At 36.5% G+C, this 52,645-nt stretch overlaps 1 protein-coding gene across 4 annotated transcripts; it reads right to left on the reverse strand.

Annotated features, from left to right (window-relative positions):
• Positions 1-2,754: 2,754 nt before the first annotated feature.
• On the reverse strand, positions 2,755-47,495 carry VAD1 (GRAM domain family protein). 4 transcript variants are annotated; one of them, XM_010277142.3, is made up of 18 exons: positions 47,052-47,495; positions 46,814-46,873; positions 27,974-28,024; positions 27,372-27,437; positions 14,822-14,917; positions 14,504-14,605; positions 14,088-14,188; positions 13,804-13,994; positions 13,132-13,172; positions 12,871-12,958; positions 12,604-12,690; positions 11,046-11,100; positions 9,827-9,893; positions 5,719-5,818; positions 4,114-4,175; positions 3,991-4,033; positions 3,549-3,832; positions 2,755-3,363 (listed from the first exon to the last, which is right to left on the reverse strand). In XM_010277142.3, exons 1-18 carry the CDS (start codon positions 47,244-47,246, stop codon positions 3,121-3,123), a joined length of 1,932 nt encoding a protein of 643 aa, XP_010275444.1. In that variant the 5' UTR covers positions 47,247-47,495; the 3' UTR covers positions 2,755-3,120. The 4 variants fall into 4 exon arrangements, with proteins under 4 accessions (XP_010275444.1, XP_088751987.1, XP_019055494.1 ...); XM_088895861.1 differs by having other exon boundaries at positions 27,974-27,991; positions 47,052-47,385; XM_019199949.2 differs by having other exon boundaries at positions 27,974-27,991; positions 46,814-46,888; positions 47,052-47,385.
• Between the last annotated feature and the right edge of the window lie 5,150 nt (positions 47,496-52,645).

Here is a 52,645-nt window from a genome sequence, read left to right on the forward strand (position 1 = left end):
GCAATGATTAGTTCAATATTTTACTCAGCCCAGCTTTCACACATCTCCATTTTCTGTTCTTTTTCTTGGTGATCTTGTGGGTTTCCTGTTCTTTGCTTTATAAAAAGGACTGATCACAGTGTAAGCTTTTGAGGTGTGAGTATTGGGGTTATAAAAAGAGGCATTCAAAGGGTCCCTCTTTCATGATTCCTTCCTCACTTTTGTTTGTTCTTTTGGAGGGTCTTCACTATTCATGTGGTGGCCACCGTCATTACTACCATCTAGTCTTCAGTATCCACAGTATGAAGTAGGAGGTCTACATTTTTTCCCCCTCATAGTGATAAACTCTCCTAGGGCCTAGGGAGTATCCAAATAAGGAACTAAGGCAATTCTGTTTTAATAATTAAGCGAACTCCCATGTTTAGTGGCATTCCAGAAAAGCAAAAACAAAACAGAAACAGAAATCGAAGGAAGGGAAAAAAAGGAAAAAGAAAAAAGATAACATATGAAGTGACAATCCTTCAAAGTACAAACAAGAGTGCTTGGTGATATAACTAGAAAATCTACAGATTCTAGTGTTGCTTTTACTGTTTTGCATAGAGAAATTTCTTTCATGGGTGGGCTCTTTCTCTGTTGATATGTGATCCTCTCCCTCTCATGAAAGACATGGAAAGGATGGCATGGCCCGACCAAATAGGAAATGCTTTAAATAAGTTTTGTTCAATGTCCCATCCCTAACTCATTTACTTGCTTAATAGGGCTGTCACAAATAAATCCAAACCGACCAAACCGACCAACCTGGTCCAATTCAATCCGAGTCAGCCAATTTTTTTTCATTATCATTTGGTTTTGGGTTGCAAAAATAAATAAACCGATAATTCAGTTTGGTTTTGGTTTTCATGTGTGAAAACTGAAATCGAACTAAACCGAACTGAGTTATCTGAAAAAATATATGTTCTGAAAAAAAATATCTGTTAAATATAGATATTTTAGTTTTAAATAATAAATATATATCTGAAAAAATATATATTCTGAATATCAGATATGTATTTCTGAAATATATATTTTCAGAAATTAAAAAATATATATTCAGATATATTTGTATATATATTTTGGTTTTAAATATACATCAACTCAAAATATATTTTGAGTTCATGTGCATTATACAAGCTTGGAGTTGGTTGAAACCCAAACCGATCCAAACCGATTCAAATCGACCAGATTGATTTTACTTAATAGAGGGTCAGTTTCGGTTTAATCTATAGGTAACCCGACCAAACCGAATCGGTTGAAAAAATACTAATAAACCGACCCAACCCGACCTTGCTCAATGATAATTCAAGTTTCAAAATTAAGCCATAAAAGTTCGATAAAGGAAGACATATTTTACACAATGTAATTGCTAAAATGGCAGGAGGGTAACTTGTTTCAGAAAAGTGTAACTTCGGTTCCGGAAGGATGTTGTAACATCAATACCATGTCAAATCTTGGGCATGAACATTAGCCTCCTGTGGTCCTGCCCGGTCCTGCTCCATGGCTCCCATCCCCAATCCCATAAATAGAAAAGGGAAAGAGAAGATGTCATAGCCTACTATCAGTATCAGACACCAAATCAGTAGTGAAAACTTCTCATATGAGGGGCCATTTGTTAAATTGTGACTTAAGTGAAAATGCTTGGTTGAGTGAGATCATCACATCATTCTGATCTTTTTGGTTTGGTGATCTCGTAAGCTGGACCCCATTTATTGGGGAACAATACAAACATGGTTGCTGCAAGAAATCAAAATGGGCGATTAAAAGGCACCGTTTCTACAAATTTCTCCTTCATAAATTCATATATTCAGTTGAGAAAAAAAGGTAAAAAATAGACTAAAGATTCAAATTCACTTTTTGACTTCTTTTTTTAGTGTTTGTTTGGTGGAGACTGGAGAGGGTGTTTGTTGTAACTTGTAAGAAACGTCAATACATAATGGAGAGCTTCTCAGTTCTAATTTCCTCAAGATTTCAGAGTACCTTGGGCACAGGTTTCCATTTTCTGTTTTATGAAATCGATAAAACAGTTTTCCCATGTACTAAATCTAAAGATGTAAAACGGTAAAACCTCCAAAAGTTTTGCTTGATTTGCTAACTCTTTCCCCAAGTTGGGCTGTCCATGTTCGACGTACTCTCCCAATTTTCAGAGAAGCTTCGGCTGTCCATGTTCGACAGCCTGGGCTTGCCACCAGGGCTCTCCCTGCATGACACGTTAGTTCACCCAGCAGCAATGCTATTCAGCACTGATGCCCTTTAGACGGTTAGAAATTTTCTGGTGAATCAGGAATAGGTGGTGTCTTCAATTATCATGAGGGGGAAATCTTAGTGACATTCTCAAGCCCAATAAAGTTTGAAAACTCCATTGGCAGAACTACGGGCTATTATTCTTCAGAGGTTGACAGGAGTTGGCACTGGCAATGACATGGGATTTTCAAAAACTAATCATAGAGGGGGATTCAGAAACCATTTATCTCATAGAAAAGTCTTCAGAGGGTTATGGAGAAGTGGTGGAAGAAAGATCTGATCTTTTCCACCAGTAACTTTGCAACCTAAAAAGATCATGGGGAAAACAAATCAAATAAAGGATGTACCTTCACCAGTAATTTTGAACTTTTCCACCAGTAACTAGCACTGATGTAGCACAAGCCCTCACCTAATACGCCCAAGAAAATTGGTCAAGAGATACAATAGCATCCAGCCAACAGAACTTTCAACATAGTCCTTCAGCCAAAGAAAACAAAATCATTCCAAGGATGGTTGGGATACAATCATATTCACAGGATAAATTGGTCAAGAGATACAATAGCATCCAGCCAATAGAACTTTCAACATAGTCCTTCAGCCAAAGAAAATAAAATCATTCCAAGGATGGTTGGGATACAATCATATTCACAGGATAAATGATAGTTCGGATATGAACTCCAGTGAATGGGTAACCCACGAATACCTAGCTGCGTTCAGATTTCTAACAATTTATGAATAAAATCTTTTAGGAACGATCAATCATTTCTTTTGATTTACATAAAAAAGAAGAAACAAGAAATTAATGCCTTTGGATTTTATATGCAAAGGGTTATATATACAGTTTCAATTCATGAGTGCCGGTGTTTATCTTAGCTTCTTGAGCTGTTCAAGGTCTTTTAGGTGCGCTTTCAACTCAGAATACTCATGCTGCATCTTCCTTATTCGAGCCTCAACCACGATTATCTCATCCCTGAGGAGGTTAACCCGCTTCTCCAACCAAGCTATTTCCTCTACTTTATCTCCATGGTTTCCAATACCAGTAATATAATCCGCTTGAGGAATAACATGGACTTGTGGGGTTCTAGTTAACAGGACGACTATGCTAAGCTGCAAAGTGGAAGGAGAAAAATATGAGTAAATATCAGATAATAAGACAGTGGTTCCTAATATGGCTATTCCTTTAAGATGCAACCAGACTCCTATCAAGTCAATAGTGAGCATTAATTCAATAATCAGCTTAATTACAGTTTACTGACATGCACGATAACAGATAGAACATATAAATTGCATACCTGCATCATCAGAAGTATCAAAACAGAGGTGACAACTAAAATTAGTGGAAGATGGCTTTGACTTTTCAAATAGGAACAAAATGTTGCCAATGGTTTTCTAAATGAAGACACAGTTGATGTTGTGTCACTCAAGATTCCTTGAAATGGATTTCCAGATTGCTTATTTGCATCCATGGAATCAGATGCAATTTGTTGGACCCCTGCATGATTCCTCACATCTTGTAACCCTTCTGAAGGTTCCTGAATGTTAGCATGCCTCTCCAATTGAGCAGCATCAGTTAGAACTGTATTAGTAGCATGGTTTGCATTAAGAAAATAGAAAGAACATGCAAAACATGAGAAGATCAATCTATTTGAAGTAGACATCATTTTCACTAATATATACATCTGCACCACTACACAAAATATATCACTACTACTACACGCCTTTCAACAAACCTACCTTCTTGCTTTGCAAGCTGGTTTTGCTTCAATAATTCATGTGCCTGAAATAAATTCGAAAGTTAGCTGTCAGTAGGATTCTTCAAAACTTGCAGGGTTCAAAAGAAAAGATCAAAAGAGATACATTTTTTATCCAAATTGAATAAGCATCTTGGCACTCATCTATAGTGGACTGCTCAATTTTCCCTGTATCAATGTTTTAGCACTTGTCAGTAAATATCATATCCAAGTTTTACAAACATGCATGTATAATAGATAAGTTTTAATAATGATTCAGATGCACATTTTAAAAGAGGAAATTTGGACAAAGAAAATCAGAATATGATTACAGATGACATACTAAGGACAAAGTAGGGCAAAAAAAATCCTACCAAGAAATTAAAGAAGTCCTTGGAGACTTCAAGAAATGCCATTGGTTAAGCTAAAAGTGCTTGCAATGGTCATTGGAGACTAGCTCACCTTCTCAATGAAATTAGAGATGTCATTTCTCTTATGAATTGCTACATTAGGAAGATTCCAAGGGAATTAAATTCTGTGGTCAATGGATAAATAAATCAGGTGAGAGAAGGGCCTTTTTGTAGTGGTAATACTTTGTCCATGTAAAGTTTGGATGGGATCTTTGTATTTTGGCCTTTTTGCCTTAATTGTACATTATCTCATTTACACTCCTTCCTTTTCCCTTGGTTATTAATGAAAAGTTACTTCCTTAAAAGTGTTCTACCAAGAAAAGATTACAATATATTCTTCTCGAAGTAAATAATGAATTAATTTTCCTTATTTAGCTTACAGAAACAGAAGAAATATATTTTAAGGTTTTTAACATACAAGGAAATACAGTTATTGTTTTGTTCAGACATGCTTGGCAACCCAACTTTCTTCTCCCATACACATCCCTCAATGATTCTGAAGATAAGATCTAGTTTTACCACACCCAACTTTGTAGGAAGGAGATTTAAGATCTTTTATACTTCACTGGAAATGGAAGACCAAATAATTAGCAAGAAAAATTATAAATGCATAACATTCAACAGTCCAAGCTAATATATAATCTGGTTGCAAGGATTAAAAAGCTGATACTATAGGATTTGAAGATATTCTTTTTTTCCTGTCTTTATACTGAAATGAAACTCCAGCATTTTTTTATAAATGATCATAAGCTTTATTAATTATAAAACATTAATGATGTACAAAATTTACACAGCTTTTAGAGAGAATAGAACTCCAGCATCAGTGTAGAGGGTAACAAGGCAGAAAAAACATTCTGTCAATCAAATCAATGTCTCCCTTGGCCCCGGTGCCTAAGTTCTCTCTTCAATAGAACATCTTCGAATCATTCTTGTTACTAAGAAAATATGGGAAAAGAAATAAACAAAACTACAATCATAAGTTTGATACACCTTAACCTTAAGCACGGAGCTTTAAAGAGTAAATGTGAACAGTAGACACAAACTGGATATATGGGCTAATTAAAATAACATTTGTATCTTAAGAGTACTTATTCCAATGACAAAATCTTAACATGACACATGCATATATTTTTATAGTTTCAATCTTAAGAAGGGGCATCACTTAAGTTCATTGTTATTAATTCTAGAGCTAAAACTCATAAACATTTTGTTTCTGAAATATAACAACATGGTTTAGATATGTACATATCAAGAAATATGCCCCAAAAAACAATGCTTCAAAAAATAAATAGAAAGAGAAAAATAAAAAGCAAAAAACATACCTCTCCACATGGTTTTCTTAGAAAAATCTACGTTTATATAGATATGCAAAATGCAATAATCATTCCCTTCATTACCACTGCTCTTAACATCCCAGAGCCCCTGGAATTCAGAGAAGTATATAGTGATATATAGCACTATCATATAAAAAGAAGGTTGCATTCTCTAACAGTAGGCACAGCTTCTACTGATATCATGAAACACTATAAACCTTTCAAACAATATGGCAAAAGAAAACAAACATGCTCTTCAGCTATCCTGCAATTTATGAGGATAAATGTACCACAACCGTGAATAGTTGATTTTCAAATGGAAATAAATTCACTTAAATAATCTCCTTGAAGAGAACTTAATGATAATGAATTTGATCTGTTGTCATACTCCTGTATTACAATGAGGTGTTGATAAAAATTCTATGCTTGAAAGAGAAAACAGTCCTGGAATATTTTCTATATAAAACCCTATGTTGCTCCAAGGACCATTTTGTAATACCTCTATAGTATTACATGATATAATCTGATTTAGATTTAATGCAAGAAGAAAAGGCCAAATACTGTCTACAGAAGACCAGTGGATGTCCTATGTTGGTTCAAGGACCATTTTGTAATACTTCTATAGCATTACACGAGATAATTTGACTTATATTTAATGCAAGAAGAAACGACCAAATATTTAAATAGAAATCATTTCATAGACAAGTTAAGATGCCAAGCAGGTTTTAATATTTAGATGTTTAACATCTCTGTCTTGGTCTAAATTCTTGCTGGAAAGTCTACCTTAGAAATTCTTTCTGGAAAAATTGCAGTTAGATCTGATTTTAGGCTGTGTTTGGAAATTTCTTATCCATAGCCTATCTCCATATGGATAAGGAGGTTTTACATCTTAGGCTGTGTTTGTCTTATGAAAAATTTGTTCATGAACTGGAATTGACAATAGCTGTATATCCCCATTGTGCAGAGCTTTGGTGCACATGGATTCTGACTTTTTGATAATCTATCCATGAAGTTCATACTTTACTTTTATCAAAAAAATGTGTCCTTAAGATGTGGCAAATATCAATTCATCCAGTATTGTATATTATGCTGGAAGTAACTCCTAAAATTCACGTTTCCATACAGTATTCACTATTGACACTGCAGTTGTATATTCCCATGTTACACCTCAGAATCCACCAATTTTCTGGGAGTTGTACGGTCTTCTCTTAACCTACTAGAAAGTTGGGGCTTCAGTCATCCAAATGGCATGAAGATGTGCAATGAGTCAGCAACAGAAGAATGATTTGTTGACCAAGAAAGACATGTGGACATATTGACAGTTGTCACCAAGAAAAGTGCAGGATGCCTTCAATAAAAGACTAACAGACAACCTAATAGAAGGTTATCATCTGATACAAAATTAGAAAAGCATCTTTTATCGTGAACAGATCCAAAAAACTTCTATTGAAACAGTAAAAAAGAAATAGAAAGATTATAACAGAAGTTTACTCTTTATGAATGCAACAGAAGTTTACTCAATATAGCTCCACCTGATTTACCCACTCACCAAAAAATTAGAAGAGAATCGTTCTTGAGATTTGAAATATATGTTAAGATTGGAAGGAGGAAAAGAAAAGCCATGGAAGGCATAATGATGTTGCACCAAAGTACATCAGTATGCAGGCACAGTCACAGACAAGAGTCAAGAGTACAAGGTAAATGGCATTCAAGACACACATGGAGTAAAATACCAAACAAAGCGATGTGGAGGGCACATAGAGAAAGTGTATGCAGGTAAGAAAGGGTTAGACATGTAATTGAATATTACTTTGTTAGCCAATCTTCTATGATTCCAATGACACAAGGATTTTATCAACTTGAACCGAAATGAGTGTCAAATCTTAATCTATTGAATCCTTGTCAAAATAAATGGTAAATAGTAAATCTACCAAAGATGAACAAGATGACTTAATAAGCCTCGAACAAGTTTCATTACCTCAATAGAAAAGGAGAAGAATAATTCAGACTTTCTAGTTTCTTCCCTAACAATAAAAAATATCTTAAGGACCTTCTTACTACTTTAAAGGTGATTTTCCAGTAAGGCTGATAGATGCTAGGAACTTACACTGGTAATTAATTCCCTGTTTCCACATTACTCCTACAGAAAGTTGTACTCAAAAAGAGCTCATAAGTCATAGCTTTAGTTAAGGTGACAGATCCACTAATGAATCGGACAAATGTAAATGCTGCTACAGCTAAAAAGAATGAATCCATGGAACAATGTCTTACACATTATATAGCAAGTTTGTACTAAACTACTAATATGATTCTCAATAGAGATAAGAAGATACAACGCCAATGCAATCATACGATTATTACCACCCCCACAGAAAGAGACCGACTGACCAAGATGTTCAAATTGAATTGATAACTAGGATGGCTAAGAAGTCAGAACAGCCTCTTCTCTATTGAAATCCACAAAGACCAAAAACATGAGGAAGACCTTGAACGGACCAGCATCAGGCAATGGCTATGGAAAGCAAGTTTCTTCAATATTTATTTACAACAAGTCCAAGCCAGTTGAAAAATAACTGGCTCATATTTGAAACCCTAATAAAGGATTTCTAAACCTCGACTATGAGAAAATCACAGTATTCCATGAAAATTATCTATAGCAGCTTCTTTCTTGTTGAAGTGCAAATGATCAAATTTCGCATGACCATACCATACCAGAACCCAAAAAACAACCTCAAGTATTTATAACCAGTAGAATCCTCTAAATACCAAAATAGAGTAGTTGGAATATCTGATAGATTCAAAATATTCATCTGTTATCTACAACAGAGAAAAAAGCAATAGAACACATTTTATTTGGTTTTCTCCAAATACAATTGATATCAAAAAGGGAAAACAAAATAGTGCAGAACATTTCTCATAAAACAAAATTTAATTTGGCAATCACTAAAGATCATAATGAATCTGCATAGCCTATGTTATATTAAACTTTTCGAACATGCATTTTCAACTAAAAGGGCAATCACCCAATACTGGTCCCAACCATCCTGGATCTTGGGAGGGTTGGACTGGATATAGACCTAACCCTTGGAATTGTTTAAAATTTTTCATAAAGCAGCTGCTTTCCAACTCAAACTCACATTCTCACACTTATCAGCCTGAGATTTTACCATTGCAAATCCATGTAATTTTGATTCCTTTTCAGTGTAATTCTGTTAAGCAGATTGTTTGCCATCTAGACAACCAGTATTTTGAGATGTACTGCATTTTTTCAATTTAATGAATTTCCTTTTTATTCTTCAAAAAAAAAAATTGAAAATACGTATTTTATGGCATATGAGGTATAGAAGGAAGATAATGGCATCACAATACAACATCAGCCATCCTAAAATCCTTGGATCAGATCTTGGAAGTTCAAAAGGTGCTACATTGGCTATGAATTATAAGACAAAAGGTTAAAATGAATGGCACATCGTAGGTGAAGAAAAGAAGGTAGGTGATGGCATCATAATACAAATCAACCATCCTAAAATCCTTGGATCAGGTCTTTAAAGTGTGAAAGGTGTTGCACTAACTTTGAATTATAAGACAAAGGGAAATAAAAAAAAATAAAGATGTTTACCATTTTTGAGAAAAAGATGTGACTTTTGATAGACTGAACCAGGGAAAGAAGGGCAAAAATAAATGGAAGTGTATGTATGTGACATATATGTATATAAATACAAGCAGAAACATGCAAATGTATATAATAAGAGAGGCATTGTCAGAATTAATACTTCACGTCTCAAACAATAGAACATGTTGCCACAATTAGATAGATAGCTAGAACTACGTATGTTGCATGGCATATCTCTGCTAATTATACTCTCTATAAAGTGAAGTAAAACCTTCTCTCTATCCCCAAAACACACTGAACCAATCCGACATCATAGATCATAATTTGCAGAAAATATGGAATAGCAGGAAACTATGATTAACATGCTACTTGCACTACTTTTTCTGAGATTTATATCAAGCCATAGAATATATTTTACATTTAAAATGACAGAAGAGATAAATACTAAGGGTATCTGAAAATTTTGACATAGTATTTATTGCATCAATTGGTATTGTCCGATACCTGAACACGGAAATAATCCCCATAAGGTACATCATTGATTTCTTGTGATGTCTCAACAACCAAATGTCTGGCAGAAATAAAGGTTAGTGTATCAACAAAGTAACCATTATCGATGCAGCAATCTCATAGGAAATTTTGAAGTTCTATGTAAAAATCAACCAACCAAATGATGGTGCAATACTTTGATATATTAAAGTTCTACATAATTAAGAGATATTGAAGGATGACAAAAACAAGGGAAAAGAAGCTCCTAGCTGATCCAATAGAAAAATTTTGATCAAGCCGGTCATCAAATCCAAGCTTAATGCTAAGACCAGACACAGCATTAATTCATATACCATTCACACACAACTTATGGTTCTTTTGTTGCTAATGTTTCTGTTGATGGATATTAATAATGGAATGAATCTAAAACATTAAATACATCTTTCTTGTATTATTGAAAATTAAATATTTTTTCTTGAAAGGTGAAATTAGATTTTACACTATGAAGCAGCAATTTACAAAACCATCATTCCCAATCACCCAACCCCAATCATTATCAGAGCCCCACTAGTAATCTTTTGTGTGCTTCCAATTAATCATTTTTTCTGCTTAGATTCTCCTTTGAATATCCTGCTATTTCTTTCTTGCCAAATCCCCTAGTATACGAAAGGAACCAACACCCATTGGATTCCAAATTGTCCCACAAAATGCACCCAGATGCTATAAGATATTTTGCAACAAATTAACAGATCCACACCTGACACCCACACCAGAAGGTCCATGTCATTTGAGTTATAAATTAGCTCAAGTTTATAGCTTGTATTTTCTGATTACTAGATTCATGTCTTATTAGTTGGATTTTATAAAATTGGGTAGCTTACCTTCAGTTTTAGTCATAGCACTTTTTTTTCCTGATAAGTTTAGTGGTAGGGCTTATAAATGTGTAAAACAGAAAGTCTAAAGGAACAAGTTGACTTATAGTTTAATAACTTTTCCACAACGGAAAATCATCAAAGTGAAAAAAAAAGAGAAAGAAATCAAAAGCAATCGACTGTAAGGCATGATAAGTATAAGATGTATAAGATGATCTCTTTATATAACATGAATAAATATGAAAAAGAAAGAAAAAAAAATTCGATAACAAAAATAAAGGAAAAAAATAATAAAAAGGAGAAGGTGTCCACAAAATGTAATATCAAAGTCTTAAAATAAGGCATGGAGACAGATTACAAACCTGTCTTTATAAACTCGAAATTTTTGGTTCTCCTGGCAGTGACCATATCGTGCACCTTGAATCCAACTCAGAGAAATTAACAATATCAGTGAAACTTAAAATAGGGTAATGTCTACAGCATAGTTGTCAAAACGTTGCCTAGGTCAGATGAGGTGTTCTGGTGGGATTGCCAAGTATAAGAGCATAGACATGTGAACTGGCACAGATCCAGTTTAATCCATATTGAGTTGAAACTGAGTCAGCCCAGCCCAATGACCAACCCAGGTTATCAAGAAGTAATTCAGAACAAATTATAGGAGTACTGTAAGAATAAACTAATGGCTGACATACTGGCCACCTTGGTTGACATGGCATAAAAGATTCCAGAAACTTTTCCACTTAAGAAAAGAGGAAAATATAAATAACAGTAATTCTCAAATGTAAGGGTGGGATCCAAGATCTCTCTCCCACATTTGGACACAAGCCCTCATTCTCTCTCTTTCCTCTCAGATCACTGATCCTTCACTGGGGAAACTATGATGGCCTAATCCCTCTCCAGAGGGTACATGGCGCAGCCCCTCTGAGGGTCCAGCCACTTCTTTTCCTTCCCAACCAAATTTGATCATTTTGCCTTCAGACTGACCTTCAGAGAACATCGACTGTCACCACTCCATGTTGAAACACCAAGTGTGGCAAACTGGGTTGACAAGACACTTTACAATTACTGTAGATGAAGTGTTCATAAGAAATGGTACATATGGATTGACCAGACCCATAAAAGTCATATGGGTTAAGAAAATAGATCGAGCAGATTGCCTTACAACCACTGATGAAGTGTACATAACCAGAGATTCACAACTTCATTGATTGATCTAGCCACTTCTCATTCTTCTCCTTCCACTTCTCAAAACCTTCTATGAGCAAAAGCAGACCTTAGATATTTTTATTTTTTTGAGAAAGTACTGTATTGTATTAAAGAAACAAAAAACAAGGGCTCTTGCTGCTTGGTTTTTGCATTATTCCTCTCATAAATATGTATATGTTTTGTGCACACATGCACATGTATTTTTATTCCATAATTTTTTTGCCCTCTCCTAAACAGGGGTTCCACCTGCCCTATTGTTTTCCATCGTTCCCTCCCTCTAATTATGTGCATTTCACATTTTTAGTTTTAGATATTTTATTTGCTTAAAGATAATTTATAATTGTTCGCCCACCCGAAATTTAATGTTTAATTGTTCGAAATAATGAGTTGTTGCCCTGTATTATGCTTATACTTTTAATTTCTGTTTATTTTTCCAGTTACTTAACATGTTTATTATATAATTTTTTAAATTATATTTCTAATATCTGATAAACTTATGTTCTTTGTGACCTTTTCCATTACTTTAGATGGAAGACATGTACATATTTAATTGGACCTGGTTTGTCATAAGTTGATGTCTAAACACCTAGGCAACAAAGCATTTGGCAACTGCCTAGCCTCACCATGCTGCCTTGACACTGATGGTCTAGAAAAAAAAAAAGAAAATCCAGTCGTGAAACTGCACATCGTGGAAAATAAGAAAGGCTGCCATACCGAAATACAGTTTGATTGGATGCTGAAATGACACATCACGGGAACATCCAAATTGTTCATGTTCATACCACGAAGTACACTGAAAATCTGAAAGATGTAATAATTATACATGTAGGTAAACAAATGTACAGTGTTCTAGGAAAATAAAAAGAAAATATACAATTGTTTAGTCGTCATGGAAACAGTTTGTAACAAGAACCCACTAATTAAACAAAATGGACAATCAATATAAAGTATGAAAAGTTTATGGAGTTAGAAATGTTATACCTTTGTCTCCACATCTTGTATGAAATGATTCAATGAAATTAACAGCATCATCTGAGAAAAAGAGATTGAAAAACTCCTCCACCTGAATCTGTGGCCCATGCATTCAAATTTTCAATAAGAAAATAACTCAGTAAACAAAAGATAATAAATAGCTTTTTTCAGTATGACAATGTTAAGTAGAGGATATATCAACAATTCACTGAACCTTGCAGGACTTTTCAATGAAAACTACATCCAGATTAATAAAGAAGATTACATTACCGGAAATTTTGACTCTGCAACCAATGTATAACACTCAGGTACTGCAGAAGAACAATGGACATTTTAGAAAATGACATGAAAAAGTCATATGGCGCTAAAAAATTGAATACATTAAAAACAAAATTTTCAGTTCAGAAAGATCCCTCAAGGTTTCTGTCAATTATAAAAACTCCCATGAGAAAGGTGTGTTTTATGACAATATTTGTGTCTGCATGTTAATATGCATATTGCACTCAACTCCAAATATAGATTAAAGGTTAGAAAAAAGGGCACATAAGTAGTCTGGATTTTGTTGCACCTCTGAACACTAAATAGAATATCTTACCATAGACACAGAGTATTGTTTCAGTGCACCTTAAGCAAACACTTTATGTATCAAGTATGCACACAAGTATCAATGCACCTTAAATAAACACTTTATGGACAGGTTAAAATATGTGCAATCATCAGGGGTGTGTGGCATGTGCCCTCTTAATAAAAAACGGGATGTTTCAAAACCACAAACGCTATTTCATACAAATGCTACATTGTTGGTCAACCCAGGTCAACCTTCCAACTGAATTGATCTGATCCTACTCCTTGATGGTCCAACCCCCAGTCTGTCTTTCTGAATACTAGTTCACTCTTGATAAAACATATAGCGCTGGTTCTAGAAGAAGTAGGTCAACTAACTCTTAGGGGCATTAACATCCTCAAGCTTCCAAGTCAAAGACTTTCTAGAGGAGAAACTGTCAGCATTTGTAACTGGTTTGACATCTACTTCCACATTCTCCTGTGCCTCTGAATGTCTTGTTGATGTACTTGGATCATCTTCACCACTAGACAGATGGTTACATTCTTCTGGAACCTGAAAATCTTCATTCCTGACTCAAATACATGCAACCAAGACCACAGTGAATTCCAACTTAATAAAATAACATATAACTTGAGCTTGTGTAAGGTACTCGAGAATATACCTGTCCATAGGATTTAGGTAATTAGTTGGTTGCTCAAAGCTCTTGAAGTTTTCAAATATAACAAGAGCATTGTCTTGGTTTCTAGATTCAGATTTCGACTCCTGACGTAAAAATGACTCATTAGAAATGACAATGAGACAAGTAATGCATCTTATTTCAACTACCATTTTCTTTCTACATAAGAATATATTTCCTTGGCCTCTAAAGTCAAATTGAAAGTTTGGAATTCCACAAATAAGAAAAACCTATTGAAACTATAGTGATAGTTAAACAAGGAGCACAACTCATTCCAACAGATGAGTAACACTAAGACAACTTAGTTATTCAGTTACACATCTATTGGTGATACTCCTACTTGAGATGTAGTAGTAGTAATAGTAATAGTAATAGTAATAGTAATAATAATGATGATATACCTGACAATCTATTTGGGCTTTAAAACGATCATTGTATTGAGCCCACCCATCAACAATGAGACAGTAAGCTTCATCACGTGACAGAAAAGATGCAAAGAAGTGCTGTGAAATTAACAAGTAAAAATATGAGATGGCAGCCAGTGCCAATAGATTGAAAGCAGAACAGAAGATAACAAATTCACTAAATAAATATGAAACCATGTAGGTGAAGGAAAAGGATTGTAATTGGTAGGCCAAATTCACCCAGAAGCTTTCCTAGAAAACTATTAAAAGAAATTATGTACATGAACAAAAGAAGATATCCTCATACCAGCTTACCTTTTTCCCCCCAGCTAGAATTTCTATGGCATTAGGGAAAATTGCTGCTGTCTTTGCTTTTCTTACACACGTGACCTCATGGAAAGGGATTATTTTCTGCAGATCACATCACATTACAATGTTTCCATTTGAATAATCCATGTCCATCTTTATATTACTTTTTTATTTGTTCAAGAAACACAATAAATAACAGAAAATAATCAATATTTTTTATGCAATAACCACCACCAAGGTTAAAAGAATAGCTATACTAAAATAAGTAAAGTTAACAGAGACCAAAAAGGTATGTGGACCTATCAAGGATATATATGAGGGGGCAATAACCAATGTTAGAACACCTGTGGTAGAGACATCAGATTTTACAATTACAATGGGTCTTCACCAAGGCTTAGTGCTTAGTCCTTATTTATTTGCACTAATAATAGATGAATTAACTAAACATATTCAGGAGGAAATTTATGTGCTTGTTGTATGATGATGACATTGTATTAATTGATGAAACTAATGAAAACTTAAATGCAAAATTAAGTTTATGGACAAGTACCCTTGAATCAAGAAGTTTTCAAATAAATAGGACCTAAACAGAATATGTTCCATCATCCATGTAAATTTAATAACAATAATAATAACAACAGAAACAACAAAAACAAAAATAATAGGAGTGTAAATCAAGGTACAGTTGGGATTCAAGACCAAGAGATAACAGATTCGAGACTAAGAGCACTGCTAAGGATGTCAATTCTTACCTTCTGAATAATGGTATTCTACATCAAGGTTCATGCCCTAAAACACCACAACAAAATGGTGTTTCTGAGAGAAAAAACACATCTGTTGGAAGTGGCTCATGGTTTACTTCTCTAAATGAGTGTTTCAAAGCACTTTTGAGCTGATGCTAGTCTATTGCTGCATACTTGATCAATCGCATCCCATCATGTCTGTTACAGTCTCGGGACCCATGTCAGTTGCTTTTCCCTTCATCCCCATTGTTTTCCATTCCTCTTCGGGTGTTCAGCTGCCAATGATTTGTTCAGAATTTGTCTCCTGCATCTAGTAAGTTGGACTCCCATGCCATTCCTTGCATCTTTCTTGGTTACCCTACTACTCACAAGGGGTACAAGTGTTTCAATCCTATGCCTCATAAAGTCTTTATCTCTATGGATGTAACATTCTTTGAGTTCTGTCCTTTTTTCCCTGTCTCACCTCAGGGGAAGAGTAGTGGTGAGGTGAGGCATATCCTTTCCTTCTCCACAACTCCAACCATCTCAGCAACAGTCTTCGTTGCCTTTGTCGTTTCTGCCACCTTATCGTACTTTTTCTTGTTATATCTGGCAGTGTTACAAGGGTCCATTAGATCAGCCACTAAATATATGTGTGGAACCATCTGTTGTGCAGCCATTGCTGTCAAACTCTCATGAGGCAAATCCTTAACATCAATTCATCCTTCAGGTACCCTTGAACCTACTTCTTGTGATATTGATCTTCCTATTGCTCTTTGTAAGGATGTGAGGACTTACACCAAGCACCCTATTGTCCGCTTTACTTCCAGTACTTCTTTGTCTCCTAGTTATAGTGATTTTATCTCTGCTATTTGTAGTGTTTCTATTCCAAAATGTGTTGCAGAGCAAGGATTAAAGTATCCATATCAGGTATCATATCGGACAACTTGGATACGAATACGGATACACTTGGGAAATGCATGGATACGAAAAAAAAAAATGGAAACGCTTGGATACACTAAGAAAATGCACACAAATTCCATAAATATATTAATAGCATTAAGTTTAATGTCAAAACAACTATAAATAATATATAAATACATAGGAATTGTATAATTAAATGATATATATAATATGAAAAAATATTATAATTAATATAACAGGACATGTGGATATTATACAATTTCATTAATAGTGCATCAATCAAGAGTCCAATGCAAATATTATATAGATTTTTACTAATTAATACATGCAAAAATCCAATATTATTTTATTATCTATTAAAGTGTAAGGCATAAAGCATATGCAACTATTATATTTGAATTATTATATCAGTTTTTCTATTTTACAATTTTTATTTTTAACATTAGCAAAAAATTCAACTAAAAAATTAATTCTTAAATGTTTGATAAATAATATTTATATTTCTGTAAACAATAAATATGTTATTATAAAATGTAAATTAAAATATCAATTAATAATTTATAAAAATATATAATCTTAACTTAAAATATACCAAATCTATTAAAATTTTGAAAATGCATATCATATGAAAATTCATAAATTTGAATTACTAAAATAATTATTCCATTATTAATATTTTATTTTTATAAAATTTTGAAGTTAAGAATTATTTTTATATAATATGTAGATTAATGGATTTGATAGATTCAATTTATATTATATTTTTAAATACTTTGCAAACAATACTTTTGCTTTTGTAAATAATAAATACATTGTTATTTAATGAAAATTAAAATATTAATTAATAATTTATAAAAATTTAAGATATATACGATATGCAAATTTATAATATTTAAGTATAAAAAAATTATTTATTCCATTGATTTTCGAAATTTTATTTGTATAAATAAAATAATTATTCTATTATGAATATTTTATTTGTATAAATTTTTGAAATTAAAATCCATTATATATATGTGGATTTTATAAATTATTTATTCCATTAATTTATAAAATACTAATTTTGAATATTGTTCTTTTTAATTCATAGTTGAAGTTTTCGAAAATAAATGTATGTTGTTTTTTATTTGCATGTAAACATTAAGTTTAATAAAAGTTATTTTATTGCACACATTAACATGAAATAACAAATGGCTTTGTGGTTAATTTACATGCGCGCCTGGGCAATGGGCATTCACCAACTTGGGTTCGAGTCACGCTCATTTTTTTTATTGTGAGACATCAGTCAATACGCTTCTGTATCGGCGCGTATCGGCCGATACTATGCGATATGCACCAATATACACGACTGGCAGGATACACCTGTAGTCGTAGTGTATCCCGTATCGATATTTTAATCCTTGTTTCAGAGGCATTGGATCTACTTTAATGGAAAAGGGCTATGTGAAGAAATTAATGCCCTTCATAAAAATCGCACACGGGACCTTGTTGATCTTCCAAAAGGAAAGAAAGCAATGGATTGTAAGTGGGTATTTATAGTAAAGCATCAAGCTGATGGTTCTATTGAAAGGTATAAGGCAAGACTGGTGGTAAAGGGGTTATCTCAAACACATTGTGTGGATTATAATGAGACTTTTGCTCCTATTGTGAAGATGAATTCTATTTGTGTCTTGTTATCTCTGACAATCAACTTCTCATGGCCTCTTCATCAGCTAGATGTGAAGAATGACTTTCTGAATGGTGACCTCGATGAAGAAGTGTATATGTCTCAGCCTCCTGGATTTCAAGTATAGGGTGACAAGGATAAGGTTTGCCGCTTGAGGAAGTCTCTATATGGTTTGAAGCAATCTCCGAGGGCATGGTTTGAGAGGTTCAGTAGTGTTATTCAACAAGTTGGTTTTGTGTAGTGTAAGGTTGATTACACTTTGTTTATAAAGAGAAAAGGTGAGTTGGTTTCCATTTTGATTGTGTATTTGGATGATATTGTGATAATAGGAAGTTGAAAGGAAGAAATTCAAGAATTGAAGGTATTCCTTGCCTCACAGTTTGAAGTAAAGGATCTTGGTCCTCTGAAATACTTCCTTGGCATTAAAGTTGCTCGGTCTGACAAAGGAATTTTATTTCCCAAAGGAAGTATATCCTTGACCTACTGAAGATACTGGAAGTCGGGATGTAAACCAGCTGAGACCCCTGTGAATCCAAGTAATAAACTTTTCATCAATATCAGAGACTTATTGGGAGACTTCTATATCTTTCCATGACTAGACCTGATGTTACATTTGTTGAGTGTTTTAGTTTATGTACTCAGTACTCACCTAGACCTTCCAAATTTAAGTCTGCTGAGAGAGTTCTATCCTACTTAAAAAGACACCATGGTAGGGGTCTTCTCTTCACTAAACAAGGTCATACCAAGGTGGAAGGTTATACTGATGCTGATTGGGCTGGTTCTGTTGATGATAGACAGTCCACCACTGGTTATTGCACCTTTGTAAGAGGAAATTTGGTCTCTTGGAGGAGTAAAAAACAGTTTGTGGTTGCAAAGCCAAGTGCAGAAGCGGAGTATAGGGTCATGTCTCAAGGAGTTGCTGAACTATTATGGTTGAAAAATCTGCTCACTGAGCTAGGTGTATGGGATTCAAATCCTATGTCATTGTACTGCGACAACAAGGCTGCAATAAGCGTAGCTCACAATCCAGTTCTACATGAGAGAACTAAACACATTGAGATTGACAAGCACTCGGTGAAATTTGTATACTATTTGTTGAGTCTAGGAAACAAGTGGCTGATGTGTTTACAAAGGGTTTGACTTCCCTGTGCCATGATGAGCTATGTAACAACTAACAAGTTGGGTATGTATGATATCTACAACCCAACTTGAGGGGGAGTGTTGTAAGGTGTTTTTTGTTGTGTTTTAGGTGAAGGGGTCTTTCTGTAATTTTCTATTCTCAGTGACCTCTCTGTAATTTTTTTATATTTATTACTATAAAAGGGATCAGAGGGGTCCTCTCTCTGTACGAACAAGATTCAAACCCTTGCACACGCTGCTGTCTTCTTCTCTTCTCTTCTCTTCTATTACATTTCTTCTATTCTCACATGAGGTATCTGTGACAGATTACAATTTCATTAGAACAAAAAACTACAACGGGAAAGTATAAAGAAAATTAGACCACTATTCTATTTGAGGATACAAAAAGATTTTCAAATTCCAAGAAAGAACAAATGGCAGATCCTTCTAAATCTAACTTTGCCGATGCCCAAGAAAACAGCTTCCTCACAGTTTTATGCCAAACTTCTTCCTCCTGACATCCTTTGCTTTGGAAAAGCCTTGAGTTGCTTTCCTGCCATACTAACCAAAAAACTGCCCCAGGGACCATTTTCCAGATGGCTTTACCTTTTCTGCTCAGACCTTGGATCGACCATCCTACCACAAAGCCTTCAACCGAAGCTGGACAGCACCACTTAAGAGCAAAAACACTAAACACTCTCGCCCAAATGTTATGGGTGAAGCAGAAATGAAGTAACAGATGTTCACATGATCTACTCTGTTACAAAGCACACACTCTGGTGTGTCAACCACCATTCCCCTCCTAATCAGGTTTCTTTTGTGAGGATCCTGTTCAGGTAGGCTGACCAGACAAAAAAAAAAAAAAGCTACTTTTGAGGGGATAAGTGCACCAGATTATGTTCAAGGGAAAATCCTATTCTTCCTTTCAAATCAGCTTATTGTAAAATGATTTAATCATAAACTGACCCTTACTATCCTCTGGCCACACCCTCCCATCTTCTGAATTCCAGTCAATTTGCATGCTATACAGCTTCTGAAGTAGTCTTCCAAATGGTTCAATCTCCTAATCATTCAGATCTCTTCTGAACTGAAGGTTCCAAATGTGTTCCCCATTTTAGAACTGCACATAGTCAGCCACTTTCACCTCCTTATCAACTGCAACAGAAAAGAGTTCTGGGGATTCATTCTTTAAAGAATCCATTCCACCCAGCAATCCTTCCAAAATCTGACCTTAGTACCCCTCCCCACTTCAAACTTAACTTCTTTGCTGAAATGACTGGAGCTCTCTTATTTATTTATTTATTGATAAGTCTGACTGGAGCTCTTTTAAATTCAGGTTTTTTATATTTTTATGTACTAGTTTTTATTTATTTTTTGAATTTTTTAAATTTCATGCCTTGCTTCATCTAGGAGCATGCTCACCTTGAGCCTTGGGATCTAGAAGACCTTTGTGCTTTTCTTGTGCCTCTCATTTTCAGAACACAGGCATAATCCTTTTGCATATGCACGCCCCAGATGTGTCCAATCCAACCAAAAATTACATGTTCCATATTCATCTTCAGTTACCTTCTCCCAGGTAGCACTTTCTTCATTATCAAACCACTACAATCATTTCCTTAGAAGTGCTTCACAGGTCTCATGTTTATGAAACTAATGCAACAAAAGATCCTCTGAACAGCCACTTTAATTCTTCTTTTCAGTTTCTTTCCTTGCTTCCATGTTTGCATCAGAATCCCAACCTAATCACCTTAGGATTATATTCACTTTCATTTAGTAGAAATCACTGATTGTAGATTTAGTTGAATTTCTTGTGAAAGGAAAAGGGGAGGAAGATAAAGATTTCAGTAGTAGAGAAGAAAAGAGAGGGAGAAAAGAGTAGGAAGTCAACCAGGATTCTTGAATTAACCCTAGCCACCAACCCCTCATTATATTTATACTTAACTTAAAGGATGAGATATTACAAAGATGCCCTTAGTAGGGCGGCTACTAATGTAGCTGAACAGTCACAACTTAAAAACATAAACTAATGGGCCTAAGGCACAACAACTTCCTAACAAAATAGCTTAAAATAAGAATAAAAAACAACTAGGCCCAACTCAACACTCCCCCTCAAGTTGGGAGTAAATGTTACACATTCCCAACTTGCGTAGATCATGCTCCAGCTTATTCTTTGCAACACCTTTTGTGAGAACATCCGCGAGCTGCAGATCAGAAGCAATGTATGGAAGACAAATTTCTCCAAAAGTTACTCTTTCTCTGATAAAATGTCTATCTACTTCAATGTGCTTAGTTCGATCATGCCGAACTGGGTTATGGGCAATGTTAATTGCTGCCTGGTTATCACAGTATAACATCATAGGTTCTTCTGCTTGTACACCAATTTCTTCTAATAGGGAACGGATCCAGAGAAGTTCTAAAACTCCATGTGCCATGGCCCTGTATTCAGCTTCAGCACTTGATCTTGCAACCACTGTTTGTTTCTTACTCTTCCACAAGACAAGGTTACCCCCAACAAGGGTGCACACTCCTGAAGTTGATCTCCTGCCATCAAGGCATTCTGCCCAATCTGCATCAGTATAAGCCTCTAGTTTCAATGGTCCATGATCAGTAAACAATATGCCTTTGCACGGGTGTCCCTTTAGATAAGCAAGAATCCTGTCAACTGCCTCCCAATGTTGGACTCGTGGAACATGCATGTATTGACTTACCACACTTACTGCATAGGAAATGTCTGGTCTTGTCATACACAAGTATAGCAGCCGACCCACAAGTCTCTGATATCTCCCAATGTCCTTTACTGGTTCACCTTCTGATGCATTGATTCTATGGTTCTGATCAATAGGGGTACTGATTGCCTTCGTTCCAAACTTCCCTGTCTCTTGAAGAAGATCCAAGACATACTTCCTTTGAGAGATAAAAATTCCATGTTTTGATCTTGCAACTTCAATGCCTAGGAAGTATCTCAGTTCTCCAAGATCCTTAATTTCAAATTCTTTATGTAGATTCCTTTCCAAACAATCAATCTCACTTAGGTCATTCCCCGTGACAATAATATCATCCACATAAAAAATTAGGACTGACACCAAAGATCCCCTTCGCTTCACAAACAAGGTATGATCGGATTGAATCTGAGTGTATGCAAAAGCAATCAAGGCCTTTCTGAATCTGTCAAACCATGCTCTGGGAGATTGTTTCAAGCCATAAAGTGACTTCTTAAGCCTGCATACCTTTCCCTTTTCAGTATCACTGTAAAAGCCAGCAGGAAGATTCATATACACTCCCTCTTGCAGATCCCCATTTAGGAAAGCATTCTTCACATCAAGTTGAAACAAGGGCCAAGAGTATGAGGCAGCAAGAGAAAGAAGTATCCGAACAGAGGTCATCTTTGCAACCGGTGCAAAGGTCTCTAAGTAATCAACACCATAGGTCTATGTGTACCCTTTTGCAACAAGTCTTTCCTTGTACCTTTCTATACTTCCATTTGCCTTATATTTTACCATGTAAACCCATCTACATCCAACTGTCTCCTTGCCTTCTGGAAGATCCACAATGTCCCATGTCTGATTCTTAATTAAAGCTGCCATCACTTTCTGCATAGTTGTCTTCCACTCAGGTTTGGAGTGAGCCTCACTAACACCCTTGGGTATAGACACTGAGTCAAGGGAGGAAAGAAAAACACAGTAGGAAGGAGAAAGTCCACTGTAGGATAAGTACTGTGAAATACAATGAGCAATACACTTTCTCTTCCCTTTTCTGAGAGCAATAGGAAGATCAAGGTTATCCGTAACAGGGTTAGTAGAATCAATGGGAACTGAAATAGTAGTGGGACCAAGAGGAATACCTGAATCCATGTCAGTCGAATCTAGAGTCTCCAAGGAATCGACAGGAAGTGGTGTGAGTTCTGCTGTAGTGGAATCAACCTCCTTGTGAAGTCTCTGTCGTAAGTAATGCTGAGAAGTAGGATGCAAAGGAGGTGGTAAGGTAGGTGACATAGGATGGTCAAGCACATGAGTAGACACAGGATGGTCAAGCACAAGAGTAGACAAGGGACTGGAACTGGGAGAGGAATAGACTGCTGACTCACTTCCCCAAAACACTCCCCCTGAGAAGGATTCTTTGAAAAGAAGTATGTGGATTCAAAAAAAGTGACATCCATGGTAACATACCGGCTCCCAAAGACTAGATCATAGCAGCAGTACCCTTTTTGGTTTTCTGCATATCCAAGGAAGGCACACTTCTTTGCCTTGGGATCAAGCTTTGAGCGGTGAGGACCAAGGACATGTGCAGCAGACACACCCAAACACCCTGAGAGGAATATGAAACATCTCACCCTCAGGAAAAAGGAGACTGAATGGGGTGTTGAATCCAAGTATACGAGAGGGCACCCTGTTAATCAGATATATTGCTGTGAGAACTACATCACCCCAAAATCGAACTGGAACTATAGATGTGCTCATCATGCTTCTTGCAATCTCAACAATGTGTTTGTTCTTCCTTTCTACAACACCATTCTGCTATGGACTATAGGGACAACTGCTTTGATGGACAACACCATATTCTAACAGATATGAAGCAAGGTGTTTTTCAAAATATTCCCTGGCATTGTCTGATCTGAACACCTTTATTCTTGTTCCAAACTGTGTTAGCACCATCTGATGAAATTGCCTCACCAAGGATGGTACTTCATCGCGGGATCTCATCAGGTAAATCCAAGTGTATCATGAGAAATCATCCACAAATAAGAGAAAATATCGATAGCCTCCCATAGAAGGAACATGGTAAGGTCCCCACACATCCGAATGAATAACATCAAAAGAAGAAGAACACCTTTTATTACTAGGTTTAAATGAATGTCTACAATGCTTTCCAAGTTGACAACCTTCACACTCCAGACTTGACAAACTAACAGACTCAAAAAGTTTTGGAAACAAAAGACTCAAAGAAGAAAAAGGTAAATGGCCCAAACGATTATGCCAAAGCATAATTTGACCCACAGACCCTGACTCACTATCCCTGCTGACATGATGGATCTGATGAGGAGGAAGAACATCCAGGAGGTAGATCCCATTCACTTCATGACCACTCCCAATCGTCCTCTTTGAATCCAGATCCTGCAAAATACAATAACCAAGAGAAAAAATTACTGAGCAGTTCAGGTTCTTAATCAAACTACTAATAGATAACAAATTAGTGCTCAATCTAGGAACATGAAGGACTGAGGGTAGAGAAATAGAATCACTAATCTTGACAGATCCCTTCCCAGCAATAGGAACATGGGATCCATCAGCTGTGGAGACCCTATCTCTACCAAAACAGAGTTGGTAAGAAGAAAAAATAGTAGAACTATGGGTCATGTGCTCTGAGGCTCCAGAATCTATAATCCAAGGAGGTCCCTCCTTACCTGAAGTAGAAACATAATTTGCAATGACGTGTGAACTACCTGTGTGAGCAAAGGCAGTAGAGTGGACTCCACCAGTGCCACCTATACCTTGTTGTCTGCTTGCTGCTGAACTGGAATTGGTTGTTTCCCGCTAGTTCAAAAGTTGCCCATACCTCTCAAGTTCAGCCCTTACTGCAGCAGCTGCAACAGACTCCAGAGCAGCTGTAGTAGGAGGGGCCGGAATGTCACCAAAAACTGCCATGTGTGCATTTCCCTTCTTATTTTTTAGTCTAGTCGGCACAAGATGTGGGTGAAGCTTCCAGCAAGTATCTCTTGTGTGTTTAGGCTTCTTACAGTAGTCACAGATCAAATCTCTTTTATCTTCCTTCTTGATTTCACTGCCACACCGATCTCCACTTTGTTTAGGTTTCACAGTACTCACCATGGAAGACTGATCAGAAATAGGATTTTTCATCATCACATCTCTCCTGCTTTCCTCCCCTGACACAAAGGCATATGCCTGGGAGAGGGTAACACTATCCCTGGAAAGAAGATGTTGTCTTGCAATGTCATACTCAGGATTAAGGCTAGCAAGAAATTCAAACACCCTATACTTCTCTAGATGTTTCTGATAGGTAGTTGCATCCTTAGTGGTTTCCCAAGCAAATGTCTCTAAATGGTCAATCTCCTGCCACAGGGTTTTAAGGGATGAAAAATAGGCTACAACAAGTCTATCTCCCTGCCTTGTAGAAATAATCTGATTTCTCAACTAGTAAGCCCTAGCAACATTCTCCCTCTGTGAATAGGTTTCTGCAACCCCATCCCATATTTCCTTAGCTGTATTTGCCCATAAAAAATTTTTACCTATATGGGGCAACATGGAATTACACAACCAAATCATCACCATATAATTCTCCTATACCCACCGGGAGTTGCTAGTTTCGGGTTTCACTTCCTCACCAGTGATATACCCTAATTTCCCACGAGCACCAATGGCTATCTTTGCAGATTGTTACCATTCTAAGTAATTTGCACCATCCAACCTAACTGTAGTAATGGTCCCAGTCCCGAAAAGGTCTCCAGCACCTCCTCCCACTGGCCCCATTTCACTCCCGGGCTTATTTTCAACTCCGTAACCCTCCATGCTTCTCAAAAAATGTAAAGAAAATAATTGAAATATGTAACAAGATCAAACGTAACACTTCTGGAACCAACAACACATTTCTGGTGTCCTAGACTGTCCACAAAAGATTCCTTTTCTGTGGGACGGGAGAAGAGAGAGAAGAGGCAGCCGCTCTCTCTAGAAGCCTCCAAATCAGGCAGGACTTGAACAGCCCCTTACAGAAAACTCCAAGGAACCCTAAAAAATTAGGTCACCACTTCCTAGGTCAAAATTGAAGAGTCCAACAGAAACAGGACTCTTCCCCTTTCTCCAGTTTTTCCTGATTTTGATGAGAAACACTAGACCAACTACAGGGCACACAGATCCACCAAAAAATCCAAAAACTGGGCTTACCTGAGAACTTCGATCAGCCTCTTAAATCACCATGCAGTCGGCCGATCTAGGGCTGCATGAGGAAACAACTCAAGGAACCTTCGGTCAGTTCTGATACTAGGTAGAAATCACTTATTGTAGATTTAGTTGAATTTCTTGTGAAAGGAAAAGGGGAGGAAGATAAAGATTTCAGTAGTAGAGAAGAAAAGAGAGGGAGAAAAGAGTAGGAAGTCAACCAGGATTCTTGAATTAACCCTAGCCGCCAACCCCTCATTATATTTATACTTAACTTAAAGGATGAGATATTACAAGGATGCCCCTAGTAGGGTGGCTACTAATGTAGCTGAACAGTCACAACTTAAAAACATAAACTAATGGGCCTAAAGCCCAACAACTTCCTAACTAAATAGCTTAAGATAAGAACAAAAAACAACTAGGCCCAACTCAACACATTTAACAATCTGAAACTCCAATATCCATCCTTTGTTTCCATAGGAAACCCCTATGGATTTTCTCTACCTTATCCACTATTTACATCAAAAGGAAAACACTATGATCAATCAATATAAAGGGATTGACACTACGATCAATAAAGTTATATTAATCATTCCTACTTTCCAATTTAATGTAATAAAATAAATCTACTTTTTCTGATAAAAAAAAGCTGATATATAATATATGTCATTTTCTATTCATTGTTTCTGTTTGGAAAGATATTTTATTCATCAAGGTTTTCTTATCCTCTGACTAAAAAATATCCACTTTCATATGTTAACGAAATCCTTCTATTATTGATGGCAAAAATCTAACAGCCATCTAATATCTTCTTGCCTTTAGATTATTAACTATAAGAACAATCCAAGAGCCACCTCTGCCATAGGAAGAACCAGGTTCCACCGAAATTCTCCAATCAATGAGGATCCAAGAGCCACCTCTGGTCTTTTAGGTCTTTAACCAGACATTCAATGAACAAATTGCTATCCTAATGATTGGTTTAAAAGGAAGATGAAAAAGAAAATGCTTATGCTGAAGTCTCAAGTGTATAATTCAAGTCAAAATCAACTCCACGAAAATTGAGTTGAAATTTCTTCATGAACTTATACACTATTATGGTAGAGCAATGAGAATGACAAAACTGAAAAATAAAATTATTCACATTCAAGGAGCATTATATCATTTTTCTGGGAAAGAATTTAAATCTAATAAGAATTCCAAGATAACAAAAATAAAGAAAACACTTGTAAACATACCTTTGTCTCAAACCCAAAAATGTTTGAATAAAAGCAAATATGATTAACAAACAAGTACATATGGCCCTGCAATTCAATAAGCAAAATTAAAAAAGAATTAAATGGAAACTTATAATAATTATGTCAGGCTGTGTTTGGGAGTGCTTCTCCAATGGGCATTTTGTGCTTTTCATGTTGGAGAAACCAAAAGCCAGTTAAAAAACCGTTTGGTGACACAATGGGTTTTTTGCATCAAAAAATACCATTTGAAAAAGCAGAAAAAACTCCACTTAGCTTTTCATGTTTTCAAGAAGCTATTTTGAACAAAAAAGCTGGTGACCAGACAAACACTAAAAAAGTGCTTTTTTTTCAAAAAAAATAAACCCATTTTAAAAAGTAGCTTATTCATAAGCCCATTTAGACCAAAAAGCACTCCCAAATGTGGTCTCAATCTTAACAAGGCACGAGACATGCTAAATTCTTATTGTCTTGAAGTTAGAAGAAAATTACAAAAAACAAAAATCATTTTATATGGAGATTATAACAAGCACAAAGGGGTAGATAACAAATATAGAAACTAAATATTTGAGACAGTTACTAGAGAGAGAGGAATCAAACTTTACCTGAAGAAGGATATTCTCCTGAAGTGCACAATTGAAGTCTTGAATAAGGGCCTAATATGAAAGAGGAAAAAAAATCCAAAGATGCAATTCATCTTGCCAGAATATGAATATAATGCCACATCAAACTCTATAGCATTTTATTATTGCAAGAAATATATCTTTCAGTTGCAGACATTTTCATAGCTCTTTTCAGATAAAATAACTAACTTTGAAAGATTTTCTTTTCTGAACATCATAATATCAAATCGAAAAGAATGATATTTAAAGATAATAGTTAGGGATAATAAGATCTCAAGGGTGACATCTGGTTGGTATATTTGTTATAACAGAATTAAAAGAAAAGATGACCAAGAGGTTGATTTCACCATATAAGGTAACAGTAATGGAGAAAGCCAGGAGTAGCTTCTATATTTGATTTTTCATAAGAAATTGGCACAAGCCACATTTTGAGCTAATGAAGAAAATATTTCAAAGGGAGTTTGACAAAGTGGCAAGCCCTTGGTGAAGCTTCAAAGCCATTAACCGAACCGGGCATTAGTGCTGACCAATATGTCTAGAAGTGTGAGAGATCATGTATTTTCTTGGTTAAATCTTTTGCTAGACATCTAAGTACACTGGGAGGTAGCCACTTTCCTCGCACATTTGTATGGAATCCTCTGGTCAAGGTAGTTTTTCTGGAATGGAAGAGGAAGAAGAGAAGAGAGAAATAGAATAAAAAAAAGAGAAGAAGATTTGTCAAAAAATGTTAGGGGCAGATCCCCTCTTGCCTTATATATTAGGGTGTTCAAAATAAAGGGGATATTACAAGAATACCCCTGATTACAACTTACAACTTAACAGAAAAGAAATTAAAGTAAGCCCACTAACAACCCATTAACAGTCCTAACAACACTCCCCCTCAAGTTGGGTTGTATATATCTATCATTCCCAGCTTGGTACAAATTTCCATATGTCGGGTACCTGAAACAACCTTGGTGAAGATGTCACCCAACTGATCCATAGAATTTACATAAGGAATGTAGACTTCACCAGTTTCAAGTTTCTCATGAATGAAATGTTTGTCAACTTCGATATGCTTTGTTCTTTCATGCATCACAGGATTGTGGGCTATATTGATTGCTGCCTTGTTGTCACAATACAATGACATTGGGCTATGAACTTCAACTCCCAACTCCTTTAACATATTCTTCCACCACAATATTTCTGCAACTCCATGTGCCAAGGCCCTATATTCTGCTTCCACACTTAACCTAGCAACCATTGTTTGTTTCTTACTTCTCCAAGTTACCAAACTCCCCCCAATGAAGGTGCAATAACCTGTGATAGATCTCCTATCATCAACTAAGTCGGCCCAATCAACATTAGTGAAGCTCTCTACCTTCAAGTGGCCATGCTTTGAAAAGAGAATACCTTTACCAGGATATTGTTTTAAATACTTCAGAACATGCTCTGCAGTGGCAAGATGAGTGGTACTAGGGGCATGCATATACTGGCTCAAACCCCAACAGCATAAACAATGTTGGGCCTGGTCATAAATAAGTATAACAATCAAACTGAGCCCCCAAGAATTTCTTTAGTTTTGTATCTCTAACTCCCAATTCCTCATAATGACAATGTCATCCACATAAACTATAAGCATAGCCACATGTTCCCCTTGTCTCTTAACAAAGAAAGTATGATCATTCTGACACTATTTGAAACCAACCTGTTTGACTGCATTATTAAATCTGCTGAACAAAGCCCTTTGTGATGTCAGGTATAGTCTGCCTTGTTTCTAGTTATACACCTTCACCCTAGGTAATTGATTATGGAGCCTTAAACCATATGACTAGCTCCTCAAATATGTTTGTATCTTTGTCTCCTCCTACATCACAAACTATCACTTTAGCCGATGGCTCTTCTTTCTCTATTACTAGTACTAGTAATGTGTCTCTTGGTTTTGGCCTAGTTTACACTTTGATTTTTTTTTTCTTTTGATAAATCGATTACACTATTTTTTATGTACCCAAGTTTCCCTTCAACCTATTATTTGTAAGTAAGCTTACTCAAGCCCCTTATTGTTCAGTAACCTTTATCCTTCTTATTGTTTCTTTTAGGATCTTAAGACAGGGAAGACAATTGATGGTGGTCATGAAGCTGGAGAATTATACTACCTAGATGACCATGGTCCACAGAAGGCTCTTCATTCTTCTCTTAAACCATATTAGTGGTATTGTCATTTTAGTCACCCTTTCCTACATATTTTGAAGAAGTTAGTCCCTACCTTATAGTCTGTAACTCAGTTGGATTGTTAGTTATGTCAATTAAGCAAACATCATAGAATGTCTTTTATTCCCAGAGAAGATAAGAGAGTCTCAAGTACTTTTTTCTTTAGTTCACTCAAATGTTTGGGGTCCAAGTCATGTATCATGTTAAAATGGATTCAAATATTTTGTAACATTTATTAATGACTATTCAAGAATGACATGGATTTACATTTACTTAATGAAGGACTACTCAAAATTTCTCTATTTTTCTATCTATGCATTGAAATGTTTCGATTTAATAATGCCAAAGAACATTTTCATAATAGTTTCCAATATTACTTAACTTTCATGGTATTATACATCAAAACTCCTGTTTACATACCCCTCAGCATGGCTGAGAGGAAGAACCACCATGTGATTGAAACTACTCGTGCCTTGTTGATTTAGATGTTAATTCCTAAATTCTGATGGAGTGATGCAGTTTTCACCTCTTGTTTTCTCATAAAGTGTATTTTCTCGTCAATTTTAGATAGTGAGTCTCCATCAAGGTTTAAAATGTCGATGTCGATGGAAATGTCGCTTACCAAAATATAGGACATATGTCAGAAATGTCAAGGGGAAATATTGTAAAAATTAGAGACATTGTGGAAATATTATGAAATATGTGGAAATATGCAATGATATTTTGTAAAATGATAAAAGAAGCATTAATACATATTTCTAGACTATTATCTTATTCCCAACCATTATATAAAGCTAAGAAACTATGATCAATAACAAATTAGTAAATGATGATTTACTGATTTATTATGCATTTTAAGTTTTTACAAGGTTATCTGATATTTTCTTTTCTTATTTTTAATTCTGATTTATTAAAAATTCTAATATATTTATTTCACACTAGTAAATAGAAATACATTTATTCTGATTTTTTTAAATTTTAAAGTTATAATACATTATGTTTTATTATAAATTTAATAAACTGATTCTCCTTTTTGTAGTATTAAGATTATGATAAATTCTGATTTCTTATAAAACTTAATGAAATTATTATGATTTCTAATACTAAACTTATAATAAATTATGATTTAGTATAAAATTTAATAAATTTATTCTGATTTTTTTATATTAAATGTAGAATATGATTTATTATAAAATTTAATAAATATTTTCTTATTTTAATAAATATTTTAAAAAACACTAACTAGTTAATATTTATTACTTGAAAAATATTTTATGTTTTATATTATAAAGTAATTAATTTATTCTTTTGTTTTTATATTTTGTTAATTCTTTTTTATAAATATTTTATTTGAAATATTAAATAGAAATTATTAATGGAATAATTTATATTAATATACTGTATTATAATAATATAATATACTAATATATTATATTATTAATGTACATTAGTCGACATCCTGTCGACATAATAGGAAAAACCGTCTTTTTTGTTATTTGGACCGATTTGGTCGACATTTCCGAAATATAGGAAATGTTGACCGAAATAATTTAATTTTTATATTACCATCCATTTTCATGTTAGTGAGCCTCGACATTGACATATGTCGGGTGACATTTCACGACATTTGAAACCATGGTCTCCATTTTTTATCTTGTTTCCTTCTACTTCTTTTTTCTCCCTTCCTCCTTGTGTGTTCAGTTGTGTGCATTTTGTTCACAAACTGGGTTCAAGCCATGATATACTTGACTCCAAAGCTATCAGATGTGTTTTCCTTGGTTATTACATACTCAAAAAAGACACAAGTGCTATGATCCTATTTAACAGAAAGTTTTTGTTGCTCCAAATGTTACTTTTGTTGAGAGCATACTTCATTTTTCTAGGTGTGAACCATCCAATTCTATTCCTCTTTCTTTTGACTCTGGTGATGTATTTATCACCTTACCTATAGTCGAGGAGCTTATCCAACCATCTATTCATAGAGTGTACTCCAAACGTGATCTGTAGCCAAAATCATCACCAGTAGTTGATCCAACTCTAGCTTTTAACCCACCACTAGAGTCTTTGCCATTGACGAATCCACTACCTTTAGATCTTGATCTTCCTATTGCTCTTCATAAGGGTAAGCATGCTTGAACAAATCATCCTCTTTCTCATTATGTCTCTTTTCCTCACTTATCTCCTTTCCATCAATAGTTCATCTCCCTTTTATCCTTCATTTCTCTATCGTGTTCTATACAAGAATCCCTCTCATCTCTTGATTAGAAGAAGGCAATGGGTGAAGAACTTTATGCTCTTCAATCCAACAATACTTCGGGTCTTACTTCCCTACCTCCTAGGAAGTAGGCAATTAATTGTTAATGGGTCTATATAGTTAAACATCATCAAGATGGAAGTATTGAACGGTTCAAAGCCTAAATTATTGCTAAGGGATATACACAAGCTTATGGTGTGTATTATTCAGAGACCTCATCAATGGCTAAGATAGGCTTTGTATATGTATTCATCTCCTTATCCACCCATTTTGATTGGCCCTTGCTTTAGCTTGATGTCAAAAATGCCTTCCTCCATGATGATCTTCAAGAGGTGTATATGGAACAACTTCCTAGGTATGTTGCTCAAGGGGAGTCAGTTAGTTAAGTTAGGCTATCTATGAGCTAAAGTAGTCACCATGAGCATGGTTTGGTTGCTTTAGCAATGTGGTGCAAGATTTTGGTTTGTAACAATTAGTGTTAACCACTTCGTATTTAGCAAGGGTTCTTCATCTGGGAAAAATCATCCTAGCAGTTTATGGTGTTGATATTCTTCTTATTGGTAATGGTGCACATGGAATTAGTGAGTTGAAATAGTTCTTACAGCAACATTTTCAAACTAAGGATCTAGGAACCTTGAAGTACTTTCTAGGAATTGAGGTAGCCCAATCGAAGTGGGGAATCTCTTTGTCTCAACAAAAGTATGTTTTGGACATGTTAGATGAAATTGGGTTGTTGGGATCCAAGCTAGTAGAAACTTCTATGGATCCCAATGTGAAAATGATTGATAGTTAGGGAAGCCATTAGAAGACCCTACAAGATATAAGAGACTAGTAGACAAGCTAATCTATCTCATTATCACTAGGCCAAACATCTCCTTTAGTGTTGGAGTCCTCAATCAATTCATGTAGAATCCTACAACTGCTCATTGTGGTGGTGTTATGAGGGTGTTGAAGCATCTAAGGGGTGCTCTTGGTCATTGGTTGTTGTATAACAAAGGGTAAATTTGTCCCTAGAAGGGTATTCAAATGCAGATTGGGCAAGGTCTCCAATAGATAGTGTTTTCTTGGTGAAGAGGCAGTACGATCCCAGAATGGTGAGAGGAGAAGGAGAAGAGAGAATAGAGAAAAGAGATTGGAGAGAGGAAAAAATCAGCTAGCAGCACCAGCCTTTTTAATATTTATACTAGGGTGACCCTTCAGAAATAAAAAGAGGTGTAATTACAAATGTGCCCTTGCAGCACTAAACTGAAAATAAAACTAAGTTATTCAACACTCCCCTTCAAGTTGGGACATAGATGTCAATCATGCCCAACTTGTCACATAAATCATCGTGCCGCTAGTGATGCAAGCCTTTTGTAAATATACCTGCCAGTTGCTCCTTGGAACTCACATACACACTTCCCCATTAACAATTTTCTCTCTAATAAAGTGTTTGTCAACCTCTATATGTTTAGTTCTATCATGAAGAACTAGGTTGGCTGCAATATTATTTTTGGAAAATGGTAATATAATTTATTCAGCACATAAAAGAGAGGTACAACAAGACCCAGACCACTAATTCTGCCTGGGCACAATGTAAATTACAAGCTCATACAAAATTTAGAACAGAACAAAAGAGGTACATTTTGGATTTTAAATTCCTCATTCACCAACACCTAGGAGCATAGCTTGCCCATGGCTCTTTGCACAATTTCATCCGTGCTTTTAAGTTTACCACAAAAGATTCTGTTATTCCTTTCAGTCCAAATGGACCATAACACAGCTACTGGAATGGTACTCCAAACAAGTTTTCCTTTTTTGCTGAGACCCTCAACTCTCCAACACATCAGCAACTCCTTCACAGATTTTGGCATGGTCCAGCTAATCTCCAAAACCTTAAGAAAACGCCCCCAAATCAAAGAAGAAACCGGACAATGGATACACAAGTGCTCTGTAGTTTCTGCAATCTTTCCACACAAACCACAAGAAAGATCCAGAATCTGAATACCACGTCTCTCCAAATTAGTATTGGTCAGACATTTATCGAGAGCCATGGTCCAGACCAGAAAATTGATCTTGGAGGGACTAGTTGGATTCCAAATCTGCCTGACAGGGAAGTTCTCATGACCTGAATTGCACAACTTTAGAAACAGGGATTTAACTGAGAAACTACCATCTGCATTCCACTTCCAAACCCATTCATCTTCTAAGTTCAAATCAATCGTCTGATTTTGATTGTCTAGGTTGGGTGCAATATTGATGGCAGCCTTGTTATCACAATACAAGGACATAGGGCTATCAATAGGAAAACCCAGTTCGCTCAACAAATTCTTTATCCACATAGCTTCAGCCACCCCATGGGACATTGCTCTATACTCAGCTTCAGCACTAGACCTAGCCACCACATTTTGTTTCTTGCTTCTCCATATGACTAGATTTCCTCCCACTAGTGAACTTTCTGTCATCAACTGATCCAGCCCAATCAACATCTGTATACTTCAATCTTCAAATGATCATTCTTCTGGAATAATAAAACAGCTCCAGGAAACTTCTTTAGATATCTGAGAATTCTCTCTACTGCCTCTAAGTGTATGGTCTTAGGATCATGCATGAACAAACTAAAAACACCTACTGCATAAGCAATGTCTGGCCTAGTCATGGACAAATACAGGAGCCTCCCCACAAGTCTCTAGAATTGTTTTACATCTTTGACAACTTCGCCACAACAGTCACCTAGTCTGTGATTTGGATCAATGGGAGAGTCAATTGGCTTAACCCCTAGTTTTCCTGAATCCTATAACAGATCTAGGATGTATTTCCTTTGAGAAATGAAGATCCCCTTTTGTGAGTGTAGAGAACACTGATGTGGGCCCCACGGATGTGGTCCCCACTGTGTTCGTATGACAGCACATGTAACCTTTGTTAGTTATGTCAGTGTTAGTTGGTAGTTATCTTAGACAGCTTGTTATTTCAGTTTATTATCTGTTTTATTTTCCATGTAAGCATTAAGGGCAATTCTGCCCTTTCCTACATTTAGTGAACATAATCTATAAATATTGAGAGAGTGGCGGCGGCAGATTTATTCAATCTGTCTCTCCTTTCAAAACCCTTGTGTACTTCTGCTTTCTTCTGCTTTCTTCTCCTTTCTTCTCCCTCTTTTTTCTACTTTTCTCAATCCGAAATCTTTTGGAATTCAAGACTGACTGTAGTCTTGATCGACTACTTGGTATCAAAGCCTATCTAGGGTTTCTCATGTGAGTCTAGACCAGCCGACCACATGAGAACTGTCTAGGGCTGGAAGCTTACAAAGGACTGTTCATTGGCTGATTCTTGGAGGTTACCAGAAAGTTTAGCAGCTGTCCGAAGACTTGTAGAGGCTTGGAGAGTGTTTTGGTAATCAGGAAGAATCAGAGAAGGTTAGGGTTCAGACCACGATTGAAGGTAGCGATCAGAGTTTTCTGGGTAAGTCTTTATTTTTCCCTTGAGATTGCTGTCAGTCAAGATAGGTTGGACCTATCTAGGAGGAGAGGCCGAACTCTCCTATTTTTTCTCAAAGGTGATCAGTTTTTTTTTAGGGTTTATCATTAACCCTACGGCTAGACTTGACTGTGAATTCTTTTGGAAGGTGCGGCTGAGCACTGTTTATGTTCTCACAAAGGTTTTCCTAACCCTACGATTAAAACCCTAATTCTGCTTCAGCATTATAGATTGCTTTCTAAGTGGTTTTCAGATCTGTTTTGGCTTCTGAGCCTGTTTTGGGGGTGAGAACTGTTATCGGACTGCTTATATTCTGATTGCTGATTGGTTTCAGATCAGATCTGAACTGATTTTATACAGATTTTTGATTGTGATCAGTTGTTTAAGTGCTGTTTTTTATTGCAATAACCCTAATAGTTCTTAACTACTGATTCTTTACCAAGAATGGAGTTCAAAAATCAGGGAGAAGGTGGTTTTGGGAACAGCAATTCTGGTAGTATGTCTGAGACTGCGTTTCAGATTACGACTGTAAGATTTGACGGATCCAATTACTTGGAATGGGCCCAATCAGCCATGATGGCTATTGGGGGAAGGGGAAAACTTAGCTACCTATTGGGAGATGTGAAAGAACCTTCCAAGGAGGACCCAATGTATACCAAGTGAGTTCAAGAGAACTACTTGGTTATGACATGGTTGTGCAACTCTATGCAGCCACATATCAGCCGAAGTTACTTGTTGGCAAAGATAGCCAAGGAGATATGGGATGTCATGAAAGAGACCTACTCCCAACCCCTTAATGTTGCTAGAGCCTATGAACTGAAGTGTGAGGTGAATAACCTTAAACAAGGAGAGAAACCAGTCTCTGTTTATTTCTCTACCTTGAAATCTCTATGGCATGAAATTGACCATCTGGAGACTCTTGAGTGGGAAAGTCCAAAAGATGCACAGACCCATAGAAAGCAAGTCGCGACCAATAGGGTGTTTGAATTTCTGGTTGGCCTGAATTCAGATTATGACATTGTGAGACAGCAGATACTAACAAGAAATAGTGTGACCCTATCTCAAGCCTACTCCCTGGTGCATAGTGAAGAGATCAGGAGAAAGGTTATGATGCAACATCAGCCCTTCCCCCCAGCTCTGGCAGCAATTAAACCTAAGTTTGGGGGTGATACAGAAAGGGACATGAAGAAGGAAGATAAACGGGATCTAGTATGTGAACATTGCAAGAAACTCAAGCATACGAAAGATACATGTTGGAAGTTGCACCCTCATTTAGTCCTAGCAAAACTGACGAATAAATGGGGTAATGCTCATATGGCTGTGAATACTGATCCTGCATCCTCGTCGAGCACAAAAGGCACACCCCTAGATACCTTAGCTGCTGTTCGGGCTGCCCTAATACAGTTGGAAAAGGAGGTTGGGAATTCAGCTCAATCATCTCAGTCACCATTAGCCCCTGCCACATCAGCATTTTCTCATTCAGGTACTCGGGCCTCAGCTTACCATGCTTCAGCTCCAGGTAACACTGAACATTGTTGGGTAATAGACTCAGGTGCATCTGACCATATGACTAGCTTTCCATCACTGTTCACTACTTACTACTTATCTTCTGGTAGAAATAAAGTATCCATTGCTAATGGCTCTCTTGTTCCCATTTCTGGCAAGGGTGACATCAAGTTATCTGATACTATCTCTTTATCCTCAGTCTTGCATGTTCCTAAACTTGATACTAATTTGCTTTCAGTCAGTAGTATTACAAAACATCATAATTGTTCAGTAACATTTTTCCCTGACCGATGTGTTTTTCAGGACTTGGAGACGAGGAAGGTGATTGGGACTGGCCATGAGACGAATGGGATCTATCTGCTTGGAGAGAGTTCTCATTGGAAAGTGCCTGTGGATAAGAAGTCTTTTGTTTCTCAGCCTGTGATTCCAGTTATGCTCTGGCATAATCGGTTAGGTCATTTATCTTTTCGGTCTTTGAAGAGTTTGTTTCCTACTTTATTTGAGTCTGTTGAGATGTCAAATTTGAGATGTGAGAGTTGTGAGCTTGCCAAACATTGTAGAACATCTTATTCCTTGAGTAATAAAAGAAGTAGTAATTCTTTTGATATTGTGCATACCGATGTTTGGGGGCCGTATCACATCCCTTCTATGGGTGAGTACAGATATTTTCTGTTGTTTGTTGATGACTATACCCGTTTTTCTTGGGTCTACCTTATGCGTTCTCGAGATGAGGTTCCCGCTCTGACCCAAAACTTTTATCAGATGATTTTAACGCAGTTTGGGGTCAAAATCAAAGTCCTCCGATCTGATAATGCAAAAGAATACTTTGCCAAGCCACTGGCCTCTTATCTACTCGATCATGGGGTTATTCACCAGAGCACTTGTTCTCATACACCACAGCAGAATGGGGTTGCTGAGAGGAAGAATAGGCACATTTTGGAGGTGGTTAGAAGCATTATGTTTACCTCCAATGTGCCTATCCGTTTCTGGGGTGATGCTATCCTCACGGTAGTGTATCTCATTAATCGGGTTCCTTCACGGGTTCTTGATATGAAGCCTCTGTTTACCCTTCTATACCCAGACGAGGAGTTGTTTACTGTTCCTCTTAAAACCTTTGGTTGTACCTGTTTTCTTCAGCTTCTTGGACCTCATCATTCCAAATTTGACCCTAAGGCCTCCAAATGCATTTTTCTCAATTATGCACAAACTCAAAAGGGTTATTGATGCTATGATCCTGTTTCAGGGAGGAGATTTGTCTCGATGGATGTCACCTTCTTTGAGGAGGCACCCTATTATCCTAGGGTTTCTCCTTAGGGGGAGAGTGGTGAGAATTTGGGTCTTTTTCCTCAGGGGGAGCGCAGTGAGAGTGGGGTTAACTCATCTGAGGTTGTTCCTTTACCCATTCCATTGAGTGATGAAAGCTGTAATGGTGAGGGTTGTCAGAGGGATCAGAAGTTGAAAGTCTATCACAGGCGATGCAGGCAGGTTGATCTCGGTCATCAGCAGTCCAGGCCAGTGCAAGAAGCCTTATCAGTTCCAGAGTGGAAAGATGCAATGAAAGTTGAAATGGATGCCCTTTTGAAAAATAATACTTGGGAGCTAGTTGACCTACCCAAAGAAAAGAAGCCAGTTGGATGTAGATGGGTATTTACTGTGAAACATAATGTTGATCCATTGAAAGGTACAAAGCCCGGTTGGTTGCAAAAGGGTTTACTCAGACTTATGGTATAGACTATTTGGAGACTTTTGCCCTAGTAGCCAAGATGACCACTATTCGAGTTCTATTAGCCCTTGCAGCAAGTTACTCTTGGCCCTTTTCCAGATGGACGTTAAAAATGCCTTTCTGAATGGAGACTTACAGGAAGAGGTCTACATGCAGTTGCCCCCTGGATTCTATGATACTGAGACAGGTAAGAAGGTTTGCCGACTGAATAAGGCATTGTATGGATTAAAGCAGTCCCCTAGAGCTTGGTTTGATAGATTCAGACTAGCCCTTGGAAAATTCGGCCATGTACAGGCCCAGTCAGATCATACACTGTTCGTTAAAAGAGTGAACTCTTCTTTGACCTTGCTTGCTGTATATGTGGATGATATTGTAGTGACAGGGAATAATAATAGTGAGATTGAGTCCCTCAAACAGCTCCTTCATCAAGAGTTTGAGGTGAAAGATCTTGGTGCACTACGATATTTTTTGGGTATTGAGGTTGCTAGATCTAAACAGGGGATCTTTATCTCTCAAAGGAAGTATGTTCTAGATCTGTTGGCGGAAACTAGAAAGTTAGGTGTCAAGCCTGCCGATACACCCATTGAACAGAATCACAAGATCAGTGCAGAGGGTGGAGAGCCTCTTGAAGACAAAGTTATGTTCCAATGGTTGGTTGGAAAGCTCCTATATCTCAGCCTCACATGGCCAGATATCAGTTATGCAATCAGTGTTGTCAGCTAGTACATGCATTCCCCTAGAACTACTCATCTTCTTGCTACTGAGAGAATATTAGCATACTTGAAGAGATGCCCAGGTAGAGGTATACTGTTCAAGAACAATAATCACATGAAGGTGGAGGTCTATACAGATGCTGATTGGGCTGGGAGTGCTGATGACAGGAGGTCTACCTCTGGATATTGTGCCCTTGTAGGAGATAACCTTGTCTCTTGGAGGAGTAAGAAACAAAGTGTTTCTCGCTCTAGTGCCAAAGCTGAATACAAGTCAATGGCTAATGGAGTGGCTGAAATCCTATGGTTGAAATCACTACTTGAAGAGTTAGGTATTGATTATGAGAAGCCCTTGATGTTGTATTGTGATAATCAAGCGGTTATTAATATAGCTCACAATCCGGTGCAGCATGACAGAACTAAACATGTCGAAGTTGATCGACATTTTGTCAGAGAAAGGGTCTCATCACAAGAAGTGTGTCTCCCGTATATCACCTCCAACATGTAGCTCGCAGATCTTCTCACCAAGGCTGTTCCAAGGAAGAAGTTAGAGGCAGACCTATTCAAGTTGGGAATCACAAATATCTATTCCCAACTTGAGGGGGAGTGTAGAGAACACTGATGTGGGCCCCACGGCTGTGGTCCCCACTGTGTTCGTATGACAGCACATGTAACCTTTGTTAGTTATGTCAGTGTTAGTTGGTAGTTATCTTAAACAACTTGTTATTTCAGTTTATTATTTGTTTTATTTGCCATGTAAGCATTTAGGGCAATTCTGCCCTTTCCTACATTTAGTGAACATAATCTATAAATATTGAGAGAGTGGCGGCGGCAGATTTATTCGATCTGTCCCTCCTTTCAAAACCCTTGTGTACTTCTGCTTTCTTCTCCTTTCTTCTCCCTCTTTCTTCTACTTTTCTCAATCTGAAATCTTTTGGAATTCAAGACTGACTATAGTCTTGATCGACTACTGTGAGCGGGCCACTTCAATTCCAAGGAAATACTGAAGGGGACCTAGATCCTTCACCTCAAATTGAGTGGCTAAGAAATCCTTTAGCCTCTAAATTTCAAAGCCATGAGGTTGTACCATGTACACCTCTTCCTCAAGGTCCATTCAGGAAGGCATTTTTAATGTCTACCTGATGAAGATCCCAATCAAGATTTGCCGCAATGGAGAACAAGACTCTAATAGAGTTCATCTTGGCTATTGGGGCAAAAGTCTCTACATAATCTACACCATATGCCTAGGTAAACCCTTTTGCCACCAACCTAGCCTCGTACCTTTCTATTGTGTTGTCAACCTTGTGCTTCACTGTGAACACCTACTTGCACCCTACCAGTTCCTTACCCTCAGAAAGATCCACTAATTCCCACATACCATTTTTATGTAGGGCATTTATCTCTCTTCTTTCATTGCATCTATCCGTTCAAGAACTAAGAGAGCTTCTGCCACATTTTTAGGGATAGGGACACTGTCAATGAAAGAAATGAAAGCACGAAAAGAGGGTGAGGTGTTCTCATAGGAAACCAAATGGGAAATAGGATACTTGGTGGTACAAGACCTAACTCCCTTCCCTTTAGTAATGGGGATGTCTAGGTCATTGACAGATGAAGTATCAATGGAAAGAGGATCAAAAACATCAATAGGAATGGTAGTAACTATTTGGATATGATCCGTCTCCAGTGAATCTGATGATGTTGGTGGTACAGTTTCAAGTTGCTCCATAGCTCTTGAATTTAGCTGGCCCTTGCGACGACAAAAAACACGAAATGGAGAGGGTCAAGCAAAGGGGGGAGAACCTGAATTGGTTTCTCCTCCACCTTACTCTCCCCCTGAGGAGAAACCGGGAAAAAAGGGTCACTTTCAAAGAAAGACACATCTATAGAGACATAGTACTTCTTAGAAATGGGGTCAAAGCATTAATAACCTTTTTGGGAAGAAGGATAACCCAAGAATACATAGGGAATGGTACGAGGATCAAGTTTACCATGAGTAGGAGATAGGTCCTGGACTCTTAGACTAAATAGCCACAAGACTAACTTTATTCTCTAGCATGTAAAGACCATCTACCAATATGACCTCTACCAATCATCTTCCCCGAGGCCAAATCCTGCATCATACAAGAGGAAGGAAAAAAGGTTAATGAGCAGTTTAACGAATTTGTTATACTACTAACAGAGAACAAATTTATGGGTAGTTTAGGAACATGTAGAACATCAAAAAGGGTGAGTCCAAGGGGAAGGGAGATGGTTCCTTGCCAGCTATGGTGGAGAAAGAACCATCAGCAAGTCTCACCTTATCCTGACCAGATAATAGATGATAAGATTGAAAACAATTGGACTAACCCGTCATATGGTTTGAGGCTCCAGAATCTATTATCCAAGGAGAGTCTAAGGGATGAGAGGGCACATGAAAAGCTGTAGCAGAGTTACCGTTACCTAAATGGACAGATGCAAAGGAAGTCGAGGGGGGAGAAGCAGAATCCATCTAGCAGATTGCCCTCCTATACAGCTCCAAATGGTCACGGAAAGAATTAATGATATCTTTCTTGGGATCAATCATAGAAGGACTCATAGTAGTGGTAGATGATTGAGGCTCTTGAGAGGCTAAGTTTGATGCATTAAACTTCCTCTAACCTTGTTGTCCTGGCTTCTTATTCTGTCCGGCTTTTTACTCAGTTCCTGAGCCCACTTTGGCTTCCCATGAAGCTCCCAACATGTCTCCCGAGTATGTCTAGACTTCTGACAATGTGTACACCATAGTTTATCTTTGTCATCAACTTTCTTCTGGAAGTCACTCTTCTTGAAGGAATTACCACCCCCCGTAGTAGCACTCCCTTTAGCTACTAATGCAATCTGCTCTCCCTTAGGATTATTCATCACATTCCGTCTGCTCTCTTCTGATTGTACTAGAGCATATACTTCTTGTATTGATGGGAGATCTTTACTCCCCAATATCTGAACCCTGATAGATTCATATGTGGAATTCAGCCCTAACAGAAAAGCAAACACTCGTTGCTGGGAAACCGGAGACTTGTATGCTTTGGCATTTACATCACATTTCTAGTTTATATTCTAATAATGATCTAGTTCCTTCCAAATAGAATTCAAGTCTGAATAGTAGACAGAAAGACTCCTCTCCCCCTGCTTACAAGTTGAGGAGTCAGCCTGCAACTGATATATTTTGGCATAATGTCATTGTTCTGAATATGTAGATTTTGCCTGCTCCCATATCTCATGAGTTCTTTCTGCCCACATGAAGGTCTTTCTCACTTGTGACAGCATAGACAATAACAGCCATGACATCACCATACTGTTTTCTTGGTCCCACCTATCATGTTCTATGCCTCCAGACTGGGGTTCTCTGATTCTACCATTGATATACCCCACTTTTCCCCTTGCAGTTATGTAGAGCTTGATTCCCCTTGACCATTCTAGGTAATTGAGGCCATCAAAGGGAATCACAGCCATGGAGAAACTCATGTCAAAACCTCCACTCATCCCACTCTGACTAGAGGTCACACCAGACATACCAGAATCCTCAGAAGACATAGAACCTGATTTCAGTTCAGTCACAATCCACCTAGAGAACAAGTTCTCAGTTCAGTTCAGACTCAGAGTACAGTCAAACAAGTTGAAGTCTTAGTTCAGCCACAATTCTGGGCACAAAAAAAAAAAAAAAAAAAAAACATGTACTCACACAGAATAATCAAAACTGATCACACACCATTACTTGTTCTCAAATTTCAGCCCTACTAAACCAGTTCAGATGTGCAAAACATATCAAAAAACAGGTCTGACCAGTCCCTCCAGCAATAACTCATCAACTTTTCACACAGAAATTTAGGTTCAATATGAACTGAAGAAGGAAACAAACTGCTGTCATAGCAGTTACTGATCTGCAGACCTAAACAGCCCACCTTTCAGGGCATAAGAAGGATCACTCGATCCACATACATTGAGAGAAGACACTCTCACACCAGCCACAGGTCATTAGACCGACATAACCCACTCACCTGTGTACAAAAGGATCAGTTCGATCCACAAAGCTGAGGAATAAAGAAGAAAAGAAAACCTCACAGCATTCAGCTTCCCTACCCTTGATGATTTCTGGGCTCACAACCAAGAGAGAAAAAAAAATCGCAGTAAGCTCCCTCACACGTCCACCAGAGACCTTTTTCCTTTGATCCGAATAGACAAATATAGAAGTTGAAGGAAGAAGCACACAGTTCGCCCTGCTCATAAGATTGGATCTGCCGCTCAGATACCATGTTTTCTTGGTGAAGAGGCAGTACGATCCCAGAATGGTGAGAAGAGAAGAAGGAGAAAAGAGAAAAGATAAAAGAGATTGGAGAGAGGGAAAATCCAGCTGGCGGTGCCAACCTTTTTAATATTTATACTAGGGCAACCATTCAGAAATAAAAAGAGGTGTAATTACAAATGTGCCCTTGCGGCACTAAACTGAAAATAAAACTAAGTTATTCAACAGGTAGGAAGCCTAGTACAGGTTATTGTACCTCCTTGCATGGGAACCTTGTCACTTGGAAGAGCAAGAAGCAATGTGTGGTTGCTAGGAGTAGTATTGAAGCTGAATACAAGGCAATGGTCCATGCTATTGTGAGTTGGTTTGGTTAAAGCATCTTCTTTAGGAAATGAGTTTCCTAGTTCATCAATGCATTAAATTGTTCTATGACAACCAAACTGCAACAAATATTGCCTCCAACCCAATGTTTCATGAAAAAACTAAACATATTGAAGTTGATTATCATTTTATAAGAAAGTGACAAGTGGTGATATTATTACTCCTTATATCAAGTCAGAAGACTAAGTAGTTGATATCTTAACCAAAACTTTGGGTCGTTCAAGGATGGATTATATTTGTAACAAGCTGAAACTTTATGACATAATGCTCCAGCTTGAAGGGGAGTGTTAGAATTAGTCGACAGGGGCATACTTGTCATCTTGTAGTTCTTATTTTCTCTCCTATATCAATCTTACTGGTCTAGGGGCATTTTTGTAATTTCAGCATTTAATGAATAGTAATACATACTGGGTCGACAATGAGGAGAGTTCTAGTTCAACTTCTCCTTGCTGTTCTCTCTTTTCTTCTACCTCTCCTCTACTGTTTTCTCTTTACTTCTTTTCCTTTTTCTTTCACTTTTCTTACACTTTTGTGAAGTAAGCACAGCAGCAAAAAGAATAATCCCAATCAGTCAAAAAGTTATCTGTTTGCACTATACAATAGATCCCTTCCCATCCCATATTGCGCTAAAAAATCTGTAACCTCATTTAGGTTTCTTGGAATCCAACTAAACCTGCAGTTTATAGTAGATGTAATATCTGCTACTTCATGAACAAGATGAGAGAACCTCCAAGTTTCAGTCCAAGTCAAGTTAGTCCAACCAATAACAATCCTGGGATCACCTACTAAAATGGGTTCAACTCTCATAGATTTTTCTATTTGGAGACCCTTCAAAGGAGCTTTTAACATAGCCTCTGGAACATCAGCTGCTGGAACAGCCAAACAGGACCGCTAAATGTCCAGATCAAGTTGTCATCTGGACCTAAAATGACACCTGCAGTGTCCAGAACCATGAAGATTCTCTTGATATCTTCTTAGGCTGCCATCAAAGTGCAGAATAATGGTGTTGGGGGGTCTTGGAGACAGAGGAGGGCTGATCTGGTCAGCAGCAGGGGATGATTGCAAAATCTCCAAAAGGTTACTGTCTAAGTCAGCAAAACTGAAGCCATTGAAGGACCTGTGAGTCAGCATCCAAGAATTGATCCACAGCACGTCTTCTCAGGTTTTTTAATGATGTGCATTTATTCTCAAATATTCTTTTGGTCTGCACTTCCCAAATGCACCACATAACCACATGAATTACCTCCTTTCAGTAGAGGCTGCCTCTTTTTCCAAGCTTGCTATTCTGCTATTGAATGAGAAAATCAGGTCCTGAAAATATTGCCATAAACCATGAGCCACTTGGCAATTAATGAGGAGATGGCTAATAGATTCTCCATCCTGAAGGCATACAACACAGGCATGAGGGGAAACATATAGCTGCCCCTTTCTTTTTCTCTGGATATGATCATCAAGTGTTTATCTTGCCACAAGCAACTTTCCAAATAACGAAGGAAATTCTGGGAGGGACCAGAGAGAGCCAAATCTTTTTGTCCAGAAAGGAGTAGGAAACAGAACCAGCAATCAGCCCTTGGAAGTAGGATTGGGTCGTGAAATTCCATTAGGGGTGAGGAACTAAATTATTTTATCTAGGTGGGTAGGTGAGAGATAGACGTCAGAGATTATCTGCTTGTTGAATTCTATTCTGGCTGGACTAGAATGCCTGGAATTGATTTCTGAGGCTTTGGAATTTCATTCATGATAGACTCATTCTGATAGGGAGCTTTTTACATATTTTCTTTCAAGCCGTATTCTTTTGGTAACATTTCCTTCTTTCTTGCTGATTGGAAAATAAAAGATAAGATAGCCCACATCAATTGTCATAATTCTCCTTGATCTTTTTTTATTGGTATAACCCTCTACGATTTTCTTCATGCCCCCTCCTCCCCAACCCCCCCCCCCCCCCCCACAAAAAAAAAAAAAAAGAAAGAAAGAAATGGTCGAGAGAAAAAGGAAAAAAAAAGAAGTTACTACAGGAATTTCATTGGTTTTGACTTGACCACTAAATGGTGTATGGACATTTTAACTAAATTCATCATATACAAGATCAATAGTAAACGCAATCATTTTTGTCGTTCATAATCTCATCCTCACACTCAACAAATTTCCCTCTACACAATGGACTCGACTTTGCTAAGAATTAATTCAATCAAGATTAGTTTCTCGTTATTCTCACAATTATGCATGAGAAACAAGTCCAAGGAGCCCTCATATTTCAACTAGTCCAGAATGTAAGTAACATAAATAACAAGAGCTTCAATATTTCAAAAATTGCCCAAAAAAGCAAACTTAAGCCACTTACTTCCTCAGGTGGAAGACGAAACAGTTGCCGATACTCCTCGCTTCTTAAAGATGCCGCAGACTGTAACAACACACACTTCACGAAAATAAGCATTCAAACCAATAAACTGTCATATTTCCAACTAAGAAACTAAATTATTTTGAAATTTAAATGTCTTTGACACTACTGATCACAGAATCAATCTAAACCAGCAAAAAAACAAACAATAGAAATCTTGGTAGAGAAGAATTGATAATACCTGGACTTCAATATCTTTACGACTGTTAGCCGACGAATCGGATTGCTCGTTACGATCGGAGGGATCACCGATGCCAACCGACGAGGTTTCAGAACCGGCGTCTGAAGCCGGTTTCGAAGGCAACGGAGAAGAAAGGAGAGGCTCCACTGACTGAGAAGGTTCGCTCTTCTCCTTAGTTGGAGATGCTACAGCCATGGCAGTGATCTAGGGCGTTGGCAACCAATTGACGTGAATCTCAATTGAGAGAGAGAGAGAGAGAGAGAGAGAGTTGATGAAATTGATTGACTTGAGATAGACGTGAATTTCAAGCTCCGTAGACAGTTTTACGCATCTCAAGTCTCAACAACCATTCGCACGCGTAACCCACCGTCCGTGCTGGTTAAACGTCTACCTGCCATCTAGCTCCCCGGGCCAGAGAGACGGGATATCTTGCAAACAAACTCTACACACTCTGAGTAGGTAGACCTGTTCATGTACCGAATAACCCGACGGACTGAACCGGTGCGGCACGTTCTTTATCGGGTTTGGACATAGTTTTAGGCCCGACTCGTGCTGGGTCTAAGGCTAGCCTATAAGCACTACTGCACCAAGCTCAACTATTTTTCAGGTCAGGGATGATATTTCTCAAATAAGCTTGGTATATATACACTAGTCTAATCTCGAATTCTTTTCAAAACCGATTCAGTTTTACTCGAGAACTGTTTTTTGGCAAAAAATTATTGATTTGGTCAGTAAACTGTTAATATATGCAGTTGAACTGTCAATCCGAACAATAGTTTTTAGTCTTTTTTTTTATTTTTTTATTTCTTTTATTTTCTTGTCATAGCAGGTTTTTCGTTCAGACCAGACAATTGGACCATTCGACCCAATAACTAGACCCCAAAACGATTTTTATGTTAATGAAAAGGTAAAACCCAGCTTGAATTGGCCCATGAATAAGTCTATTCTGAAAGTGGCTTTGGATTTACTACTCACTTGCTGTTTCCACATCTCTACCTACGAGGCATTACAGTTGCGCATTGGGAATATTTATCATTCATGACGATGGTGCTCCCTGGGTAGGAATGTGGGTAGCAGTTCCCAAGTGTCTGAAAGCATATGTATGCAATTGCACATTGTGAATATTTCTCATGTATGGAAGATATTCCAAATGTGCAGTTAGATGCCATGCATGCATAGCTTCTACTTGCATGAGATCTGAGCCACTTTAGCTTTTAAATTATAGGGGTGTATTAATAAATGAGCCATATTTAAATGCTGCAATGTCAATATCAATTGATCATGTTCAACAGGGATTCACCTCAATTCAAACCTGACACAAAAACTCAGTTATGGCTTACCAATTCTAAGGAGTTCAAATCTGCTCTCACAGAGCGCTCCTTACACTAACCTTACAGCATGTATCAGTTGTACATCAGGAATATCTTCTATACTTGTATGTTATTAATCATAGAAGATGTTCACAATACATGATGGGATGTGACTGTATAGTCAATATGGAAAGTGTTCTGTAAGGAACAAATCCCAATTCAATTCTAACCCGATTATTTAAGTTCATAAAGGGACTGGTTAATTTTTTTACTCTGTGTAGGAGATCGTAACCCAGCCAAGCCACAGAAAAGCCTTTAGTTTCTCCAATATTGATCTCACATCTTGGAGACCATATCTGTTCCCATAAACAATTCCAATACGTTCCAATATGATCTTTACATGCATTATCTCACCATAAGACTGGAACCTACAACGTCTGATATGTGTAGACGCAAAAAAAAATATTGGGGACCTACCATGTCTGAGATGTAATGGAAATGACTATGTTGGAAGTGTGTTGGGACAGTTGAGTCCAAAATCATCGGGAAGACGGGACTTTTCAAATATTCTCTACAAATAACCTAAGGTACTACTACCATAAATAGGGTGCAAATGGATCGGATCATGATCCGATCCTATTTGGTAGAATTTGGATCACCCCTATTTGGATCTTTGGATCAGATCGGAATTGGATTTGGATTCAAATCACCCCTATTTGATCCAAGAAGATCCGATCCAATATATTATATACTTATAAATATAAATATATAATACATATATATATATGTTATTTTTTATTTATAAATATATTTTTATATTATATTTTATAAATTTGCTATATTATTTATTTTTTTATAAAAAACATGTATATATATGATGAGAATAATTAAAAAATACTTATATTTTTTGTTTTTACTTTATATAAATTAGTATATTTTATTTTTCTTTTAATAATTTATTATTTTTTAAAGAAAACAAATTGACTCAGATCAGATTCGAAGATTCGACTTACCAATAGGATTCGAATTCGAATCGAGTCCTATCAGATCTGATTGGATCTTCGGATCGAATCGGATCCGACATAAATAGTGTCGAGCATATTTGAATATACATTGAATTCGAATCCGATCTGATCCGTTTGCATCCCTAACCACAAATTGCCATTAAATTAATTATGATAATTGAAAATGCTTCCAACAGTGAAACACAGGATGATATGATCATTCATCACTTTATGGATCAGTCAAACTCTGTGGATGCTCTAAGGGGGTGTTTATCATTCATCAACAAGGTCGGTTTTGTTTCTGAAAATAAAATCAAGTGCCATGTCAGCAAAAAATGATATAAGTTTGTTGATGTGTCAATTGATTTGTCTTTCAAAAACAAAACCAATCATGTTCTAGCACACCCCTTTAATTTTAGATATATCATAGTTAGGATAGAATTTGAAAATTAATAAAAGTAATGATATGGTTAAAAATAAACTTAAATACTTGTACTAAATGTACACCTGCAGAAATTTTAAATTACAATAACAATTATTATTATTATTATTATTATTATTATTATTATTACTATTATTATTATTATTACTATTATTATTATTATTATTATTATTATTATTATTGTTATTATTATTATTATTATGATGATGATGATGATGATGATGATGATGATGATGATGATGATGATGATGATGATGATGATGGTTACTACTACTACTACTACTAATACTACTACTGAATTTTGTATTTCATTTCTGTCTTAAATAAAAATAATTTTTATTTTAACAAATATTTTTACTTAATATGATGATTGTATAACATTAGAAATGTTTTGAAATACATAATTAATATATATTCTTTTATATATTCTTTTGATTACTTGTACCTTTTTATTATTTTTTAAATATTTATTATTTAACTATTATATCATCGATTAATTCATTTGACCCAAACCACTAACCCATGACCCAAAAAGAAAAATAGTTTTTGTATTACATTTCCATTATTGATAAAATTATATCTTATGTATAACATTTAATTTTGGGATTCTTTGTATTTTTTATTTTTTAAAAATTTATTATTTCACTATGACATCATTTTCATTTCTAGGTTGATTTTAATTTTGGCATTCCATTTCATCATTTACAAAAATACTTTCTACATTTCATACTTATTTTGTTCAGTATAATGAATATACAATATTAATGTACCCAATTCTTTTTATTTGTTTGTATTATATATTTTATTTATTTTAATTTGTATTATTTAATTATGGCATTATTTATTAATGGATTTGACCCCAATTGGTTGAATTGCTTACCCACCACCGAGAGAGAAAAAATGGTTTTGTTATCAAATTATTTATTTTTATATTATTAAAATTAATTTTATGGATTTAATTAGTAGAATTTAATGAGGAGAAAGGTATATCTTAAATATAGGATTTAATAAGAGAATATACCTTAGATATGAAATTTAATGAGAGATAATAGGAAAATAGTTTTACTTCCAATTGGTTTTAAATTTTACATTTCATTTCTATCATTAATAAAAACATTTCTTATTTATAATCAATGTTTCCAACTTGTTGACTTGCCCAATTGAACCATTCGAACTGTCATTTGGCCTTGATTGTAGATTTGGTTTTGTTGAACCCCCCCTTTTAGTTAAAAACATCTAACTTGGGCAATTCAACCATTGGCTTGTTCGACCTAGTAACCAAGTCGCAGGTTACACAATTAATTATGTGCAAACTTTTGGAAACCATAACTTTGCACTCTAATGTCCAATTGGGCTTATCTTTTTTCTTTTTTTTTTTTTGAGTAACTTTTCAAGATATATATGTCCTAAGGGCATTATGTGCCTTGCCTTGCTAGTTTTGAGGAAAAAAAACTTTTTTGTCCGGAAATTGTAATTTTTAATATTTTGTATAAATAAAAAATTTAAAACAGAATTAAAAAACATAAATAAATGTAACATAATACACATATTATATGTAATATATGTAAAACATAATTATAAAATATATGTAAAACATAACTATGATATATATAAAACATAATTATACTATATATTGATAAAATATGCATTTTTACACACACATAGTGTTGATGCAGAGTAGTTTGACTTGTTTGACCTTGACAGTCGAACTATAACCTATGACCCAAAAGGCAAAAGTGGGTCAGCCTCCGGGTCGGTTTTTTAATATTGTCTATCTTACTTATTATTGTTCAATATGTCAAATATATGATGTTAAAAATGTTTCCATTTTTTAATTTCTATATTTTCATTTTACATATTTTTCTATTTTATTATTTAATTGTGTCAACATGGATTGGCCTATTTGACCCAAATGGTTTAATTTCTTACCACTACCTAGATGAAAATACTATTTTTTCTAAGTAGATTTTAAAAGTACAAGAAATATACTTTCCGGCATTGCATGCACGGGTCTGATACTTTTTTACAGTATGCAGCCAGAACTCTCAAAAACCCCGTGCGCAAATTCGCATGAACCGCCTTTTGAGCACTCATTAGGCCAAGGCCCAGTTTAGCTTCAGTTTCGAGCAGCTTTTACTGCTTGCATTGAGAATATCTCCATATTTGTGTACTTCATTTCACGGGAAGATATTCCTAATACAAGGTTTGCAAAAGGCTGTTAGAGCAATGTGGGCACAGATTTGCCTTGATAGAAGCTGATATCACTCATCAGACCAGAACTCTGGACAAAAGACGTCAGCATAGTTGATTTTACTTAATTTTTTTTATAGAACCAAATTGTGCTACACAAGCTTACAAATAGCGATTAGAGAGCTAGGTAAATTACAAACGTTGAGGAAAAAGAAACCCAAATTCGAGTGAGCTTGATTTGCAATCTAGTAAAATACTTGATTCACCTCTCTAAAGACATGTTTATATCTCATCTCTCCCACGAGTCGATCCCCGATCTGCACACAATCCTGAATAATAGACCTAAGGTTCCAGAGGACCTATTAGTGAGGCAGGAGATGACCAACTTTGAGTCCCCTTCAATAGTAATTTTCGAATCCTTGAAGTTTGAGGCCAAGTTATGAGCCTTCCCACGCCGCCCATGCCTCAATAGTGTTTATTGAGGAGATGCCCAGAGAGTAGGGGTGGATCTGAGCCGAGTCGAGCCAAATAGTACCAGGCTCGAGCTCGGTTCGAGCCAGAACCTTGAGCTCGAGCTCGATTTTGAGAAAAAATATTTTATAAAGCTAAAAATTATATAAAAAATTATTTTAAATTTAAAAAATTAAG

The sequence above is a fragment of the Nelumbo nucifera genome, chromosome 1 (assembly GCF_055504915.1).
Source record: "Nelumbo nucifera cultivar China Antique chromosome 1, China Antique-T2T, whole genome shotgun sequence".
NCBI lineage: Eukaryota > Viridiplantae > Streptophyta > Magnoliopsida > Proteales > Nelumbonaceae > Nelumbo > Nelumbo nucifera.

Coding starts and splice junctions, on each gene's coding strand:
- VAD1 (XM_010277141.3), bottom strand. CDS start 47,246: ATGGCTGTAGCATCTCCAACTAAGGAGAAGAGCGAACCTTCTCAGTCA. Junction 14,189..14,503: donor AAGCCCAAATAGATTGTCAG/GTATATCATCAT, acceptor TTTTTACGTCAG/GAGTCGAAATCTGAATCTAG. Junction 3,833..3,990: donor CCAGCTTGCAAAGCAAGAAG/GTAGGTTTGTTG, acceptor CTACTAATACAG/TTCTAACTGATGCTGCTCAA.